Source organism: Rutilus rutilus (genome assembly GCF_951802725.1).
Source record: "Rutilus rutilus genome assembly, chromosome: 1".
Classification (NCBI taxonomy): Eukaryota; Metazoa; Chordata; class Actinopteri; order Cypriniformes; family Leuciscidae; genus Rutilus; species Rutilus rutilus.
Genome location: NC_140209.1, coordinates 56925966 through 56998054, shown reverse-complemented (window position 1 = coordinate 56998054; position 72089 = coordinate 56925966). Strand labels below are relative to the sequence as shown.

The 72089-nt window shown below is 40.6% G+C and overlaps 1 protein-coding gene across 2 annotated transcripts; it reads right to left on the bottom strand.

Moving 5' to 3' along the window:
- Positions 1-48298: 48298 nt before the first annotated feature.
- Positions 48299-67414, bottom strand: nptx2a (neuronal pentraxin 2a). 2 transcript variants are annotated; one of them, XM_084386103.1, is made up of 5 exons: positions 66873-67414; positions 65468-65684; positions 63487-63731; positions 51326-51505; positions 48299-48989 (listed from the first exon to the last, which is right to left on the bottom strand). In XM_084386103.1, the coding sequence occupies exons 1-5, from the start codon at positions 67296-67298 to the stop codon at positions 48762-48764; spliced, it is 1296 nt and encodes a 431-aa protein (XP_084242229.1). In that variant the 5' UTR covers positions 67299-67414; the 3' UTR covers positions 48299-48761. The 2 variants fall into 2 exon arrangements, with proteins under 2 accessions (XP_084242229.1, XP_084242230.1); XM_084386104.1 differs by having other exon boundaries at positions 48659-48989; positions 65468-65681.
- Positions 67415-72089: the final 4675 nt, after the last annotated feature.

The following is a 72089-nucleotide window of genomic DNA, read 5'->3' as shown; positions in this document are numbered from 1 at the left end:
ACATACTGTAGTGATAGTCCAGGTGCAAGGGTTGCAGCCAGAGAATGGGAGTAGACTATGGGGAGACGTTTTCACCCACGGCAAACTTGACGAGTGTAAGAGTGGTGCTACAGAAAGCAGTACAGGAGAATTTACTCCTGCACCAAATGGACGTGAAAACAGCGTACTTGCACGCTCCCATAGACTATGAGATCTACATCAATCCACCAGAGGGTTATCAAGAGAAAGAGGGTATAGTTTATAAGATAGAGCAGGGGTGCCCAATCCTGCTCCTGCCGATCGACTGTCCTACACAGTTCATCTCCAACCCTAATCAAACACACCTGCCTTTAATTTTCAAGTGATCCTGAAGACGTTAATTGGTTGCTTCAGGTGTGTTTGATTAGGGTTGGAGATGAACTGTGCAGGACAGTCGATCGGCAGGAGCAGGATTGGGCACCCCTGAGCTAGAGAAATCACTTTATGGTTTAAAACAATCCGGGCGAAATTGGAATAGGGTTTTGCACGATTGTCTAACTGAGGATGGGTTCACACAAAACCCAGCCAACCACTGTGTTTATGCCAAAGAGTCAAAAGAAGGAAAGGTGATCATAATCATATGGGTCGATGACTTGATCATTGCAGCAAGCAATAAAGATAGACTGAAAAAGGTGAAAGAGATCCATCCATCCAGCTTCTACCGCTTATCCGGGACCGGGTCGCGGGGGCAGCAGTCTAAGCAGGGATGCCCAGACTTCCCTCTCCCTAGACACTTCCTCCAGCTCTTCCGGGGGGACACCGAGGCGTTCCCAGGCCAGCCGGGAGACATAGTCTCTCCAGCGTGTCCTAGGTCTTCCCCGGGGTCTCCTACCGGAACACCTTCCCGGGAAGGCGTCCAGGAGGCATCCGGAAAAGATGCCCGAGCCACCTCAACTGACCCCTCTCGATGTGGAGGAGCAGCGGCTCTACTCTGAGCTCCTCCCGAGTGACCGAGCTTCTCACCCTATCTCTAAGGGATCGCCCAGCCACCCTGCGGAGAAAGCTCATTTCGGCCGCTTGTATCCGGGATCTTGTCCTTTCGGTCATGACCCACAGCTCATGACCATAGGTGAGAGTAGGAACGTAGATTGACCGGTAAATCGAGAGCTTCGCCTTGCAGCTCAGCTCCTTCTTCACCACGACAGACCGGTGAAAGAGATGCTTGCAGAAAAGTTTAAAATGAAAGATCTGGGCAAACTCAAACATTTTCTGGGTATCGATTTCAGTCAGTCAGATAGGTGTGTAAAGATGTCACAGGAAAGGTACACTAACAAGATACTACAGCGTTTTAATATGCAAGACTGTAGGACCAGAGAAACACCCTGTGAGCAAAAGCTAGAGTATACTGAGGATGCAGTAAAGATGGAAGATGTCAGGGTGTACAGGGAGGCTGTGGAAAGTCTTATATACCTGACTATTTGTACCAGACCAGATTTAAATTTTGTGGTGAGCAGGTTATCACAGTACTTTGCTGAGCCTACAGAGGAACAGTGGGTCACTGTGAAACATGTACTTAGGTATCTCAAAGGCACAGCAGAGAAAGGTTTAAGTTTTAGAAGAGACGACAGTGAGAAGCTAGGTATACAGGCCTACAGTGATGCCGACTGGGCGGCTGATACCAGTGATAGATGCAGTACCATGGGATACTGTGTGAGCCTTAGTCAGTACAGCTCCCTGGTCTCGTGGAAGACTAGAAAGCAGCCTACTGTTGCGCTATCCATATGCGAGGCGGAATATATGGCACTGGCTTCAACCATACAGGAGAGTTTATACCTAGAGCAGTTACTGGGAGGTATGGATAATAGGGGTGTGCATTGGCACTGCCCTCACAATTCGATTCGATTACGATTCACCAGGTAACGATTCGATTCAATTCGATTCTACGATGCATTGCGATGCATCAAAATTCTACTGCACACAAGGCAAATTTGTCATCAGTCATGAGGCAATACAAGCAGTCAGATATTGAACAACAGATTTTATTGGCTGCTATGTGTGTATTATCACTCTCCTTTATCTTTGACATAAATGTCATTAAATAATAAAATTGAATGGTACAGGGTATTGGATATGACATTTTCAAACCTGAAAAAGAAAACATAAATCACTGCTTTCAGTGCTTTGAATGAGAAATGTTTCTCTTCTCTCTGCTTTAGAACCATTTGAAATTAAATATAGCAACGTTGACACTAGCGACTCGTCAATTCTTGGCTGGGATGTGTCGACTTTTTGTGTTGTTGTTGTTGAAGCCAACTCAGGATGCCAACGATCAACATGGTTAGCGAAGTTAGTTGTATTGCCAACTTGCTTGATTTTAGTGTGGCAGGTTTTACACACCGTGTAAGTCTTGTCTAGTTTCCCATTAACTTCGTAGAATCCGAAATGTGCCCAGATGTCCGCTTTCCAAGCTTTGGGTGTGTTTTTAATTACCTGTCTATCGCGGTCATCTCCCTCCGCCTCAGCCATCTTGATTGTTGTTGTTGTTATGCCCCCGGAAGTAATTGAAACTTCACAACTTTATTGTCCAACTCAAGGCCAGAAAATAAACAGTGACATAATCGATTATGGCACTTTGCCGCATCGATGCTGAATCGTGCATGCCCCGCAATGCGATGCATCGCCGAATCGATTATTGTTGACACCACTAATGGATAACTACAAGTACATACAAACTATAGTACATGAGGACAATCAGGGAACAATCGCTCTCGCCAAAAACCCTGTAAACAGATAGAGATGTAAACATAAAGTACCACTTTATCAGGTCTACTGTGAATGAGGGAAGAGTGACTTTGATGTATTGTTCTACTGATAACATGATTGCTGACGTAATGACCAAACCTGTAAATAAGTTGAAACTGAAGAGGTTTGCAGGTGCTCTTTTTGGAGATTGATATGTGTATGACAGGAGTCCACATTCATTCTGTAAATGTTGCTTTTTTTATGAAACTTACCCACATTCTTGTGTTAATAAAAAATAATGCATGTAATAGAATGCAATAAAATGTTTTTGTTGTTGTTTAAAGGCAGAGTGTCTGTTCTGTCTTTTGATATTTTGCATGTTCAATATTCATACAACAAAATTATTCTGGGGGCCAGAATTTTTGAGAAAATTATAAAAAATGCTGGTGGTGGCTGGGAACAAAAAAAAAAAAAAAAAAACCACTCGCGGGGAAAGAGTTAAACCATTATACAAAATAAATTAATAGATAAATTAAAAAAAAATATATATATATATATAATTAATATTTCATATTTTTCTAAAGATCATGAAGACAATGAAGCACTTGTGCATTAGATTAGAATAAGAATTACCAGGAATATAATGAATTTCAATATAAAGCGTATTAAAGATTTTAGGGGGAAATGTGTTCAATGAAAATAATGTAATTTAAAAAATGACCAAAAAGTATTCTCCATGGCCTTGAACTTTCAGAGCAACCTTTTCTTCTACACTTGAAACATTCGCTCATGTGCAGCTGAAAGGAATACAACCACTGACTGCCGTTATTCTAAAGCTTTTATGTCTGTTGCCAGTTAATCGTCTGAATGTTGCAGTCGGATCTTGGATACGCTGTTAAACTGGGCTTCAGAGAAGAGTTCACAACCAGTGTTAACTGGTGAGTGTTGAGGAGACGGTGGGAGGACATCTGCTGCGTTCTGCTCCACCAGATGCAGAGCCTCTAAGCAATCGCATTTTTACAGCCAAACACAGAATGGCTTTTCTGTTGCAGAATATTCTGCTATGAGGCTGTGCGGTCCAACACGTGAGAGCTCGTTCACATTATAGAGCTTCTGGCTGAAGCGTGAAACACAACGACTGAAAGTGTGCGCTGAGTGAATCATCACTTTACATAAAAGAACTTACAAAGAGAGGCTCACTACATAAAAACACCTCAAATGTTTTCGTAATTTAATATATATATATATATATATATATATATATATATATATATATATATATATATATATATATATATAAATATATATATATCTTGGAGCTGGGAAAAATTAGTCCTATCCAACAACTAAACTGGATGAAAAACTATCAGCATGCTTAACCCTATAAAGCATACTGTATCATATTTGATAGAATTGATGATTTTCGAAGGCCTCTAAATTATAAACACGATCAAAACTGCTGAAAAACATTGAATTGAACACAAAATTGATGTCTTTCACAATATGGGGTTTGTTTATTGCTTCGGGCCGCTCGGTTGAGATCCCTCAGGAACACTGTTGGGAAGTGAACTTTCATCAGATCCATGTACTGAATGTGCTCATGTGGCTTTAAGGAGACAGGTTGGTAACAACGTTAGAAATGCAACTGTTATGAAAGCCAATCAATCAACCGACTCTCTCTTTTATCTTTTATTGCGTGTTTTTACATCTCTCTTCCAGATAAACATGCCCTGGTCACTGGTGCTCTTTGCGTGTTGGTCAAAAATTACCAATGTTTTTTTTTTTTTTAAATGAAATGAATGTACAAAATTTTAAGTTCGATAATGTTTTTTATTTAATATTTTGTATTTTTAGGCGATTTAATGGTACTAAATTATATTTACGCTGTATTTATAATCTATTTATTTACTTTTTGAGCATAGACCTGAAATTTTTATTTCCAACTTAAACTGTCGATGCTTTACAGCACAGACTTGACTTTGATCACTTTTCAAAGACAACACTTGGCAGATTATTGCTGACATAAAAAAAAAGTTTTAAAAAGTGAAATTAAAATTACAGAATTTTACGTTTATTGTTATGAAAAATGTGCAAAAATACTATTTAAATTAGAATTTTTTTGACCGAAGAGCACCAGAGGGTGAAACCGATGAAGACTTATATATATATATATACCATAGCCGTGACACTTATATATTAACATATTATATATGCATATACTATAGACATATTCAATGTATATGTCCCAGACTTACTCATATCACTTATGATATAGGATAATATATATCATATGTGACCCTGGACCACAAAACCAGTCACATGGGTCAATTTTAGGAAATTGGAATTTATACATCTTCTGAAAGCTGAATAAATAAGCTCTCCATTGATGTATGGTTTGTTAAGATAGGGCAATATTTGGCCGAGATACAATTTGAAAATCTGGAATCTGAGGGTGCAAAAAGATCGAAACATTGAGAAAATCGCCTTTAAAGTTGTCCATTTATGTTTGCGATTGTGCTGCATCCGGAAATTTACAAAATATCTTTATGGAACATGATCTTTACTTAATATCCTAATGATTTTTGGCATGCAATAAAAATTTGGACCCATACAACGTATTGTTGGCTATTGCCACAAATAATGGCTTAAATTGCTTAAATTGTACTCAATAAATCCTGTGCTGAGTGACATAGTTTGGGGTCTCAAGATTGTAAACAACAAACACAGTTGCCAGAAGTTTGGTGTTAGCTTTCTGAGCAAAGCACTATAAGCACCTGGAGACATATAACGTCAGGCAATTATTAGTAAACTGCGGTCGACAGAAGCATATCGCATTTTGTTTTTCTCATTATGGCAGGGGTGGTGGGAGCAGCTATGGAGGAGACTAACAGACTGGTGTCAAAATTTGCGCATGAGTCAAGACACCTACCCCGACTCTGTGATTTGCTAATACCTCTCCTGGAGAAGAGAGACACGCATCTCGACTCCTAATTAGGCCAATGTCATGAAAGATTCTGTCATTTACTCTCCCTCATGTCGTTCCAAACCTGTATGACTTTCTTTTTTTTTCCCTGTTGAAAACAAAAGCAGACATTTTGAAAAATGCACTGGTTGTTTTTCCCTTGCAGTTATAATTAATGAGGCCCAAAGTGTTTTGCTTTTTAGCCTCCTGAAACCTCTCGACAGCCGAGTTAAAGCCAAATGCCGGGCATCCCGGACGGAGAAAGGACTTGTCTCTCTCTTTGATATTTGAGAGATTGAGATTTGGTATTTGAGAGATATTATAGAAAAGCAACTATAGGAGAGGTAAGTGATAAGAGTCTTATCACTTATCTTTATTTATTATGTTCATATGACTTATGTGGCATGGTGAGTAAGTTCCCTCCCACGTATTTAGAGTGACAGTCTATCAGCACCTGATTCCTGTTTTTTGTTTCCTGCATAAATGCATTAAGATGGCGCTGCTGATTTGCTGTGTGTGTGCTCTGTTTTTTTTAAACTAAAGCCGGTGGCTTGTGTTGTGTTGATCGTCTTACCGCCGCATGTGCACGCGGACCTGCTCTTTAGTCATATTACTACAGGCTGCGTGTGAGTGTGTTAATTTGTTGTTTTCCTTTGTTTCTATATTCAGTCGTTATGTTTTTCATTGTATATGTTTATTGCATGTTGTTTGTTTCATTTTTACTATAGTGCTTTGTTTTTTTGTTTCAGTTTGATGCTGACTATTTTGTAATTTATTTTTTATAAAATTAAATAAATACTTTTTGCTTTGTGATTTTTATTTTTTTTCTTCATCAGCATCCTTGAATTATTTTTATTATTATTACTATTATTTGGTCTTTTTCTGTGTGTTTATTTTAGGCTGACGGGCCTTGGGTCGAAAGACTAGCTTTTCTTGCCTTCTGATGGTGGTAGTTCGAGCATGGAGTGTGGTTTGCCACTTATAATGTGTGTGTGTGTGTGTGTGTGTGTGTGTGTATGTATGTGTACGTGTGTGTGGTTTTTGAATAAATCATCTTCCAGCTTGCCTACTCCGCTATGGGTAAGCCTCAGTTATTTCTTTTTTGTTTATGTGTGTGTTGGGAGACTGAGCTGTATTGCAGTTCATTTGAGCAATATTCCTGCATTGCAGTAACTTGAATGTTTTATCTATTTATGTGAGATCAATAACTTTTTGTATCGATATCCATGTCTCTCTGCCCTTCATGGTATGAACCTGTGTGCCCTATTTGATTGGGTAGTTATTTCCCCTTTCTCTAGAAAGGGGTGGCATAGTCAGCTTGTTAGATTATATTCCTAATAAGGATTTGGTATCTGTAATGTCAACTATTGATCCCCATACCATCATGCTACACTTACAAAAGATGTGTTAAGCAGAATGATGCATCATTCAATCGGTTGTTATGGTGAATGAGAATGTCTCTCTCCCTTTAATCTCATTTTGTGTGGCAAAAAATATTTATTTGTAATGTAAAAGTTGTTTTTATACTAGAAATGATTGTTTGCTAAAGTAAAGTAAATGAAGTAAATGCCCCTTTTTCTGTTTTTCTTTTTTTCAGTTCAAAGGAAAGCAGTGGTCCTTATTGTTGACTTTCTTTTGCGGAGGAATTATTGTACTCAGCAAGCCGCCGCTCTTACAGAGTCAATTCTGAACGTGATTCTTAAAGACATGAGACCTCTTTCCATAGTGGATGGACAAGGTTTTCGTGAAATGGTTTCTGCATTCAACCCTGGATATATCCATCCATCAAGAATGCACTTTAAGAATGGAAAAGAACATGAAAAAAACCTGTCAAAAGGTATGCATACACCTAATGCAAATACATGTTTTAGGAACAATCTAAATTTCAAACTGAACACCCTGTAAAGACGACTAAACAGACATTTAACCACTAAGAGTTAAAATTGAGAATTGAGTTTTAAAGCTTCTATCCTGAATTTGGACATTTGAAGCTGATATTTGGTCTAGCCTTGCTAAAGAAGCATACCTTGGAGTCACATGTCATTTTATCCATAAAGACTTGAAAATGAAGACTCTCACATTAGCAACATTGCCTCTTGAAGAATGACATACTGGTGCCAACATTGCAACATGGCTGGAAGAGGTTGTTGCAAAATTCAACATTCCAGTAAACAACATTAAAGCAGTCGTCCATTATAATGGATCCAATGTTGTGGCTGCAATGAAATTACTGGCAGACAAACATATTTGGGCCTCTGTCAGCTTTACTGGACACACACTTCAGCTTATTGTGAACGATTCCCTTAAAGAGACCAGCATCTGCAAAGCTTTGGGAGCTGCAAGGACCTTGTACGGACATTTTAAGAGAACCAGAGCATAAGGTGGTCCAAGATGTCAGTACCCCGTGGAACAGCACCAATTTTATGGTGGGAAGACTACTGGAGCAGCGCTGGCCCATTACTGCCACACTTTCTGATCTTGAAGTGACTCCAAGGGGCAAACATTACTTTGATTTGAAGCCTGATCAGTATCCTCTGCTTGAAGAGCTGGCCCAGGGCCTGCAGCCTTTTCAATGTGCCACTGAGTTTCATAGTGGTCAAGAGTATGTAACTTTGTCATGCCTTCCTCAACTTCAGCTTCAAAACACACACCTGGAAAAGCTTTTTTAGTTAACAAAGAGGTAGGGGAAAGTCAACACCTTCTTCAAGGACAAAGACAACACGGTTCTTCTGCCAGCAGCCCTAGATCCAAGATTCAGAAAGCTTAAGTTTATGTCTGCCGAACAGAGGATAGAGGTTCAAAGCACTGTCGAAGTCATGGCTATTAAGAGTCCTTGAAACCTACAGAAGAATGGCAGGGTGAGGGTGTCACTGTTCCAAGGAGAGAGGAAGAGTCAGCGCTAGAAAACCTCCTCCAGTCTGACACAGACAGTCTCAGTGAAGAGGAGGGGTTGCACAAGGACCAAACGATTCAGGTGGTGAGAAAGGAAGAACAGATGTACTTCTCAGAATCACAAATACCCAAACAAGAAGATCCCCTAGGTTGGTGAAAGGAAAGTGAGGGATGTTTCCCTAACCTGCCAAAGCTTGCGAGATTTTTTCTTTGCATTCCTGCCACATCCACTCCAGCAGAACAGATCTTCTCTGCTGCAGGAAGCATCTGTTCACAAAAAAGAGCAAGCCTGTCATGCGAGCATGTTGATATGCTTACCTTTCTTCACTTTAATTCAGTGCTTATTTGAGAACCCCCTCCCCAAAATAAAGAAAAAGAAATGTCCAGAAGTGACATTTACTTGCTGTTTTTCATGAAACAAAACCCTTGCAAATGAAGCTCTTAATGCTGCTACCTTATTTAATAGAGATTTGTTTACATTCAAACATATATATATATATATACAGGGCTTGACATTAACACCCGCCAACCCGCCAAATGCGGTTGGATTTTGCCCGTGGCGGGTAACATAGTCACTCCAACTAGCCACATGGCGGGTTGAATAATTGTAGTCTTTTCAAAAGGCATCTGAAATAAGTGTGACACTACGACACTACAACTCCCATGAGTATTAGGGCTGTCAACATCAACAAATATTCTAAATTCAAATATATATTCAAATAGTTTTAAAAAACAGATCTCGAAGGTGAAAATGAATATTCGAATGTGGAAAAACACCCGCGGTAGCAGAGGCGCGGCTGTCTGCTTTGTGGGCGCGCTGCCTGAGGGGCCAGGGACAGGTAACAGGAAGAAGCGTTAACGTTAAACAGAAACATTACTAAAGTGTAGGCTACTGTACTGACTGAATAGATATTGCATGAATAAGGTAGGTTAGATTAGATACAGCAGTTTCATGCACTGCAGGCTTCCACTGGTTTGATTATTTACCGTTTCATGTCAAGGAAAAGTTCCATGTTTACCACAGCACAGCTCGCTCGGAGTGTTTAATGTCGGTTCAATATACTGTAAAACTTAAATTAATGTTAATAATATTTGTTTCAATCACTGAATGAAGCCTGCTATATGTGGCGTTACAGAGAGCCAAACAGTACTGAGGAGGTTACATGCTAAGTGGAACCTGCTCCAAAAACACCGACTACGCCACCCTGGGAATTTCACCCAGAGAATGATTCTTTATTTCCTAATTGCAATACTATTGATTCACTTAAGGACACACAGGTAAGTAAACAATTCAGCCAGAGACGAGGTTCAATTTTAAAAGAGATAACAAATTTTATTCAATAATTTAAAACACAATTCGAAACACATTCATACTTGCTGCGAGGCCTACCGGTGGAGGAGAAAGGAGTCACAACGGCACGAAGAAATCCCAGGAAAGGTCACCACGTGAACACACACAGAAACACTGAAAAACACAGTGAACACAGCAAAGAAAACGGGGTAGACAACAGCACGCAGGAGGGGGATACCACCACCCAGACACCAACACCACCACCTTCGGCTCTCAGCAACTGAAACAGACACACACAATCAAGGGGGATTCACTCAACAGAAAGAGAAAAGTCAATATAATATTTAAATGAAAAAAACAAAATGAAATAATCTTAATCACAAAATAGCCAAACTGCCAGAACCAACAATGGTTCCAGAAGGCAGTCCACAAAAAAATAAGATATCAGTTCTAAGTCACTTCTCAAACAAAGAAAAACAAAATAAACATGGATTAAAGTACAATGAAACCTTGGCCAAGGAAAACGAATTCAGTAATGAGACAGAAGAAAACAAAATATAAATAAATCTATTAACTGGATTAGTTTATCTAACGAGATAAACTAAAATCACTAATAAAGAAACAAATCACTGATAAAGAAACAAACTAGAAGCACAAATTAACTAAATTGAAAACAAAGTAATAGAAAAGAAATAGACACTTAACTCAAATTATAACTGTAAAGAGCCAACCCCTTCAACTGCACTCAAACAGTTAAAACACTGACCCACGTCAACCTAGAGGCTCGCACAGTCAAACATATGGCCGTGAGTGTCCAGTGGCCGTGATTGCCCAGTGGCCGTGAAGGCAGAACGGGCGGGCAGCGATCGAGTAGAGTTGATGATACAATGTTCAAAAACCGCATTAAAGAAACAGTTGTACAGTGGTCGAGTGACGTTAGAGTTGCTGGTACGTGGTGTTCAAAACACACAAGGAAACAGCTGTACGGGACGAGCAGGTAGCGCGATCGAGTAAGATTGCTGATACAATGTTCAAAATATACACATTAAGCAAGCAACACTCCAGGACGGAAGTGCAGAAATCAGATGACGTTAAGGTTGATTGTACAATATTCAAAATGTGCGTTAAACAAACAACAATCCAGACAAAACAGCAGCTAGTGAATGAATGCTCTGCAACTGAAGTCGATCTCCCGTTGAACCAGCCCGGTTCCTGTTATTTATTAAAAAAAAAATAAATTAACCCCAAATCAAACAAATAAATCCTGCACTATATATCCTACATACCGATCAAGCAGCATTTTGTATCACCCAGGAGGAGGCAGCTCAAAGGGTACAAACAGTACAGGCAGCTTTCAGTAACATCCGCTTTTGAATGCGTTGAACGACGGAGTGAAGGACTGGCCCGCCAACCGGAGATCTATGAACGTTCAATGCATAGTAAACATAACAGCGGCTGATACCAAATAGAATGAGGGCAGAGACGGCAGAGCCGCTACTTTACCTGTAGAAACGCAGCAGCAAAACACGGAGCGAGTGACCCGGAAGTATGACGCACTTCCGTCACCAGCGAGCAAGAGGCAGTCAGAAGGGCAACTATCTGTATTTATAGGGGGCTGTGGCAGTGATTGGCCAATAGAATGCGGAGTAATTACGAGTTAAACTCATACTGCTACAATCTACCCAACCTTTTGGATCGTCGCCCCGACGATAAATAAGTAAAGTTACGAATACCCTATACTAGCTCCAAGGCCGAAAGAAAGCCATTACTGCATTGGACACAGGGCCAGGAGGGTCAGCAGCATTGTCCGCTGCCACTACAGGTCTTGGCAGGTGATAGACATTGGAATGCTGGCCAGCCGTTGACCGTGCTGTCCGACGTATGGCCACTTCACTAACTGCTGGAACAAACGGAGACAAAGGGGGTGAAGAGGGAATAGGTCCTTCTGGTGCCCTGGTAGAAATAGGCACTAACGGGGCTCGCCCAATAGGTGCCAAGGCAGCTGGTAGAAGCTGCAACCGAGGGGTGGGTTGAGTAACAGACACTTGAGTGGGGGTTACCAAAGGAGCCTCATGCCTCAACACCAACAGATCATCCCCTGACAACTCGTCCTCCGACTGAGGCAGGTCAGCAAGAGGTGAACAAGGTGAGGCAGCCTCACTTGGAGGATGGGCTTCAACCACAGCCTTCAGCAGTGCACGGTTGACCTGCCTGGCTTTGGTCGGTTCGTCCACTGGTGCAATTGTATACACAGACCCTCCCTCTCTGGGCACTTTGAGGACTCTGTACTGTACAGGACCATAAAGGTCACGGAGCTTATGACGCCCCCGTGCAGCAAAATCACGAAACCACACTAGCTGGCCCAATTTAAGAGGCAAAGCTCTCACCCGGCGATCATGGTGATTCTTACGACGCTCTGCAGCAACCCGCAACCTCTCTGTAGCACCTTCGAAAGCCAACTGCAAGCGGGTCTGGTGCTCCTGAATCCACTCATGGACGTTTCCACCCACGGGATCCTGAACTCTACCTAACAGGAAGTCAACTGGTAGTCTAGGCTCCTGTCCGAACATTAAAAAGAACGGAGACTCCCCAGTTGACTGATGAGGGGTGGTGTTATAAGAGAACAGGACCTGTGGCAAGCAGGAACTCCAGTCCCTCTTCCGAGACACTGGCAGAGTGCGCAACAAGTTATGGAGCGTTCTATTGAACCGTTCGCATTGGCCATTCCCGGCCGGATGGTATGGCGTGGTGCGAGACTTTTCAATGCCATAAAGGCCACACAGCTGTTGAATAAGAGAACTCTCAAAGTTGCGGCCCTGATCAGAGTGGATACGGGCAGGAACACCAAACTTGGAGAACCACTCTACCACCAAAGCTTGGGCCACAGTGGGGGCCCGTTGGTCAGAGGTGGGAACAGCAAGTGTGTATTTGCTAAAAACATCAGTCATGACCAATACATTTTCTAAACCACTCTGGGTGGGTTCTAACACTGTATAGTCAATGGCTACAATCTCATTAGGCCGTGAGGCCAACAGGTGCCCCATAAAACTAGAACTAGCACGTTGAGAGTCCTTACCAACTTGACACCTCTCACAGGCCTGACACCACTTGGACACGTCTGCGGTCATACCCGGCCAATAACAGCGCTGGCGTAGGAGCTCCAATGTCCTTTCTATGCCCTGATGGCCATGCTCCTGGTGGACCTTAGTAAGCACCTCTTCCTTTAAGGAAACAGGCACCACCACCTGCAAGACTACTTCCGCGCCGTCGGGGCGAAACACCCGGCGATACAGGGCACCACTCCTCTCAACCAGCCTGTCCCACTGTTGCAGTAACGTCAATGCAGGCCGGGACGCCCTTTGACGCTCTTCGAAGTTGGGACGCTGCTCACGTCTCCAAAACACTAAGACCTCCTGAATAACCGGATCAGCCTGCTGGAGGGTACAGATATCAGAAGTGGTGAGATGAGGCAGGGCCATAACAGCAGATTGAATTGCTTCAGGTTCCCGAAGAGCCTGCCGCAGAGGCTTCGGGAGGGATGTACCAGGAAGCATAGCTTCCATATCTGCTGGGGCCGGAGGATACTGGCGGGATAGAGCATCCGCATTCTTGTTATTTCTACCCGATCGATACTTTACCTCGAAATCAAAGGACGCAAGCTGGGCTGCCCAGCGTTGTTCAGTTGCACCAAGTTTAGCTGATGACAAATGGCTAAGCGGATTATTGTCAGTGAAGACCACACATTTATGGCCCAGCAGATACTCCCGAAATTTCTCCGTCATGGCCCACTTGAGTGCAACAAATTCCAATTTCATAGAGCTGTAGTTCACCATGTTGCGCTCAGTGGGCCTTAAACCCCGACTAGCGTAGGCTACGGGCCTAACCTTACCATATTGCTCTTGTGATAACACGGCACCAAGGCCACCATGACTTGCGTCTACCTCCAAAATGAATGGAAGTGAGAAGTCGGCATACGCAAGCACCGGAGCACTGATTAGCCTAGCTTTAAGTGCCTCAAAGCTGCTATGGCACTCTTCTGTCCAGTTTACAATGACAGCTCGCTCTGCCCTTCTCTTAGTCTTGGTGGCACCCAAATGTGCCACCAGCTTGTGTAACGGGGCCGCCAGCTTCGCAAAACCCTCCACAAAGCGGCGGTAATAACTGGCGAACCCAAGAAAGGACCGCAGCTCGGAAACAGTAGCAGGAGACCGCCAGTTGGATACCACCTCTACCTTGCTTGGGTCCGTGCCAACCCCCTTGCTGGAGATCACATGCCCCAGATAACGCACCTCTTTCTGGAAAAAGGCACATTTGGTGAGCTTTGCCTTTAGATTTTCCCGTTGAAGACGACCCAGCACTACTTCCAATCTCTCCAAGTGCTGCTGGATTGTGGAGGAGAAAACCACAATGTCGTCAAGGTAAAGCAACAAGGACTGATTTTGTTGGTCACCGAACAGCCGTTGCATCAACCTTTGAAAGGTGCCGGGGGCATTACAAAGCCCAAAGGGCATGCGATTCCATTCGAAAAGCCCAAAGGGCGTGCAAAACGCAGTCTTGGGCCGATCTGCCTCAGTAACTGGGACCTGGTTATACCCACTGGCCAGGTCAAGGGTAGAAAACCAGCAAGCACCCGTGAGTGCATCCAAGGATTCCTCGATGCGAGGAAGAGGGAAAGCGTCTTTCCGGGTTTTACAGTTAAGCTGCCTATAGTCAACACACATTCTTAGGGTTCCATCCTTTTTCTTAACAAGGACAATAGGACTGGCATAAGGACTGCTACTCTCCCTAATTACCTGTGCGTCAAGAAGTTTGTGAATGTGCTCCTTAACCAGCTCATAGTCAGACGGAGGAATACGCCGATAGCGTTGCCTGACAGGAACATTGTCTAAAAGAGGGATGTCATGGCTAATCAGGTTAGTACAACCAAGGTCTCCATCATGAGCAGAAAAAACAGAGCTGTATCTCCCAAGAAGGGACTTTACCGAACCCTGTTCTTCAGCAGACAATGATGAAAGGTCCATGACAGCTATCTGATCCTGTACCGTAGGAGCAGCAATCTGAGATGCCACTGTGGCCACACCTGAAGGTACCTCAGTGACTCCTGTAGGCAGGCTAACAACACAAACATTGTCCAATGTACCTACAACAGTGCGTGGATAAAGCAGCACATCAATAGTACCTACATTCACCACTGGGATGTAAGCAGTACCCTTTACCACCCGAACCAAGGCAGGAGACGCAAGAAGTCCAGCTGGTAGGCCAGAGCTAAGGGGTTCAAACAACACAGTAGTCTCAGAGTATTGCGCTGAGCATGTGGTAGTGACTATTTTCATCACACCCCCAGGAATCCGGCAAGCCTTCCTGCCTCGCACTCTTACATTACCAGCTGCATCATCAAGGGAACGAGTGTTGGCCTGCTGACACCCTTGCAATGCCTTCACAACAAATTCTGGACTATTGGCGACCACAGGTAAATCAAACATGGCCAAGCCATGCCGACTAAAAAGCTCTCTGTAGCATCTGCGAATCACATTCATCCCCAAAATACCAGGGACCTGAGAAGACACACCACCAGGGGGATCCTTAACTACCAGCAACCCACACCGCTGCAATAATTTACCACAAAGCTTAATGTCAAGCTCCAAGTAGCCAAGATAGGGAATGGCCAACCCATTGGCTGCCCTGAGCTGCAGCCAGTGACAAGACTGGAGCCTCTCTTGACCCCATGGCTCGAATTGCTGGAGAAAGAAACTCTCTGTGATTGTAGAAACCATTGAACCAGTGTCTACCAGGCAAGGAACCTCAACCCCACCCATACACACATCTAAATGTGGACAAGATGACATCAGTTTTGAAGTTTCCGCCAAATAATTAAACGCAACTGAACCAGTATCTGCCCCCCCCGAACTGTGGCTCTGCAATTCGGTGGGTGCTAGTTTTCCGACGCCGGAGCAGGGCGAAACTGCCTGTTAAAAGGTGGAGGGCCAGGCAAAGGAAAGGGTGCATGAGCAGGGACACGTTCTCCTTCACACTCCCTGGCGAAATGGCCAGGCTGCTGGCACCGCCTACATATTATGGGGCCATTATGAGATGAACGACCACGCTGGCTAGAGCTCTGCATGCGGGCAATGCTTTGAGTAAGCTGGTTGAGCTGCCCTTGCTGCAGCTTTAGCATCTCTCGCATTTCACTCAACTCAGATACTTGGGGTGAGTTAACAACCGACCGAGGATCACTCTGAACGCCAAACTGAAAACCAAGTGCTGAAGGGACAGAATGACTCCGTCCCCTAACGCCCCCTGGCAAACCCTCTCGCTCCCACCGGATCGCTTCTGCCCTCACTTCTAGCAGGGTAGCGGCTGGCTGTCTACGCACACACTGTTTCAACTCACGACGGAGGGCGCCATCAAGTACATGCTCAACAAATTGATCGCGTAGCAAAACTTCAGCATTTGGTACATCGCCGGGTGCGCGTTGTTTTACCGACGTCATAAGACTCATCAGCGCGAGGGAGAACTCTTGCAGGGTTTCCCCCTCCTGTTGCCGACGGGAGAAAAACGCTTCCTGCAAAGCTACGTAGGACTCACAACAACCATAAAGCTCCTGTAAAACGGCAATTATTTTAGCTGGATCCTCACGTTCCGCATTAGGACGAAATTTTACTTCATCGCGAGCCTCTCCCTCCAGGTGATCAAACAAAAAGAATGCCTGATCGGATGTTGACAAATGGCGCGCCCTCATACAAGCTTGCACTTCCTCAATCCATTCTGTTAACCCTATGCCTGATCTTCCCCTAAACATGGGACATTTTCGGTCACGGGGCACTAAAACCAATCTCTCAGTTGTAGGGGTTCTAGTCACGGGTAAAGCAGTAGGTAACACATTAGGGGGTGCAGAACTAGGTCCAGGCACGGCCGCAGCCCGTTCTAGGCGCAGCCTCTCATTATCTGCTCTTAACTGCTCAACTAAGTCCCTCAACTCCTGTAACTCTCCCTCCATACTTATCCTGCCCAATAAAGGGGAAACTCTACCGTTAGGAGATAGGAAAGCGGAGAAAGAACACCAGCTGCTGTTTTGCCTGTAACACAGAACAAAGAAAATGTGAACACTCTTGGACAAATCAAAATGCACCCAGGACCACAAAGGAGCAGAAATAACCAAATGCAACAAAATTGAACACGTCTCGGCTTTAAATTGTAAACCCTGCCGACTATACGCCAAATGTGGCGTTACAGAGAGCCAAACAGTACTGAGGAGGTTACATGCTAAGTGGAACCTGCTCCAAAAACACCGACTACGCCACCCTGGGAATTTCACCCAGAGAATGATTCTTTATTTCCTAATTGCAATACTATTGATTCACTTAAGGACACACAGGTAAGTAAACAATTCAGCCAGAGACGAGGTTCAATTTTAAAAGAGATAACAAATTTTATTCAATAATTTAAAACACAATTCGAAACACATTCATACTTGCTGCGAGGCCTACCGGTGGAGGAGAAAGGAGTCACAACGGCACGAAGAAATCCCAGGAAAGGTCACCACGTGAACACACACAGAAACACTGAAAAACACAGTGAACACAGCAAAGAAAACGGGGTAGACAACAGCACGCAGGAGGGGGATACCACCACCCAGACACCAACACCACCACCTTCGGCTCTCAGCAACTGAAACAGACACACACAATCAAGGGGGATTCACTCAACAGAAAGAGAAAAGTCAATATAATATTTAAATGAAAAAAACAAAATGAAATAATCTTAATCACAAAATAGCCAAACTGCCAGAACCAACAATGGTTCCAGAAGGCAGTCCACAAAAAAATAAGATATCAGTTCTAAGTCACTTCTCAAACAAAGAAAAACAAAATAAACATGGATTAAAGTACAATGAAACCTTGGCCAAGGAAAACGAATTCAGTAATGAGACAGAAGAAAACAAAATATAAATAAATCTATTAACTGGATTAGTTTATCTAACGAGATAAACTAAAATCACTAATAAAGAAACAAATCACTGATAAAGAAACAAACTAGAAGCACAAATTAACTAAATTGAAAACAAAGTAATAGAAAAGAAATAGACACTTAACTCAAATTATAACTGTAAAGAGCCAACCCCTTCAACTGCACTCAAACAGTTAAAACACTGACCCACGTCAACCTAGAGGCTCGCACAGTCAAACATATGGCCGTGAGTGTCCAGTGGCCGTGATTGCCCAGTGGCCGTGAAGGCAGAACGGGCGGGCAGCGATCGAGTAGAGTTGATGATACAATGTTCAAAAACCGCATTAAAGAAACAGTTGTACAGTGGTCGAGTGACGTTAGAGTTGCTGGTACGTGGTGTTCAAAACACACAAGGAAACAGCTGTACGGGACGAGCAGGTAGCGCGATCGAGTAAGATTGCTGATACAATGTTCAAAATATACACATTAAGCAAGCAACACTCCAGGACGGAAGTGCAGAAATCAGATGACGTTAAGGTTGATTGTACAATATTCAAAATGTGCGTTAAACAAACAACAATCCAGACAAAACAGCAGCTAGTGAATGAATGCTCTGCAACTGAAGTCGATCTCCCGTTGAACCAGCCCGGTTCCTGTTATTTATTAAAAAAAAAATAAATTAACCCCAAATCAAACAAATAAATCCTGCACTATATATCCTACATACCGATCAAGCAGCATTTTGTATCACCCAGGAGGAGGCAGCTCAAAGGGTACAAACAGTACAGGCAGCTTTCAGTAACATCCGCTTTTGAATGCGTTGAACGACGGAGTGAAGGACTGGCCCGCCAACCGGAGATCTATGAACGTTCAATGCATAGTAAACATAACAGCGGCTGATACCAAATAGAATGAGGGCAGAGACGGCAGAGCCGCTACTTTACCTGTAGAAACGCAGCAGCAAAACACGGAGCGAGTGACCCGGAAGTATGACGCACTTCCGTCACCAGCGAGCAAGAGGCAGTCAGAAGGGCAACTATCTGTATTTATAGGGGGCTGTGGCAGTGATTGGCCAATAGAATGCGGAGTAATTACGAGTTAAACTCATACTGCTACATATATAAGAGTCGCGACCTTAAATTATTTTGCACAAAACTCTTGATCAGCACTCAACATTTGCTTTGTTGTTGTTCATTTAAACCGTTATGCGCAGAGAGCGTGATGCCTCATTCGCGCCGCAAGACCTCCAGACGCGCGTAAACGTGTCTTTACATTGACTTAACATTGAAATCACTCGCGCCAGACGCTCTATTCGCGTTTGGTGTGAACTCACCGTGAGGGTGAGGGCGAGAAAGAGAAAGAGTGCCTGCGAGTGCGAGTGAGCGAGCGAGAGTGAGGTCTGCGGTCTTGGCCATTAGTTGATTTACTTGTTTTTGTGAAGGTAATACGTTGTCAAATATGTTTAAACTTAAATAAACTACCTTTACAAGTAGTTATGTCTCTTTGTATTAATTTGTCCTGTTATTGACGTAATGCGCGTCATTGACAAAATGCGCAACCAGATGTTCGAATAGTTCGAATATAGGCTAAGCTATGTGTTTTTTTTAGAGGGGATATTCGAACAGCCCTAATGAGTATTTCATGCACACAGTGTTGTCTTGTGCTTGCGTGCTAGTGACCGACAACACAGAAACGAAGAGACAGCTAGCTGCCCTACTGGAGTTACGTCGTATGCCGGTGGAGCTATGTGGCGACATATAAACTCTATAAACTTTTAGAGTCTTTTAAAAGGGTTGTAAATCTAGTTCAAGAAAATTTTTGCACGCCATTGTCAACTTTTATCAGGTAATTTCACAACAACAAAAATGTGGCTAGTAAAAATGCTGTGTGGCTAGTAAGCAAAAAAGTTAATGTCAAGCCCTGTATATATATATATATATATATATTGTCTGTAACGCAACTGATTTATTTTGTATTAATTAATTGATTTGCTTCTACTGAAAGGAAACAAAATAATGAAATATTTGTGTGTGTTTTTTTTTTTTTTTTTGAGTTGGACAGAATCAGAAAACCTGAAGAGATTGATCTGGGGTGTGTTTCCCAAAAGCATCATTAGCCAACTATGTTCGCAAGTTGTTATCAGCATAGTTCAACGAGTCAGTGTTTCCCGAAACCATCGTTCTAACAAACATTCGCAAACAGCATCGCAAAGTTGTGTGGGTGGAACGACAGCTCTCGACCTGTGGTTAGAAGCATAGTTTCTTGTTTTGAGTGACGTGTGGACTCAATAAATCCTTATCTTGAGCAAAATAAGCAAGCTGATATTCAATACAATCTGTATCTTTTATTTAGAATATATACCAATGTCATTTACGTCTTTAGTTTGTCAAGAGATTTAAAGCACCGTTTTTGAAGAGTGCGCATGTGCAAACGTGCTCGTAAGAATGAGCCTATGATTGAATCTGGAAATAAAGCAAAATGAGAGAAAAATTTGAATTAGTCCTCAGATGCCATGTTCGTGATTTATTGCAAAACATCTAGCATTAATTCGTTCTCAAACAGATTCATTAAAGAAAGTTATTACTCCACCACCTGCATGACATCATTAACCAACGTGGTTGAACGACCAATTTGCAACAATACGGTTTCGGGAAAGAGCTTGTTGATTTCTTCAATGATGCATCCTACTATGGTAGTTAAGCATTGAGTTATGTCGTTGAACGGGAAACGCACCCCTGTTCAGTGGGCCCAAAGTTAATTTAAAAAATACATTTTCTTCTTTATTTATTAGTTAATAAGTAACACTCAATGGTTTTAACTAATTGCAAAAGCTGAATAATCGTTCAAAGCCTACTGATTAGTCGTTGAAATAATCTACGATTAGTCGTTTAATCGTTTTAATAATTGTTAGATTAACCGATTATCAAAATAATCGTTTGTTGCAGCCGTAGGGCCCTATCTTACACCCAGCGCAATGCAGCTCCAAGCGCGATGCAAGTGTTTTTTGCTAGTTTCAGTCCGACGCAGTTATCATTTTCACGTCCTGCGCCACGTTGTTTAAATAGCAAATGCATTTGCACCCATTTGTGCGCCCATGGGCGTGCTGGTCTGAAAACGAGGTGTGTTCTGGCTCATTGTTGGCGCGTTGCTATCTGCGCCATTGACCAACTGAAACCTGGTCTAAAGTCAATGGCGCAATTTTTTTTTTTTTTGTTATTTAAAGAGCGAGTTAGTAATGTGCGCCTATAGGCGGGTCCACAACGCACATACATTCTGCTTATTAAACACACAGGGACGCACAGCAGCACACAAACATGCCAAATGTTAAAATTAAAAGGATTACAATGTAAAAGATTATTATTGTGTACATAAAGATATGGTGGAATCCGGCTTGTCCCGTAGTAGATGGTCTGCTTGTGCACTTTAACCTCGCGCACGAGCAGTTCTTTGCGCTCTGGAGACGGCTTCGGTCTTAGCATTTGTAAATAGCAAATCTGCCATGGCGCGAGCGCAACTGGCTTTTAAAGGGAATGGGAGATGAGACTCTGATTGGTTTAAAGCACGTAAATCCCAAAACACACCCATTACTCATTAAGAGAATAGGGACAACCCTTTTAGACCATGCGCCTGGCGCGCCGACCATTTATCCCGTCGTTAAACTAGCAAAAGTGGATTCGGACACGCCCTACGTGAACTTTCGCCCTGCGCTTTAGACCATGCGCTTAGATCGTTAAAATAGGGCCCCTAGTATGTAAACATACTGTGAATGTCATCTGAATGAGAGTTTTATCATAGAACCACCAAGTAAATATATCAGAGCACTTTCTCAAATGATCAAAAGACATGGAAAAGGCCAAGTACACATTCTTAAACATTTCCAAATTATTATACGGATATCACTTGTTTTGTTATATGTGGTTTGATAGAGGCTTCCATTGCTTCAGGCATCAAGGTCAATAGAATTTCTCTGTCTTTAAACTTTGACCTGTGTGTTTTTTGTATCACGGTATAAAAGAAGGCCTTGGTGCCGGCAGGCTTTTGTGAATTTCTTGCCATGTGATAGAGCAGAATGATTGCTTCTGCTTGACCCTGACCTCTTATTATATAAGGTGAGCATCTTATGATAATGTGTTATTCGGTGTAACAGGATCTTACACACACACACACACACACACACACACACACACACACACACACACACACACACACACACACACACAAATTTAATTGCACTATTTATTAACTAAATGCATTACTGTAGTGCAGTAATGGATTTAGAGAGCTATGAAAGTTAATGAATATACAATTTTAGTGATTAATTTTCTGCAGATATAGACATACATAAGATACCTGAATCAGACACTTTAAAATCTAAAACAAATGTTTGGAGACAGCTGCAAAGCTCATGGTCATAAATAATTCTACTTATTTATCAAAATAGTGAAAAACATAAAGTTGGTCTGGTATGAATTGTGTCATGATACATATTCAAGATGAATGTGTGGTTCATAAATATTATATCATGTGACGTGCACGTAGGCTTAACTGGTATCTTGCTGAATTCAGATCAGTTTTAATTAGGTTACGTGATTGGATGGACCAGGGAGGTTACCTAGCAACATCATCTTGACCTAATTAATATTCATTATTATTACCCAAGCTCTCACCATATAATGACATCACAACTAGCCAGTCTGCACTTCCCCCTTCAGAAACTGTTTTACTGGCATTACCTTCAAGTTTCTTGTTTGTGGTAAGACATAAGAAAAGAGCGGAAGAATAATCAGCAAAATAATTATTTTCTTTAGACCAAAAACAAATCACTGCTTTCAAAGTGCCATCTTTACAAATTTCTTCTTCTAAAACATGTGCGGCACCTATTTGATTAGCCACGTCCCATCTTCAATTGATTTCATTCAGCCTAAGAGCACAAATGTGAGCTACAGAGATTGACTGATTCTGACTACGTAGAATAGAGATGCTTAAAAGGGAGAGAACAAAAAGAGAAGAGAGAAAAGAAGGACATGGAAGAACGTCATATCGATGTACACTAAAAGTATTTATTCCTACTAAAGAATCATATTCTCATTGTGCTCTATTGAGATCTGAAATCCAAACACCAACTATGAATTCATCCAATAATCCACAGAGATGCTGCAGGCAGAACTCTAGTCATATGAATAATAACATAAGAGTATTAAATAATAGTCTGCATAAAATAATGCCTGATAACAAAATCTAGATAGATGTTAAAGAGGAACTAATAGGGTTTTGTTTTGTGGTCTACGAGAATAGATTTTCATGCTTGGATGTTCATAAAACAACAACATTGTTTCCTAATTGTTTCCATAGTTGCAGCACCTCTCTTCCCAGTCTGTCAGTAACTTTCTGGGGTGCGTTTCCCGAAAGTATCGTTAGCCAATTATGGTCGCAAATTCCGTTGGTAACGACGGAACATGCAATCATATTTGGCTTTGGGAAATGGGAAATGCACCCCTGTTTAGTTCATGTCTCTATGAAGGCCATCCTTCTGAAAAGCACAATGTGTCGGCTGGACCAGTGTGTTGTGATTGGTCAACCACTTTGAGCGTGTTTGGAAAAATGTGCCCTTACACTACTTTTTACACGACAACGATATGCTTAAAACGGAGAAGTACTTCCTTTGAGTTTTCCGCGTACAGACGACGTCATTGTCATCCCCATTCACACGGATCTGCGAAAACGACTAAAAACCCTGTATTCTGCTGCCAGGCCATTAGATGGCGATGAAACACTATAGACTGAACACGTAATACACATGTGCATGACATCATCGTCTTCAGAGATTCACGTTTTTGTTGTTTACATGGAGACCATTTTCAAAAACGTGCACTTTGAAACCCGTTTTCAAAAGTTTCACGAGTTCACACTTACAAATAAGTCAGATAGAATAAAAGCGTATTTGGCGTGCTGTCCGAGGAGAGGGCTCCGGGCTCGGTATTCGGCCCGAACCCAAAGTATTCCCCCGTATTCCTGGCTGTAAAAGAATGAGCCAAGAGTGAGGAGTCGGGGTGATGGAGGGATGCTGAAAAACTGTCAAGGAATATTAGGTGAGTTGACAGAGTGAATATATATATGCTTCTTCTCATGCTGAGAGGGTAGACATAGTAATTGTTTGATGACAAGTAGATTGGATTGATTATTTGAACGTGCTCCTCCCGAACTTTGTTTATAAAACATCATTTGCGTTTTCAGGCACCCAAAACGCAGTTGTCGTGTATACAGCCCCTAACTCAACTAGGCCACGCCCCATTATTTTTGCATGTGCCTTGGGTGGGAATTATTTAAATGAGGGATACTGTGATGCATTCGTTCCCAGAAGAAAACTCAAAACTACAATGGAGGTGTTTCAGGGAGTTCAGAAACAGAGCGCACTGATATAGAGAATAACTCCCGATGGAGGGACTTTGTTTGTGCTTTGTAACTTTGCAGACCTTTACACACTACATTACATTACACTAGAGAGTAAAAAAAAAAAAAAAACGTAATAGGGCTCTTTAAGGCTGCATCCAAAATAACATACTTCCCTACTATATACAGCAGTATGTACAGTATATAGGAGGCTTTACTATGTAGAACATTACTATGTAGTAGGGAAGGTGGACTATATAAAGTAATATGTAGTAGTGAGTAATATGTCTGAATTCACAGTTGTCATAAAACAGTAGGTGAAAAGTAACCAGATGACCTACTAGTTACACAGAGATTCTGAATTCAAGAGACTCATTCAAAACAAGTACCTACTCGGAGAGGATGTAATTTCAGATGCAGCCTACAGTACATCCCATACCCACTTCAGCAGATGAGTCACCTCATTTAGTCTTTAGGATATGTTCACAAACTATTCAAAATAACTTTATATTATGGTAGAGATTAGGACATTGTTTACACCAATAAATTACAAGACAAGACACATGCATACTGTAGTGTGAATATAGTAGTGTGACCATGGTAAGACACAATGCATTTTAGCACAGCCTTGAGTGCCTTATTGCTTTTTAAAATGGTTACTTAATATTATGTATAAGTCATTTTCATTATTTTGAGAAATACCAAAGAAATATCTTTCTTTTTTTTGCCTATTCATTGGAAGTCAACTGAAACTGTTTTTTCCCAATGTTCTTTAAAAGACCTTATTTTTTTCAAAAATGATAATATAAAATATGACCGATAACTATATTAGTATAAATAATGCTAGAATAAAACTGGAAACAACCCTTAATTATAGGTGTGTTTTAACTGTGTAAACCCATATTAATCAACCTAAAATCATTCTTTGAGGCTCAAAAGACAGAAAGAGATGAAATACACATGGCCTTTGTCACAGAAGTGATGTGAGGATGTCAGAATTGTAAAAGGATTCTTGCCTTTAATGTTTGATTTTGATGTGTTATGAAGTATTCTCCTTGTAGCACAGAACGCATCATTCAGTCTGCGGTGAAATGACTGAAGCGCAGGTGTGCAGAGCAGGTGTTTCTGCTTGCAAACCCCATCCATAAACACAAATCACAGTTTGACTAAATTAACCAATACACTGCTTTTGCATGCAGAGCCTCACTCCGTATGCGCTCGTGTTTTTGCGTTTGATCTCTCTGTCCGCCTCTCTCTGTGTGTGTGTGTGTGTGTGTATACGGATTGTATTTGAGCGTGTTTCCTGGGACTCAAACTCTCTGGAGGGAACGCTGCAACTAGAGCAGAAATACAAGACGAAATGAGATCATCGGACTGTGTGCTGATTGGCTGTCGAGACGACGGCCAGGTCCAAAGCCAGTTCTTGCCTGATTCTCAATCTACAAACAATCCGCCACAAGGGAGTGCAGAGAGGTACAACAGAATGCCAAAGTGAGAAAGGATTCGGATTGATGTTTTATGTCTGGATATAGTCACAGGGCTACAGAAGCATGAAGCTGGAGGAATAACTTCACCTGTGCTGAAAAGTTGTGTTAAAAAATATATTTTCCCGAGGAGAAGGGCCCAGATCGCATCTCAGACTAACTGATCTCTTCTCCCGGTGCCAGTCGATTGATCCGTGAGCCAGGCTCTCAGGACACAGCATGGGTTTCTGAGGTCAGATCTGCTCTTCACAGGCGTTGCTTGCCAATGTCTGCCTTGAACCCTGGACTAACAAACCACAATTAATGATGTTCTTGTCAAATACACATGGCTGGATAACAGAAAAAAAAAAAAAGAAAAAAAAAGGAACAAAAAATGGATAACTTTTTTTTTTTAAATGTTTTACAAAATGTTTTAATTTATTAATTTTATTTAATGCTGTATGATGTAATTTTTATTAAGCAACAAACATGTTAAACATGTTCAAAGTGCAATACAAAGAAAACAAAAAGAAAGTAAAAATCCTCCATTTATGGAACCTTATTTCCGCCGTGGAATAAAAATATAAAAAAAGACTTCGAATTCAAAAAAAAATGATCTCGCAATTGCGAGTTTACATCTCGTATTTCTGACTTTTTTTCTCTGAAGTCTGAGATTAGATCTCGCAATCCTGACTTTATTTCTTCTAAATCTGTTTACGTCTCGCAATTAGGACTTTTTTTCTCAGACGTCTGTTTACATCTTACAAATCTGACTTTTTCCTCGGAATTCTGAGTTTACATCTCACAAATCTGACTTTTTTCTCCTTGTAATTCTAAGTTTACATCTTGCAATTCTGACTTTTTTTTTTTCTCAGAATTCTGAGTTTATTCTGAAATCGGACTTTATTTCTCAAATTTCTGAGTTTACATCTCACAATTCTGACTTTTTTCCATCCATTGACCTGACTGCATGCACATGCAAAATTGAGAGAAAAAGTTGAAAATTGCAAGATTTACATCCAGAATTCTGGTAAAAAGTCAGAATAGCGAGATGTAAACACCTGTGCAGATATAAACTCAACTCTGAGTTGTGAGATAAAAATTCACAATTACCTTTTATATTTTAATTCTGTGGCAGAAATACGTTTCTTCTGTAATGCATTAAATCCAATGACGATGAATAAAATACAAAAGATCAAATGGTATTGTATTTATTAAATAAAGTAGGTAATCCACAAAGATACGAAACAGCGTGCTAGACACAAGCTATACTGGACAATGATTAAAAGGAAATGAGGTGGTATTGAATTCAAATATAGACAGGTGACAACTAATCAATCAAATGATGAGTAACCATAGTAACTAATGACGAACGGGAACATAGGAACACAGGAAACAAAGACAAGTGAACTAAAATAAATTTAAAGACAAATAAAACTGAACGTAAGTGTGACACACATATCCATTTCTCAATTAATATTTTTTTCTATTAGTAATTGCTTCTTATTTTTAATTCAATAAACATTATTTTATTTTATACATTCTTTTACTTATCTTTATCATCTTATTATGGAAGCTTGTTTCCGCCACAAAATAAAAAATAAAAAAAAATGATAATTGCGACTTTTTATCTCACAATTGCGAGTTTACATCTCACAATTCTGACTTTATTTCTCAGAATTGCGAGATACAAAGTCAGAATTACGTGAAATAAAGTCACAATTGCGTGTTATAAAGTCAGAATTGCGTGAAATAAAGTCAGAATTCTGACTTTTTTTCTCGCAATTGCGACTTTATATCACGCAATTCTGACTTTATAACACGCAATTGTGAGTTTATATCATGCCATTCTGACTTTATATCTCCCAATTGCGTATTATAAAGTCAGAATTGCGTGATATAAACTCAGAATTGTGTGATATAAAGTCGCAATTGCGAGAAAAAAAGTCAGAATTCTGACTTTATAAGACGCAATTGCGACTTTATTTCACGCAATTCTGACTTTATATCTCGCAATTCTGACTTTATATCTCAAAATTCTGAGAAATAAAGTCAGAATTGCGAATTGTGAGATAAAAAGTCGCAATTATCTCTTAAAATGTTTTATTCTGTGGCGGAAACAAGCTTCCATATCTTATGGTAACACTGCAATGTAGTTAGAAATAAATTCAAATTTGGCTTATTTTCCTATTAGTTGTATACGTTTCCCCCCTCCGGCCCTATTTAAGCCCTTTAGGATTTCTTCCAGAAAATCTGGTGAGCAACTTTTTGACAAGGGAATTCATGTCAAGGTTTAGTTTGGTTTGTTAACATGGTTCATGTTCTCAACAGAAGCTTCAAACTCGTCTCACATCGGATTCCCGACAAGCAAACTTGAAAAACCGTTAAAGTGAGAAATGTTTCCCGAGATGACCTTGAAAGTTCAAGTTGTCTCGGGTTTCCGACACACTAATCAGTCATCAGACACCAATAGGGACAGATCAATGAGTGTCAGAAGAAAGCAGCAGACGTCACTGACCTCCCCCCTGAGCCCTCGCATGAAGAACACATGGCACCATTAATCCTGCTGACCTGGAGCCGTCTTGCTGGAACAACCAGGCTGGCTTTTGCTGTCGAGTATTGTATAGACTAATGCACTCGTTTAGCTATACTGAAACAGCTTTGCTTTTGATCAGAGGCTCAGCTTCAGAAGCCAAGAGAGACTCATTCAAACCACAACTGATGCAAAGAGCTGCAATACATTTATATATAGTGAACTCTGAAAGTCTACACTGACAAATCTGAGATTCAAAACAGAAATCTAGAAAAAAAAATATATATATATATTTTTAGGAGTTTGTGCTCCCCTGTATATATATATATATATATATATGCCTCGCACAGATTGGTTGTGTGCCCATGTGAAACACAGATTAGTCCTGTCACTTTAAGAAAGTACTCCTAATGTCAGCTGTCAAAGGACATCAGGAACAAGATTGTAGACCTGCACAAGGCTGGAATAGACTACAAGACCATCAGCAAGAAGCTTGGAGAGAAGGAGACAACTGTTGGTGCCATTATTCGGAAATTGAAGAAATACTAAATAACTATCAATCGCCCTCGGTGTGGAGCTCTACGCAAGATCTGGCCTCATGGGGTAAGGATGATCATGAGAAAGGTGAGGGATCAGCCCAGAACTACACGGGAGGAGCTTGTTAATGATATCAAGGCAGTTGGGACCACAGTTACCAAGCAAACAAATGGTAACACACTACGCCACAATACATTGAAATCCTGCAGTGCCCGCAAGGTCCTGAAGTTTGCCAATGAACATCTAAATATTCCAAGAAGGCTTGGGAGAAAGTGCTGTGGTCAGATGAGACCAAAATTGAGCTCTTTGGCATCAACTCAACTTCTTGTGTTTGGAGAGAAGAGAAATGCTGACTTTGACCCCAAGAACACCATCCCTACAGACAATCACGGCGGTGGGAACTTTATGCTCTGGGGGTGTTTCTCTGCTAAGGGTACAGGAAGACTTCACTGTGGGGCTGATGGACGGGCCATGTACCGTAAAGTCTTGGACGAGAACCTCCTTCCTTCAGCCAGAACACTGAAGATGGGTTGTGGATGGGTCTTCCAGCATGACAATGACCCAAGGCAACAAAAGGAGTGGCTCAAGAAGAAGCACATTAAGGTCATGGAGTGGCCTAGCCAGTCTCCAGACCTTAATCCTATAGAAAATCTGTGGAGGGAGCTGAAACTTCGAGTTGCACAGTGACAGCCAAGAAACCTTAAGGATTTAGAGAGGATGTGTGAAGAGGAATGGACCAAAATCCCTCCTGAGATGTGTGCAAACCTGGTGACAAGAAACGTCTTACCTCTGTGCTTGCCAACAAGGGTTTCTCCACCAAGTAAAAGATGTTTTGCTTGGGGATCAAATACTTATTTTACTCACTTTAATGCAAATTAATTTATATATAATGTGTTTTTCCTGGATCATTTGGTTGATATTATGTTTCTATCCGTTAAAATAATCCTACCATAAAAATGATTGACCCTTCATTTCTTTGTAAGTGGGCAAACTTACAAAATCATCAGGGGATCAAAAAGAGGTCACTTAAGGGCACTTAAAGAAAGCACACTTTCATGACTGTTTCTAAACACATTTAAGTACACTTTTAAAACGTGTCTATATGATGTGGAACATACTGTCCTGCAGAGTTTCATTGCAAACCTGATCAAACACATTTGTGTATTAGTTAGAATGATGTTGCATTAGGTGCCGAATGAAAAGTTTGCAATCTAAGGGTTATAAAAGTTTAGCCCGACTATACGATCATATGTTCTGAAGAAGCCACTGCATTATGACCGCAGCAAAAAGGTTGAAATGCTTTCCATCTCAACTGTACAAAGCAGGTATTCACATAAAGTCCATGGTCATTAAATAAATCTGATTGAGCATTTCAAAAGTGCTTAGCAGATACTTGAATCTGTAGGCATTGAAATTCATTTCTGCACAAACACAAAGTCACCTTCAGCAAGCTTTTCTTTGCTACTGTAGTAACAACAGTGTAGTGCATTAAATATTTATAATGTGCGAGCTTTAGCTCAATTTAAATTCTTTTTAACTCCCATTACTCACGACACAAAGCTTTGTTTTTGGTTGCGCCTGAGGCCAGAATGCACAAATAATGAGGAATTTAGATTACATGACTCCTAATTTTTCCTCATCAATAGAAACTTAAAAGTCTAATTCTCATTCCTCTTAAGCAAGAAAGGAATGGCTTTTATACAGCTGCTTTTTCAGTGACGTGACAAGACAAATGTCTTTCAGTCACCAAGGCCACATTGTGCAGCCCTCAGCACACGGTTGTGTTCATTTGACCTTTACTGCTTAGAATTCAGACATGTTGTATGGTGTAAATTAATATTACACTACGTGAAGTATGAAGCGTAGTATGCCCTTTTTTAATATGCACAGAAAACCTGGAGGACAAAATGTGCAATTTACAACCCAATACTGTGACCCACACATTACACTTTAGCATACTTTTACATAAAAGAGAAAATAATATGATTTAATAGAATATACTTAAGTGTGAACTGAATGTAATGTTTTCAGACACTTGAAAATGAAATTAATTAGAGTTTACATTTTATTAATTTAAGTACATCTTCATATGTAATATTTATAATTACTTCTGTTGTCTTTAAAATTTACTGCCGAATGTACTGACAAGCATGTATGATAAACTAAAATATACTTTGATGTAATTTCTATTGAAACTTGAATTTAAATATTTGTAATAACATATTTGCATAAAGTTGCATTTAAAAGGTAGTTGAAATGTAATATCAAATAGCACGCTACAGTTAAAAGGATAATCAAGTACTTTACATGTGCTTTAGAAGGTTACTTCTTTAAAACATGACAAAAACATTGATTTAAAATGTACTTTAAGGTAAAACCTTTATTTGACATTATGTGCACTTTTTAAAAGTCTACTTAAAGGGATACTCCACTTTAAAATGAAAATTCTGTCATTACATACTCACCCTCATGTTGTTTCAAACCTGTATGAATTTCTTTCTTCTGCTGAACAGAAAGGAAGATATTTAGAAGAATATCAGTAACCAGACAGTTTCTGGTCTCATTGACTTCCATAGTATATATTTTTTCCTACTATGGAAGTCAATGAGAGTATCCCTTTAAGTGTGTAAAAAACAAAAGTGTACTCTCTTTAAGTGCACTTAAGTGACCTTAATTAATTTTATATTGTCTGCAAGTACTGTTAATTTAAATATATACTTTTTAAGATTTGAAGCACACTACAAGGGCACATTCAATACAATTAAGTGCACTTCTTTTTCAGGGTTGATCTTCTGCCTAAACATAAAATATAAATGGACAACACATTACCTGTATTATTATTATCATTATTATTATTATTACATTGTCTGTAATAATACAGAAACATTGCAATGTTTCCAGAAACACAAAATACATACAAACTGTTTAGTCAGCATTAAAGATTAGAACTTATTATGATCAATAATAATTTGCTTCCATCAAATCTGGTTTATTTTACAAAAGTCTTGACACTGTAATGCTGTGACATTTCTAGCAATCCACAGTTAGGACACACGTTTGACAAGCTTTGACAGTGCTGACATTAACAACTAACACTTTAAAATGGCGGAGAGGGTTTTAACACGCAGGGGGCGCAGGTCAAACGCAGAAGCGCTTCATCTGAGCATGAGCGCCTGAATCCTCGCGGGGATCCATAATCCAGGTAATGTCCTTATCTGTCCCCAACCATTTCTGATGAGTTCTCATCTAGGAAATCACACAGCAGCCGGATTCCACATCCGGCAATCAGGATTAATGTCAGTCAGACTCAGAATATCAAAACGGACTATGATACTTTTAGCTGTGTGCTATTTGTGGAGAAGTGGTCTTGTGACAGCTATGACTAAAGCATGAAACGCAACAGCTGTGAAGAAATCAGGCTCCGATTAAAGACTCTTTTAGAGTATATGTTATTTATATAATAAATAATAAAATTTTAGTATAATCATATTATTAATATAATAACATGTTTTGCATTATTTTACATTATTTTCATGGCAATTATGTTGAGTTTCATTGTGTCTGAAAACGTCTCGGGTTACGTATGTAACCCTTGTTCCCTGAGAAAGGGAACGAGACACTGCGTCGGTGACGACACTAGGGGAACGCCCTTCAGCGTAGCACGTCTGAATTCATGAATGAAAACTAATCCAATCCTATTGGCGTTGCGTGATGACGTAGCGTGTGACGGCATAAGCGGATGTATACAAAAGCACGCCGGCACACAGAAATGTCAGCTTTTGCTATGAAGCAAGTGCTCCAGGCGGGGTGAGGTGTGGCGAACCGACGCAGTGTCTCGTTCCCTTTCTCAGGGAACAAGGGTTACATACGTAACCCGAGACGTTCCCTTTCGAGGGAACTCGAACTGCGTCGGTGACGACACTAGGGGAACGAGATACCCACTATACCACAACAAACCCCGCTCATCCTAGTGTGAAGCTGTCTTCAGGCACAACTTAGGACGAAAGCACTCGTGCACCGGGTGTAGAGGGAAGGTCCAGACTGTAAAACCTCATGAATGTGTGCGGAGTGGCCCAGCCAGCCGCCTCACATATGTCATGGATAGAAACCCCTGAAAGGAGGGCTCTAGAGGACGCCATGCCTCTGGTGGAGTGAGCTCTCACGGCCATAGGTGAAGGCAATTTGCGCACCTGATAGGCCAGGGAAATAGTCTGAACAATCCAGTTGCTGATGGTCTGTTTAGAGGCGGGAAGCCCCTTCTTGGGCGACCCAAAACACACCAGCAACTGGTCTGACTTCCGCAATGAGGAGGACCTCTGAATATAACACTGCAGTGCTCTGACAGGGCAGAGCAGATGAAGTCTCTCCTCATCCGCCGTCACGTGAGGTGGAGGATGAAATGCCTGCAGAACCATAGGCCGTGCCATATTAGATGGCACCTTGGGCAAATAGCCGGGCCTGGGATGTAAGATGGCCTTAATGTTGCCTGGAGCAAACTCCAAGCACCCATTGGAAATAGAGAGCGCCTGGAGATCTCCTACCCTCCTCAGAGAAGTAATGGCCAACAGAAAGGCCACCTTAAACGAAAGGTTCTTGGCCTCAGCCGACTCCAATGGTTCGAAGGGAGCCTCGGCCAGCCCTTCGAGAACCACTGCCAGGTCCCAAGAGGGAACTCTGGTGCGAGTCGCAGGTCTCATCCTCCAGGCTCCACGTAGGAAGCGTACGACCAAGTGATGCCTCCCCAGCGGGCCATCACTCAGGGGAGCGTGGAAAGCCGCAATGGCAGCCACATAAACCTTGAGTGTGGACGGGGTAAGCCCGGCAGAAAAGCGGTCTTGGAGAAACTCCAGTACTGAAGCCACTGGGCAGTTAACTGGGTCCAAGTCACGCTCTCTGCACCAAACGGAAAATACATTCCACTTAAGGCCGTATAACTTCCTTGTGGAGGGAGCTCTGGAAGTTAATATGGTTTCGACCACTCCAGCTGACAGGCCGGCTTCTAGGTACTGTGCCCCCTCAGGGGCCAGACCCACAGTTTCCACAGCTCGGGTCGAGGGTGGAGAACTGAGCCCTCCGCCTGGGACAGCAAGTCCCTCCTCAGAGGGATCTGCCATGGCGGGCCTGCCAGGAGTGAAATGATGTCCGAAAACCATACTCGGGCCGGCCAAAACGGGGCTACTAAAAGTAGACTGACTCCGTCTCGACGGACCCTTTCCAGAACTGCTGGGAGCAGAACGATCGGGGGAAATGCGTACAGACGCAGCCTCGGCCATGTCTGCATCATGGCGTCCAGCCCCAGCGGAGCTGGATGCCTGAGAGAGAACCAGTGGACAGTGGGACGTCTCTTGAGACGCGAAAGATCCACTTCCACTGGGCCAAATCTCACGCACATGGCTTCCACCACCTCTGGGTGGAGTCGCCATTCCCCCGGCCTCAGCCCCTGCCTCGACAGGATGTCTGCTCCCTGATTCTGGTCCCCCGGGACATACATCGCCCTGAGAGACGATAGTCTCCGCTGGGACCACAGGAGGATCTGATGCGCCAGTCTGCACAGAGGGCGCGACCTCAGACCCCCCTGGCGGTTCAAATAAGACACCACCGACATGTTGTCGGTTCTCACAAGGACATGGCGACCGTGGAGGTCTGGCAGGAAGCTCCTCAGAGCCCGGAACACCGCCAACATTTCTAGGCAATTTATGTGCCAAGAGGAATGATGGTCCTGCCAGAGGCCTCTCGCAAAACGGCCGTCCATGACCGCGCCCCAGCCCGTGAGGGAGGCGTCTGTCGAAATAGATACTCGGCGACATAACGCTCCCAAATTGGGACCCTGGGACAAGAACCAAGGCTTCTTCCAAATTGACAGGGAACGAAGGCCTCTGCGCGTAACCCTTATCAAGCGGAATGGGTTTCCCCTCGGGGAAAACCCCTTGGTTCTCAACCACCACTGTAAAGCTCTCATGTGTAGCAGGCCAGAAGGTATCATGCTGGACGCTGCTGCCATGAGACCCAACACTCTCTGAAAGTGTTTGACAGTGATGGCTTGGCCTAGCTTTAACCTGGACACTGTGGTCAGGATAGACTCGATCCGAGCAGGAGACAACTGAGCCCGCATCGTGACCGAGTCCCACACCACTCCCAGGAACGTGGTTCTCTGGGCTGGTGTCAACACGCTCTTCTTCGTGTTGAGTCTTAACCCCAGGCTCTGGATGCGGGCGAGGACGACATCTCGATGCCGAATCGCCAGCTCTTGCGACTGGCCAATATTAACCAGTCGTCGATGTAATAGAGCACCCTGATGCCCTCGAGCCTCAGGGGTGCTAGAGCTGCATCCATACACTTGGTAAATGTGCGAGGGGAAAGTGCTAGGCCGAACGGAAGAACCCGATATTGGTAAGCTTCGCCCCCGAAAGCAAACCTCAGGAACTTCCTGTGAGATGGAAGGATGGAGATGTGAAAGTAGGCGTCCTTTAGATCTATCGTGACAAACCAATCCTCGGATTGAATTTGACTCACGATGATGGGATTAGTGAGCATCTTGAACCTGAACCTCCTCAGAGACCGATTCAAGTGCCTCAGATCTAAAAGTGGACACAACCCTCCATCCTTCTTCGGAACTATGAAGTACCGGCTGTAGAATCCGGACTCCCTGACTGGTGGGGGAACATGCTCTATGGCCCCTTTTGCCAGCAGCGAGTAAACTTCCTGTTCTAACACCAGACCCTGCTCTGGGTCTACTGCAGTCCAAACCACCCCGTTGATACTTACCTCTTTTTTGGTGGGCAGCCTGGAACTGCAGCCTGTACCCTATTTCTACAGTGTGCAGGACCCATGGAGAAATATTGGGGAGACGTTGCCATGCCTCGACAAAATTCAGCAAGGGAACCAGCCCCTAAGGGTTGGTGTCAAGTGTCTTGTGAGAGCCCTTGACGATACCCTGAAGCGGAGGACCGACAGGGAATAATCGAAAACGACTCTCGGTGTGCGGACGCCAGCGCTGCCTGGCCGCAAGCTCTTGGGGCAGACAGAGCAGCGTGCGTTCGCTGGAAACTGATGTGTCCCGAAGCGCAATTAGCGGCGGGATGCTGACACCAGTTTCCTAAGGGCCCGGTGAGAGGGAGGATCTCGATCGATCTCTTTTTGGGGGGGGCAGCCCTCCAAGGTCTCACATAAGTTAGGACCTCTCTCCCGACACCTTCCTGGCCTGAAGGACAGTCCTCAGATCCGTCTTCTCAGGAGGCTTGGGCGAGAGCGCCGCCTAGAGTCCCAAGCTCAGCTTTTGCTTTTTTTTTTTTTTTTTGAGGGGGACTTCTAGAAGCGACACTCTCCTTCAGATATTAGGCTGAATTAAAATATCTAACCAAGTTCTAAAGTCAGATAATATTTTAATTATTTTAATTCCTCAGAATTAAATGCAGCCATAAACACTGGATAGTGCACCAGAATACTGTTTAAATACTTATTTATACGATCTACTACACGCTGCCTCGGCAAACGCGAGCCGTTACAAATTGGCTTTCATCCCTCAAGAAGAAAGTCAACAGGTGCGAGGCTGAAACACCCGAAACGCACGACTGTGTGCGGCGAGTTATTTCACAATGAACAGCCTGCCAGCACCCTCAGGAGCTGACTGTGAATGCCTCGCACCCAAACAGTATTATTTCTCAGATCGCGTGTGTCCCTTTTATTGCAGACCCTTAACGCGCTGTCTCAACAAACGCGAGATTCGAGTCGTTCACAATAAATTTGGCTTTCATCTCTCGAGAAGAAAGTCAACAGGCGCGGCTGAGACACCCGAAACGCACTGTGTGCGGCGAGTTATTTCTCAATGAACACAGCCAGCACCCTTCAGGGACTAACTGCATGCCTATAGCACCCACACAGAATCTTTATTGCAAACTGCAAATAGACTCGTAATCAACGCGCGCCTCGGCAAACGCGAGATGAGCTACTAGATTCTGTATTGCAATGCAGACATTCAATCTACGCGCTGCCTCGGCAAACGCGAGATGTCAGTCATAGAATCGTATCGCAAACTGCAAAGTAGACTCGTAATCAACGCGCTGCCTCAGCAAACGCGAGATCCGAGCTACTAGATTCTGTATTGCAAAGCAGACCTTAAATCTGCGCGCTGCCTCGACAAACGCGAGATCCCAGCCACAGAATCTTATTGCAAAGTACACTCGTAATCAACGCGCTGCCTCGGCAAACGCGAGATCCGAGCTACTAGATTCTGTATTGCAAAGCAGACCTTAAATCTACGCGTTGCCTCGACAAACGCAAGATCCCAGCCACAGAATCTTATTGCAAAGTACACTCGTAATCAACGCGCTGCCTCGGCAAACGCGAGATCCGAGTTACTAGATTCTGTATTGAAATGCAGAGTTAACAGGACATACAACACCAAATAGGACAGAATTGTTTCACACACACAGAGCGCTTGCTGAATAGCAAAAAGCTGACATTTCTGTGTGCCGGCGTGCTTTTGTATACATCCGCTTATGCCGTCACACGCTACGTCATCACGCAACGCCAATAGGATTGGATTAGTTTTCATTCATGAATTCAGACGTGCTACGCTGAAGGGCGTTCCCCTAGTGTCGTCACCGACGCAGTTCGAGTTCCCTCGAAAGGGAACAGCACACGTCCAAATGATCTGACGGCGCGGGCGGGTATAGACATATACATAGATGTCGCCTTGGCTACTGCAGTTCATTGGAACGAAACCGTAGCCAAGCGACATCTAGTGTATATATCTATACCCGCCCGCTGGCGGGTATAGATGTATACACTAGATGTCGCCTTCGCTACTGCAGTTCATTGGAACGAAACCGTAGCCAAGGCGACATCTATGTATATATCTATACCCGCCCGCGCCGTCAGATCATTTGGACGTGTGCTGTTTTCAAGAGATAACAACGATATAAATACTGTTCGTTTTCTCACACAAACCGCTCGTTTCGTGTCTTAGGCCATCAATGTGTACTTATGATGGGGAATTGTTTCATTTGGATGATGGGGAATTGTTTTAATTTGGACTCTGTGCTTGTGTTTTGAGACAATGACCATCGACCTGCATTATATGACTGACAGACAAGAACGGTTTGACCTAAAAATATCAAAATTGAAACTACTGCGGAAACAAAGACACCTACATCTTGGATGCCCTTGAGGTAAGCTAAAACATATCAAAAATTAATTTCAAAGTGAACTATCCCTTTAAGCCCTAGTCTGATAGGACTAGTTTTCTAAACAATTTCTAAACAAAAATTCTTATCACTCGATGTCAGTGATTTCATGCACCGCTTCGAACGGGACATGTTTATTACAAAGGTTGGAGTGCGCGTTTTCTAGACGTGGGCATTACATAAGGTCATTTGCTGTGCATGCGTGCATCACATATAACGTATATGTCTTTTAATTTATTATTTGTTATAATTATTTGTTAATATAATTTTAATAAAAACCCTATTTTAGTAAACTTTAGAGTTTTTGGCAGTGGATGTTTATAATAAACTTGCATAAGTGAGCAGTTTCCGCGATTTGGCTCTATTTTTCGTCGGACAACATCCATTTTGAATCGAAATGAAAGCATGTCGAAGATCAGTGCGCAAACTGTAGCTCGAGTAGCTCAAAAACACATGAGAACACGTTAGTATCAGCAATCACAGACATTCGCAATGGGAACGGATTATATTTCTCAGGAACTTGAGTTTGCCGAAAAACAGTAGGCAATTTGCCATGGAATTTTTACAGAGGTTGTGTGAGAAAAACACTGACTTGGCAGATTCGGACGGGATTAAAATCACAAAATACATCTGTGAAACACGAATTTCTCTAACGTCCCCCTGGAAAACTGGTCCTGTGCGCATACGGCTTTAGTCTTGATTATTACGTTTTCTTGGTTATTGATTAGTTACACCTGAGTCTTGTTTAGTTCCCTTGCTTGCTGTGTATATTCTCACCATTTTGTTTTTGGTTAGTTCTTTGGCTATTTTGCTTAGCAATATTATTACTCTAGTGATTCTCATGAATGTTCCGTTAGTTAGAACAATAAAGTTCCCTTGAATCTAGTGTCTGCGTCAAGCGTGTTGGAATTCCATCACATCGGTGACAGAATGACAACCTAGATAAGATGATTGTAATGGACTGTTACCTGCAGAACATCCTCTTGCTGGTGGTATGTCCCGCTCGCTCTGTCCCGAGGCCGGAGCTGATCATCATGTCCATCTCGGAGTCCGCGGCGTCAGGACAGTCCACCCAATTTCCAGTCAAACAAGAATTTCTGGCATGGGAGGTGGGCGCGCTAACAAGGACGCTACATTCCGCAACCTCTAGCATCAGGTGCTAGAGCGCTTCTTGAGGCCAGGGGAGTGAGGTTTACATGCACAGGTTTTACTAGCTTGCCTCTGTTACACTCACCTCCTTAAACCTCACTCACATCCTGGTCACGGCACAAATGCAACCCCTCCTGTCCAACTCGCGCTGCTCCAAGCGGGATTCAAACCGACCTTTCCAGAGTGGGAGGCATGCACGCTAACAAGAATGCTAAAGGCCATAGCCTCTAGTGTCATTCGCTAGTGCACCTTATAAGGCCAGGAGAGTGAGGTTTACACGCACAGCTCTTATTGGCCAATGTCCGGTACACTCACCCCCCTAAAACGTACTCCCATCCTGGTAACGGCACCAATGTAACCCCTCTGGTTCTACTCACACCGCTCCAAGTGTGATTTAAACCAGTGTTTCCGGCATGCGAGGCGGATGCACTAACAAGGACGCTAAAGACCGCAGCCTCTAGTGTCAGTTGCTAGTGCACCTCAAGGGGAGTGAGGTTTACTCACTCAGCTCTTACTAGCTGACCTCCGTTACTCCAGAGCCAGATGAGGAGCACTGGCTCCATGATTTTACTGCGGAGCCAGCTCTCACCCATGTCCCCACCCCGAACTCTCTCCTCCTCAGCCTGCTTCAGGTAATGTCCTTGATGTCTTGGCTCTGCCTGCTATTCTTCCCACCCACTCTGCCCTCACTGCTGATTTCGTACAACTCGCCGGCTTCGCCTCAGGCCCAGATGCCCTTGGCTACACCTCGGGCCTCTAGGCCCATGTCTCCATTTCTGCCTGTAAGCCCTTCGGCTCTGCCTTAGCTCTGCGCTCCCTCAGATCCGCAGTGTGTCCACCATCTCTAAGGCTCCACCGGGCTCCCTCATCCCTCGGCTCAACCTTGGTCTCGCGTCATCCTGGTTTCGCTGCAGACGTCCGGGCCTCCAGCTACATCTCAGCTTGAACCCCAGGATCAAAACCAAATAATGCAAATGAAAATGAAAAATAGGAAAAGAAAATTAAGCCAATTTTATGAAATGTTTCAGTTTCATTTGCATTATTAGATTTTGATTCTGGGGTTAAAACTGACGTGGTCATGTGTTTGTGAGATTTACCCTAACCTGTTATATATATGATCTAAATCTAAACTGGGTTGACTTGATGCTCTGAGGGTGAATTGAACATGAAACAGAATAGTAACTACACAAGCTGTTTTTAAACAGAACACCTTGGGTAAGCAACAAACTTCAAAAACATAAATTATGTAATGAAAGAAAATAAACAGCAAAGATGACGTTTTTGGAGAAGCTAGTTAACGAAGAAAGGATGAGCAAGAGCACTTCATGGGCTGTGAAGAAGGGGTTGTGGGGAAAGGGAAGATATGACATTCAGGTTTCATAATTTAATGAGAGATGCTCAGCTGAAAGGGCTTTGTGAGTAGTTTTTTTTTCATGGAACAGGATAGTGGAGTGGAGACTCAAAGAGGTCATCCTCCTGTTCCACATTCTCTCTGACTGTAATTACAGAGAAACACATGTTAGCTGGCCAGATTTTCACTCACAGATCTTTGTCTGAGGGCAGAACTGAAACTGTGGCATTTTAATTTGCCCCCACAACTGTGAAACTTGCCCTTTTCCAAATGGATACAGAAACACTGTGTGCTAATTAGTAGATCATACTCGGCTACTCTCTCAGCTTCTCCAGCTTGAACACAACCTCAAGGCAACAGCGACAACTTGTGCTCCTTCTTCATGCTGTTAAGTCCCGCTTAGGGAATGCATAATGAAGGTAAAATATGATTAAAACTCTGAATTTTTTGCAGACCATAGTTTTCTTTTAACCTCACCATATGTGCCCAGTGTAGAGTGGATATCACTTTTTTTTCTGCGTTTATCACAGAATGACCAAATCTGTTGTGTTTCGAATATACTTAGGTGCGAACTGAATGTAAACTGAATATCTCCTTAAATTCACTGGCCATTATGTATGTCACTGGCCACAGCTTGAGATATTGTTAAGATCTCGTCTGAAGTACTAGAGGAGACACTAGGGGTTCAATCAATCACAAAGAATGATTGCTAGGGGTTTTTACTCAGGATACATATCTGAGATTCATGTGGATCAAGCATTAATAAGACTCTCCATTTAACATAATTTAAATGGAAAACATGAGATAATACAAAGTATCTAATTTGTGAGTTTTCTTTCCTATGGGGCGGTTGCAGCTGAACCTAACAATAGTGTTGTCAGATACTTCGTATCATTCTTGTTTTGTTATTATATATGTAATTCTGCCATGTTTAAAGCACTAAAACAACTACACAGTGACGCCTTGGAAAAAGGAAATCCATGAATTAACGCCAATGACAAACCCGAGAGTGCAAATTAAAACAGAGAGCTCCGGAAAAGCACGACCTACATTGCTCTGTTCATAATCTGCAGATTTTTTTTCATTTCCACCTGGCAGATTGCCAAGGCGAGGATTTTGCTGCAAGCAATTTGATCCAAAACAGAGGACTGAAAAAAAAAAAAGCCATTTATGTCTATACAAGGCTTGTGTAGATTCAAACAAAACACCGCAGCATCTCACCTCCATTATGAGAAGAAAATCAACACAATGACTTCCCAGAAAACCCATCGTCTGTGTGATCTGAGAAGTGATGTGTCAGATAACACGGATTGTCTAGACATGTCCAGAATAGAGAAACCCACATGGTCCACAAAACAATTTCATTACAGGTTGTTCCTGGGCTCCGGTAACAATTCACTCCGTCAGACTTTGTAAGGTGCTTTACCAAAGCACAACCATTCATTAAAAGTTAAAAGACAAAAGAGGTGAAAACAAGAATAGGATCTGAATCCAAAACCTTTGGGCTTTTACCCAACAACACCTACTACAGCTATGCCAGCTGTCAAAGAGACATTCCAGTTTGAGACCGGTAGTTAATGATACACTTTATGATACGAGACGATCAAGAAATTTAAATGATCTTGAATTTAGCATGAGGAGATTAGACCAGAGGGCTTATAAGCAAAATAAATTACCCCAAAATGTGTCAGAGGACTATTCAAGCCCCTAATTAGTGTGCCAGATTTCAACATATAAATGTAAAAAAAAAAAAAAAAAAACATTTAAAAAACATAAAAAATTAAATGACCGATGCTGGGAAGGCTGTGAACTGTGAAGTACTGAATTGTGGAGTTAGACCGTTAAACAGTTTTTCACCATTGCTGTGTTCAGGATTTTTTGGGCGGGGCTAAAACGGGGGCTCGATGACGCACTGGAGCCACTGAGGCTGGCCCCTCCCCTAACAATATAACTAGAGCACATTCGCATCAGTTCGCCGATCAATCGCAAGTTACTGTCAGTACTATAAAGCCCCTTTCACACAGAGATTCCGGAAAATACACGGATAATGTGTCCCGGGATCGGTTGATTTTGGTTCATTCACACTGCCAGTGATTTTCCGGAATCGATGTGACATGTAATGTCTCAGCAGCGTCTTAAGTTTGCTTATGAGCTGCGATTTCTCTCTCTCAAACCACGCTTGTGCATCTTTTCTGATTTGATCATAAACTAGCGCACCACGTACCATTTCACTAGCTGGCGAACAATCTCAGCTTCAGCGTCATCACTACGACACACCCCTTACGGCATTGTTTATGGCGTACACACAGAAGGTACTCTAGCAATAGGCTTGTTTGAGATGAGCAAAATCTGCACAGAACCAATCACTGGTGATCAGCGCAAGATGCATGCCGGTTAGAAATGTGTCCGAGTGCGGTCCACCTTGCTCTGATGTCGTGCTGACGTATGTCAAAAAACTCTTGTGAGCGCAAGGCGGACGTGTCGGATTCTGCAGTCGGGCGCAGTTGCTCTCCACTGACTGCGCTAATCAAAAGCACGATGGGACTTGCTTGACGACACAGCTTAATGATCATTGGCTTAAACAAACCATGATGTATTGTTCTCTTAAAAAAAAAAAAAAAGATTTTAAAACTCTGATATCATGTTTTATATGTTTACGTTATGTGTGAATATTCCAAAACTATCTGACAGTGTGATCTCTATGGGTTATGCATTGTATTTTTATTTAAAAAGAAAACACATATGTCTGTGTTAAAGCAAAAAAGATTGATAAACATGTATTTGGAATGGAATTAAATAAGTACTTTGGGAGTCTTGTTCATTATATTTATTTTCATATAAAAGCGACAGAACTTAAATTACACCCAGTTCTTTTTAGCAACACTGTGCACGAGCGTGAATCCCGCGATATCCATCTTTGACCTCACAGGTGTCAGATCCACTGCGAGAAGAGAGAACTGTCCGGCTTGCCTGCAGTTTTTTCACTCCTCCTCTCACTGCAGCCGCCTACTCTCGCATACATTTCAGACGAGGCAAGGCACATCTCAAACAAGCCTAATTTTACGGCAATTTCCTGGGATCAACAGATCGTGTGTGTGAAAGGGGTTTACCGCGAGTGGGCGTGGTTTCAGCGCAGCCAGTGGACACGCCCCCAGCATCTGAGAGCAGAGAATACTGCTCATTTTTTCATGATTTTGATAGCTTATTTTATTTACTTGGCGGCTTTTTTTATCATTCAAATTCGGCTGGGTGGCTAATAACACATTTTTCTGTGGTGTGACAAACTCAGAACACATACTTAATTTTGACTTTACAGGGACTTTAATTTCTTTTTGACTGAAGAAAGAAAGACATGAATATCTTGGATGACGTGGGGGTGAGTAAATTATCAGGAAATTTTCATTCTGAAGTGAACTAATCCTATAATGTGTACATTCAACCTCGTCCTGGTTTCAACCCAAACACATGACAGATTTGGATAAATAAAATGCGGAAACAATTAATTATGAACTTAATGCTTGCTGAGGTCAGACTGACAGATTAGGTGACATCAAATTTAGAAAAAAAGGTATATTTTTATTTTACATATAAAATGATGAGACCAATGATTAATTTAGTCAGTAAAGTACTTTTTGTGTAGCTTTTCATTTCTTAAACAACCATGTAGGAAGACACATCATGGCCATATTCCAAGATGACAACGTCTAAATTCATCAGGCTCAAATTGTGAAAGAATGGTTGGGAAGAATCATGAATAATCATTTTCACACATGAATTGAGTCCAGACCTAAATTCACTGAAAGTCTTTGGGATGTGCTGAAGTAGACTTTATAGAGTGCTTGTCATTTCAAGGCCTTGACCAGCAATTGATGGACCTTTTGATGGATATAAATGTTGCCATTTCCATTAAGAGGTGCATCAATTTTTGGCCGGGCAGAGTATTTGTAGCCACTTCTTTAGTTTGGAGTTTGTTTTTTAGTTTTTTTAAGAAATTGATACTTTTATTGTATCAATTTCTTAAATAAATACATTTTATTAAAGAAGTGCCTTAAACGAACGAAACTGATGCATTAAACGAATCCTGTACGAAACTGTAAAAGATTAAAATATTCCCAGAGGCAGAAGTCTGATATGTGGTTTTCAGTTGCATTTATTGGGTGAAGAAGGACATTCAACTGTTCCTCCATGCTGAACAACATACCCAGGTTGCTCTGTATGCGAGAAAAGAGAGATTCAACATTAAATCACCTCTTACATTAGGTGTTGAACCCTTGAAAAACCCAGAAAGCACAATTGGTGCTCAGAAAAGGCCATTCATTTTTGGACAAAAAAAATCATGTTACATTCTGAAACAAAATCAGATCAGTTTATAAACAAGTAATCATTTTGCCCTAATGCTGCCTTCAAGTCCTCCCGGGAAGTTTCAACAGTGTGTTTGGAAATCGGTCAGAATAACATGGACGCATTGGACTATTTGAAGTTTCCTTCTCTTTTTCAATTCCTGATAAACACAGGAAGCTAATGAAGCGCAAATGTGGCACATTAGGTGTCTAATTGATGCTTAATAGGTTCACTTCTGTGCTGCCACAGAGAATGATGGAAATTTTGCATCAGATGGGAATACATTACCCAAACTTCATTGTTGTTCTTCATCAACAAAATTATACACACGCGGTGCAGTCAACATTTACAATTACTTATCATGGCCAACGTCAATTAGCTTCCACCATGATTCTTTAATTTACACCCACTGAAAATTAGGAGGTTCCCATTACGACATCATTATGTCATCACAGGCATACATCACTTAACATACGATGATTTTACCAGGACCCGAAGGCAGCATAACAGATCAAAATGCATTTACATAAGAGATGTTTGTTTCTCTAGGTACATTTATGACACAAAGAAGCAGTAGATTACATTCAAATTAAAGAAACTGAGTATTCAAAAGTGTTTTATATAATTCCAGTGCATTTCGGTAGAGCAGTAGAGCTCTTGTAGCCCAAATACAAACACATGTCAACAAGGGAAACACACTAATGCATTATTAGTGTCTATTGTGTAAGAATGCTGCACCACAGTGAATTTCACAGACTTTGATCTGGCCTTTGTGCACAAGAAGTTGGAAGATGAAATGAAAACATCCATGTAACACAGCGAGACGGAGTGAGACCGACAGGCCCAGAGGTGCGTTTAGATGTGAAAACACAGAAAAGATGCAGAGGACCACATTTACATAAAGTGTCCCATTTACATTGCACTGCTCTACTTTAACACAAATGTACAATTTGAAGAAGTCGTCATTAATAGATCAAGCACAAAGAAAATCAGTAAAGAATCAAACATCTCCAGGTCAAAACAGCCCGTTTTCAGGACCTTTACCCCTTCTTTCTTTCTTTCTTTCTTTCTTTCTTTCTTTCTTTCTTTCTTTCTTTCTTTCTTTCTTTCTTTCTATTTTTATGACATTAAGCACATTTCCCATTTTCAGATGTTTTACTTATGATTTTTTATTCTTATTCTCAAGGGTGATTCTCTTTATTGGAATTATTGTAATACTGTTTTTACTTCAAGAAAATGATTGAACAAAATTCAAAAAGCAAACAAATAAATGTAACAAATACTACCAGTACTACATAAACAATTCACAAACACTTCACAGTGTATATATATATATATATAGCCATGGTTATGTTCTGTTATGGGGACTTTTATTTTGACAATCTGTTCTGTTTTCTTTAGTTCCTGTTTCTTCGCTCTGTTTAGTTTCAGTTCGGTTACTGATTATAGGTGCGTTCATGCCATGTTCACGCCATCACGAGATTCCAACTTGTAAAAAGCATTCAAGTCCACGTAGAGCTCGCAATTACAGCTTGTAAACTGGACATTTCTGGGAGCTCTTACTTGTACCATGTGACCGCCGTTGAAAGGCATAAGGTGCGTTCGACTTCGGCTGAGGCTGGATGTAACCGATTGGCGAGAGTTGACGCTTTCTACTTGCCGTAGTGACGCTCGTGCGTTGTTGAAGCGGATTAGATTCAATATTTCTCAAATACACAGACGTTTCAGATGCTGTGTAGCAGCAGCAACACTTTCCACTCAGTAATTTGTGTACTGTTTAAAATTAAAAATGTAAAATGATTTGAAGTCAATTTTATCCCGTAAAACTCATCTTTGATTTCAAAAATGTATTTTTACTTACGTTTAAAACATATTTAAACGTTATTTTCCTGTGAAAAAAAAATCAAACCGGCATGCACTGCTTCAAATCAGACACCGATCGGTTTGCTCGGCGCTGCATGAAGTCGAACACACCTAAAATTCCCAGGCTGCATATGAAAAAACATACGTCCGTACTATATAGTAGGCAAAAAACAGTATGTGACAAAAGAAGTACAGTATGTCCGAATTCACAGTACTCATAAAAGAGTAGGCAAAAAGAACCCACATGACCTACTTCTTCCTACGAGATTCTGAAGTGCGCATATGATGAACACTTCACTATCCCATGAGGCCACGGGAAAGGATTTGTAAATGACAGTGAAGTGACGCTGGTATAAATACATTCGTTACCAGATTACATTCATACTACATACATTCATACTTTATATAACGTACTTTTTTAGCGGCCGTGAACTCAATTCTTCAAAATAAGTACCTTAAAAGAGTATGCGATTTGGGACGCATCCCCAGTCCAAGGACGTGAAGAGCTTCGAGTAGAACGTCACGTGTCATCATCTCGAAATTACTGTAAGCCTGACATGGCGTGAACAGAATATGTATTAGTTTCTACAATTTCGTATTGCTGTCACCCGTGTCTATTTTAGTTCCTTTGTTTGCCCTGTGCATTTATACTCACAGTTTAGTTCAGAGCCTTGTCAGTTATCATAGTGTGGTCCTTTGTTTCTGCTCTTTATCCTGTTTATTCCAAGGTTTTTTGGTTAATAAATCAAATTTACACTGTGTCTTCACCGGACACGAGCGGCGCGATGCGACAAAAGCAAACAGAACCCATTACAATCAGCGATGCTGTCTACACTGGATGCGGCACGATGAATCAAGACAAATTCCCAACAGTAAACTGATGTTCTGTTCTATTTCTGACATAATTCAAGCGCTTATGCTTGATTGTCATGAGAATCATTTTAGAATGCAAAAAAATGTGCTTAATCAAATAAAAATGAAAGAAATATAACTTTCTTATGCAAAATAGAATTTCTCTTTTTTGATCTTTTGATTTCGGAGAGAAAGATGGCCTTGACATGTTTTTGACATGTTTCGTGAGATTCACTCATTTGTAGCATCAGACTGTCAGATAAATCAAACTTCCCGACATTTATGCGCTTTAAGTGCAAGCGCTGTCAACCTCATTAGTGCCTATCAGTATTTCTGTTTCATCTCCACAGAAAATAGCCTCACACCCCAGAGCTTTGTGCGAGGGTCTAAACAGGTAATTTACAAAACCCTAACACAATAAAACATTATTAAAAACGTATAACACACATTTCCCATACAGTTCTCATACAGTTAATCTCATTACGCTATGTTCTGAATGTCAAAATCCTTCACAAATATTTCAAAGACACCACATGTTAAATCTGTAATTCAGAATCAAACAAGCTTCATAAGGTGAAGCCCTTCAGCCAGACCGCCCTGTCCCGCAGTCAGACCTTCCCCTGGGGGCTTCTGAGAGCTGCGGGTCAGACCTCGGCAGATTTGCTACTTTAAGGTTTCTGGATGGCAGATCTGCTCAAAATGTCAGAAGATTTTAACTAATCTTTGGATTACAGATTCCGTCTGAGTGCCTCTCCATATGGGCAAAGTCACAGACTAGCTCCTTCATTCATGTTTCATAAAGCTCATGATGAAACTATGCAGTTTAATTTTTTTTTTTTTTTCTGCAATGAAGGGCATCAACATATACACAACATGACAAAAGCTCAAAGCAAAAATGGCAACAAATCCATATTTCACTGTTTATCTTAAAATACCCATGAGTTTGTGGAGAGAAAAAGTTTTTGAAGGACGCAACACCGAGAAAAGCATAAATATATCAACAAGAAATGTTTGCTTCAGCTAGATGCGCAAATACTCTATTCTGACCTTGAATGTGCACTGCATTTTTTTTTTCTTTTTTTTCTTTTCTTTTCTATTTTTTCACACATTCAGTCATTTTAGTTATTGGTCAGGCTGACAGCAAAGTCTTAACAAACATAAAGCAGAATAGAGGACAAAATAATCCATTATGTGAAAATATGTAAACATGTGTTTCTGTCTTTGTCTCTCTGTAAGTTCGCAGAGCAATATCGGGACGCGTGTTACCTCTATAACGAGAACGCTTCCAAAACGACAGACGTGTCCTTAGGAATCAAAGAGACGGTCTTCACAAATCTCCAATGCTGCTTTTGTGGCACCGCCAAATACCTCCACGTTGGCATCGACCCACGGCACCACGTTGCCAGGCATGTAGGCTGAGCAGTTGGCCATAGCTGAGATGTCTATAGGACGCAGTACTCTGTCCCACATGTTGAAGTGGCTTAACTCTCCTACGAAAGCTTGAGTGGCATCAAATCTCCCACCTACGATGTCCTGTGGAATAACAGCACACTAGTTAACCACAAGTAGTGATTAGTGAAGTCAAATTGTTTAGCTAGATTTGAAAAAATATATATATATTAACCTAGATTTACCTTGTTTGATTATTTTTATATACACATACTACCAATTCTGAAGTTTAGGTTTGTTTTCAAAATCACTCGAGCGGTGACTGGTGAGCCGAATGGCGATTGAGATGAATGATTATAAAACGTATTAAATTCAGAGGGTAAAATCCTGTAGATTTGTTATAATACATAGTTTGTTCAAGGCTAGGATAGGATAGGATACTCAAAGCCTGATGCTTTGGCTGTAGTGGGACTATTTTTGTTGGTGGAGAAAAACGATACACAAAACTAACTGCATTTTTTAGAGCATGTAGTTTAGTAGAATATGGTAAGTAATGCCAAGGACTCAGGGGTCTGAATGAAATGGATTGTATAAATATAGCTTGTATGGACTGCCAAAAGCAGTAAAAGTATAACAAATGATTTGATGAATTCTGTGATGATGTGTGGTATCAGTTGGTTGGTTTCACTCTAAAACAATCATTTTTTTTGAGGAAAAATTACAGAAATCTGTATGATAATGTCAACATTTAAAAAATGATTAAACAAATATCTAAAAATGAACTTTTGCATGTAAGCAAACTGCCAAACCCTAAGAACAATGAAGTTAGTGTATGGTTACTATTAAAAATAAATGTGTTTTATAAACATGTTCTTCAAGAAATAAATGGTTCTTTTAAGAACTTTCAGGAGCTATGTTTCCATCAACCTATTTTTCAAAAAATGCTGAATGGAAACACCAAAGTGCTTAAATGTTTTTGAAAAATGTGCATAAAAAACATATTCGCTCAATTGAGTCGGTTAAACTTTTTATCCGATAAGAAAACATGTGCATGAACTACGATGAAATCACATTTACCGAATAAATTCCTCAATGCGCATCAAAAAAGACATGTGACTTTGCGATAGGACGGCATAACTGGACTAACCAATGAAACGATTTCATTGCAAAGCATCTGAAATTCTGTTTTGGTTGCGCCTGCGCAAAGTCTGTCATCAGAGTGGTTCAGTATAATTACCTGAAAACTGTCTACACGACTGCATTCACAAACAGCAGCATCCGCCTCAGAAAGCAAGATAACTTTATTGCGTTTTGTCTGTGCGCTCTAAGGCACTCCTACTGCAGCAACTTTAATTTTTCTTAGTGACATTTAGTGCCAGTTTTTCAGGAAGTGACGATTTTGTTCTCTTCGGATCACTGGATAGAAACAGTGCTTTATTCGCAAATGTTTTATGCGATTTTCCAATTTTGCGTACAAGGTAAATTCGCAACTTTGGATGGAAACATAGCAACTGAAAGGTTCTTTAAAATAAATAAATAATAATAATAATAATACAAGATTATTTAGATTTTAAAATGTTCTTCACACTAATAAATAAATGGTTATTTTAAGAACTGTTCACTGAAATATTTTTGACACCTTTATTTTTAAAAGTGTTTTATAGAAATATTTAACTTACAATACAAGCATATTATTTCTTGTAAGTTAAAGAGCTCCAATTTTACTGCGCAACAGGAATGAGACAATTAATATTCAGCTAGATTATCGATTTGACTGCACTGACTCTATTGGATGAGAACAAAACTTGAAATTAATTAAGTGAGATAATAACACTGCCTTTGCAACATTGACACTGTTATTGAACAGTACTGAATCAACATTGAACTAACTTGAGAAGAATAATGACAGTCGCACTGCTTATAGCTGAATTGAACTTGTGTCAGTGTAGCAAAGTTCATCAATTATTAAATGTATTGAACTTAACTGAAACAACATTGAACAAATCTAACTGAATAATGATATTCTCTGAATTTAATTAGTTTCATTATTGATTAATTCTACAACATTAACGGTTATTTTCCTGTTTATTGCTGTGAAGCTGCTTTGAAACAATCTACATAATCTGTACACTCTGTATAAAGTGCTACATATAAAATAAAATGTGATGACACATCTAAGAGCAATTATTCTATCACTTTTAGCTATTTAGGTCACAGATTGTGCCTTTTCAAGCGCTGTTAAGCACTGTGAATGCACTCAAATATCAGAGTAGTTCAGTGTAGGTGAGCAGCAGATTATTGTCACATGTAGATTTTGTGTGCCTGCTATCTGTGTCACATGTACCACTTCTCTCAAGAAGTCTCTGAGCTCTCAGAGCTGCTGAGAGGTGACGTCTTCACATCATCGCGTGTGAAGACTTATTATTATCGTTTTATGTGTTCCTCCCGAGGGATCAGCTCTTTTACGTCCTCTCTCTCACCTGTTCTTGGCCCAGGATAATGACTCCTCCAGATTTAATTGGGTGCCAGGGGGCCAAGTTCTCTCCGGTCCCTAGTCTCTCTCCATCCTGATAGGCCTCCCAGAAGCCATCTCTGGTTGTCCAGGTGATGCAGATGTGATGCCAGCGGCCGTCACTCACGGACAGCGGAAGCTGAGCAACCTGTGACAGAACGGATAAAGCCGTTGGCTGTTATTACAGTGAAAACTGATCCTAAAAAGTGCATATTCTAGTAACCACAGTAATTGTTCACTACGGATCAACGATGGCTTCCAAGGTTCTTATGCAATAGGGTGTCCTTTGTGGTTGATAAAGTTGTTCTGGGTGGTTGTCTATGTTGAGTCCAACACTCAAGTCTATACTTGTGGTATACGTCCCTAGATATGGCTTAGTCCATGCTTAAATGCAAGTCTATAGGTGCGTCCCAAATCGAGTACTTGTGCACTATTCTAAGTCATTTTGTTGTATAATAGTGCGAGTAGTGCGTTCACACTGAAAATTCTAAAAAGAAAAGTGCACTTTAAGTACCCGGATGACCACTTATTTAATTGTAAAAACTAAGTGTGGAACATTGGACACTTCATGCACTCAAATGTCACATCTTTAATTACATTGCGGAGGGGGAGGGGCTATCAGACTCCGATGTTGAAAGACAAAATAAACATATAAGTTCATACACTACACGGTTGAGTACATAGTGCATAAGTACATAGTGTATGAGTCTGATTGCTTAGAGCTGCAATATCACATCTTTCCTCAACAAAATGTTGCGCATCAAATTTAATACCCAGGTTTGTTCAAATCCAGTAGTTTCAATAGGAATCTACGCAATCTGGGCGAAAAAGTTTTCGAAAAAATTTTGCAACAGGTTATTTTGTTGTTTATTAAAGGGGTCATATAATGGTACATGCACTTTTACAAGTTGATTGTACTGAAATGTGTGTTGGCAGTGCCTGTACACAACCATCATAAAATGATAAAAATCCATCCAGTGTTTTTTTTTTTATCTTCTTATATGTTTTCCCCCATCTCAAATCAAGCCGTTTGATTTTGTGACGTCACAAAATCGACGCCCCTCCCACGATTGTTGATTGACAGCAGTGTTTCAACACAGACCCGCCCTCGCTCGTGAGCGAGCTGTCAATCATAGTCCGCGCGGACCGGCGCGGTCATTGTTGAAACGTTGGAGCACTGTCTATGAGCAGAATGGCGTCTAAGCGATTGTGGTGTTCTGTTCTTGGGTGTAATAAGGAACACAGCAGTCATTTTGATGTTCCTTAATCCGAACCGCTGAAGACGCAGTGACTGAGTTTGTTTTCAAAGGGAATATTCCCCACGATCAACGTCAATGCTTTCATGTTTGCATGAATCATTTCACCAGACTGCTTTACAAACGAGGGTCAGTATAAAGATGGTTTTGCTAAGAAGCTGCTCCTGAAAAAAGGATCAGTACCAACTATTCGTGTTCCTGCTGCACCTCCAGAAGAAGAAGTGAGTGTAACGTTTTATTAACCTTTATATTAATATTTATATTAATCTTTGCAAATCGCTTGCTGCGCGCTTCACAATGAATGTGGCTGTTTACACTCAGGGTACATTACGGCATGTTTTCTATATACGACGTTCTCAATATAATTCATAATCCCACGTTTATAATGAACAACGCGTTATGGTTATTGTGTTACGGTGTACGCACAGAACAGAGGGGCGGGGTGAGCGAAGCTCATTATCATTTAAAGACACATGCACTGAAACGGCATGCTGAAAAAAGAGCTGTTTTTGACCAGTTAAAATTAGTGTTTTCTTACAATACTAATGAAAAGTTTTAATTAAAGTATATTACAAACTTTTAATTTAGACCCTAAAGAATCATATTAGCTTGTACAAAAATGGCATTATATGACCCCCTTAATATGAAGCTGCTTTAAAACAATCTGTATTATAGAAAGTGCTTAATAAATAAATGTTTCATAACTTGATTTGTCAATAGACAATTAACCTTTTTGACTGATATAAACAGTGTGCTCAAATTGAATAAATATTATTACATTTTTACAAAGATCAAGTAAAGCGGGGGACACACTTAACGACTAGCTGAAACATTGTAAGACTGAACTAAACACACTTACAGACTGTTTCCAACAACTGCAGCAGATTTTAAACACCAACTATGAACACCGACTGAACGCAACCGTCTCTGACTCGGCGCGTTTGGGCAGTGATCAGTCGTAAGTATAAAATGACATTCATAATCAGCCTTTCAGTCGTTAAGTGTGTTCCCGGTTTCAGTAAAATTATCCGATCTATCACTGCTGCATACGGATTAAGTTACACACAACTAGGGCTGCACGATTATGACAAAAATCATAATTGCCGATTATTCCCTTGAAATTGTAATTGCGATTATTAATTACGATTATCAGAATTTACATTGAATATATATATATATATTCATATATATAAACATATTATAATACATGTTTACACAAAAAAAATGCACACACACACACAAGTACTTTCCCCCTTTACTTAACATACACATAAATTGTAAGAATATGACTAATAGTAAAGACTAGGCCTACTAATAAATAAGCATTAGGGCCTATGCTAAAGCTAAATAGCAGTCCCAAACTAGTTTTTGTTAATACAATGTTGGTATGAGCCACTACAGTCATTTAAAAATATAAAAAATAACTCAAAGTGAAAATAAAGTGGCATTTTGGGGTTAATATGGAAACGACAATTACTATGGTGAATAGGCTACACAATACTAACAAGAACTGCATGGAACATGGAAACTGCTCCTGGTGAATAAAATGAAAATCATCCCTGCATGCAAACCCTTCTCAGCTAACACACGACGTACCAGTAACGTGATTTATTGGTATTTTACTTTTATTTCGTGTAATTTACAACGTAACGGCGTTGCAAGCTCGTAGTTTCTTTTGCACTTTATATACAGGGAAGCGATACTAGACTTGTAGTCAAGACCGCCTAAACCGAGACCAAGACACTACCAAGACCAGAGGGTATCGAGACCAAGACAAGACCAAGACCAAGACCAAGACCAAGACAGACCAAGTCAAGACCAAGACCAAGTCGAGACCAAGACCGAGACCAAGTCGAGACCGGAGGGAAAAAAAATAGACTAGTGTTGAAGCTAAGCAATAACTTGTATGAATTCCAGAACAGCAGCATACTAGGGTTCAGCCGCAGTTTACATTCAATACATATTAGATGGTATTACTTCAACTACACAGGCAGAACAATACAGAGACAGACCATGTCATGTGTGTGACTGTGAGCTCACTGGAAATGTTTTTGCAGGGTGAGATCAACTATGTGTAGCAATTGCATGACGGCTGTTACTGCACTATTGGAGGATTGAGACTCCCTTAACTTTTGTGTACTGTTGAGGACTGACATGACTGGTACTGACTGGTTCATCTGACAAAACATCAACACCATCGTGCTCCTCCAACAACTGTCTAAAGAATGAGAAATATGTAACCAATTGAAATTATACTTAATGTGTAGATGAAATCGTAACATCAAATTAAAGATACGCAATTATAAACTTGGATTAGGCCTAATGTTTAGTCAACACAACAGAGATATGCAGATGATATTTAAAAGACCATTTATTTAGTCTAACACCATCTTAAATACAATACTGTAATCAAACAACACACACACACACACACACACACACACACACATGCACACACACACACACACACAGATATCAAAGACACAAATTCATCTAAGCAAATGCCTGCCTATCTCTGCCGATTTCGGAGTCTCCAAATTAATCCATTCTGCAACTTTTAAATACATAATAAAATGTTTAAAAACGAAATTATAGGCTTAAGTGCAGGATCCGAAAGTTGGTCGTTTTGTCGCTATGGTTACACACACACACACACACACACACAGTTGGCGGTGCGCTCAAAGTCATCTGTCAGTTGTGCAGTTACCCAAAATCTCCTGAATGAAGTTAAAACCCATCATGTCACTGATATGTGTTTTTTAAATCAAGTGATCAAAGTGCTCGTTGCCGCTGCGATCAGTGGCGCGGATACAGTTTTCTCGTATATTGGGCGCACACGCCGCACTGTCTTCACTCGGACGCGCGCTTCAGTCCGTTCCGTTGCGGATAATAATGTTGCATTATCGAACGTTGTGTCGTCGTGGATATTGTAGTAGCCTATTGTATTGCTAAATCCCCGACCACTATGTCGGTCTGAGACAGCGAGACCTAGACAAGACCGAGAGGTCCGAGACCAAGACAAGACCAAGACCAAAGACCGTCAAGGCCGTGACAAGACCGAGACCACGTAAAAGTGGTCTCGAGACATACATCACTAAGCGATACACAGCGCGCGCCGCCACATTTGCGCGTGCAATTGAGTGCTACAAGCACAGTATAACGGCTGACATGACAGGAAAGTCCGTTTTTCTGAGGTGAAAGACTTTTTATTTCAGCGTACACTTACGTCACTGCCTGGTAGTTCCTATTGTGCTGGGTTTTCTGAAGTAGTCGTGATTCGCCTCTCATAACATAACATGCTCTAAGAACACGCACTCAGAGTGGATTTTCTTTTGCAATCGTGGCTTTGAACGATTACGTAATCGTGGCATCCGTAATCGTAATCGCGATTAGAAATTCGATTAATTGTGCAGCCCACACACAACACAACACAACTTGTATAAAGTAAGCTTATAATGAGGTGCGTAGCAACCACTACAGTATGCAACTCTTTTGGCGAACACAGATGCATCAAATCATTCATGAACGCCCTTCGGTATTACTCGCGCACCATGCTATCTTCTTGTGGTTTTGCTTCTCTGCATTGGTCATAATTTCTTCTACGGGGGTTTAAAAGATTAGGGTCCAATAAACGACTCTGTACCCAGTTTCCGAAAATTGCTTGGTGCGATACAATTCCAAATTTAGGGGAGCCAGAAGGAGGACCAAGCTTAAGAGTAAGGAAGGATATGGAGTGTCTCGATGAATCATCATAACAAACTCCCTGCGATAAAGTTACATCTGAAGCTCAACAAACTTTAAAATAATTTATATATTCAAACTCCAAGCTAGACGCACATTGAGTTTGACAACTACTGCACCTTGAGACCGAGGCTTTAATGCACTTAAGTGGAGAAGTATGCAAGTATAGAAACAACATTCAGAGAGAAGATACAAAGCACTGAGGTGTGATATATTCACTGGAGTGAGAAAAAGCACTGAAGACACACTCGACAGGTAATCAGATTCAGCATGGCAGTATCTCACTCGATCCTCGTCACTTTCTTGTTCTTTCCTGCTTGACGTACACACACACACACACACACACACACACATGCGTACACGCACACACTGTACATGTATAATGCATGTTGTGCAGGGCTGTGGGGCAAGATGCCTCTCTCAATAAGCGAGATGCCAAACTGACACTTCCTGAGTGAGGTATCAGGGGAATTAGCAGGGCAGCGGAGCTTATTCGTTCTCTCGCTCTCTCAAGACCCTCAGGTTACACTCAACAAAAGCCAGCGACGGCAATAACTCACAATCTACTCCACGAGGATCTAGAGATACAGCATCCATGGTTACTGAGACATGCTAACCTCATTTACCAATGCGATACTGGAAGCTAATTTTCCCCAAAGAAAAGCAGCTCAGCTTCATATTCTTGATTTAGAACCACTGAGGACATATTTAATTCATTTATGTGTGCTTTAATGCTAAACTTTGAAATCATCAAGGGTCTTGTGCAACAACAGCCTCTAAAATCTAATCATCTAACATTCAATTTTATTAAAAGTGCATTGGAAAACCTTTAGTGAGTGTGTGTTTATTTTTGGTCAAAACCATTCAGAGATATTTAAGGGAATTTTTACGAAAAGGCTTTGTCGCAAGTTGTACAAAACAATCTAATTGCAAAAATATCATTTCTAAGTCCACATGCATTTTAAAAATATCCAATATGAATAATATCCAAATATCCAATATTAATAATATGGCAAACGTCTTAGGTAATCTAATTCATTTTAAGCTATATTTAAATGTTTTTTTTTGCGCATCTTTATACAGTATTTTACATATGATGGATGTATAAACTGGGTATTCAAAACATTTTTACACTTTCTAGAAAAAAAAAGTATCTGTTACATTCAGGTCTCTAGATATGAGTCCCTCCTTTCAAAAGTCTGATCACTTAAAAAATGCATTGTGGGATGAGTTATGTGCTGACGTTTAACATTTAGAGTTAAATGTTTTTAAAAACCTTCTAGTACATCTAGCTAGTGGTCGACAAATACACATTGCCATATGTCTTTCTGTTTGGCCAATAAGTGTCTTAAAAGGGCCAAAAATAAGAATTTTCATGTATTAATCGCTTTTTTATTGCCAATGTGTGAACAGCTTGTAATGAAACTTCAAAAACGAGACCTTCCCCAACTTCCTAGGTTGTCTATGAAAGCCTGTAGACTGATTTTATGTGAAGGACTCTGGATGTTTTTGCCTGGAAAATCCCCGAACCCCTTTAGAGGGACCGAGGGCTTTTTTATTGCCAATGTGTGAACAGCTTGTAATGAAACCCACCACAGTTGAACAATAATCTTGTGGGAAAACACTAGACAGATTTATGTGGACAGACCCTTGACCCTTCAATTTTGACAGAGGGGTCGAGTCTCCTTAACATGTACACTTCAGTCAGATCCATAGACCACAATGCAACACAATTGTGACACCACAACAGCAACTCGCAGTGCTCGCAACTTAATTTATCCACAAGTGATCGAGGGTTTAGGTCATTCCATTCAAACCCATTGCAAGAGTTCCGCAAGTAGTGGACACTAGTATAACGTAAGCAATGACGTACATCCGAGTGAATGAGACGGAAGGAAGTTGTGATGGAAGGGCATAACAAATTGCCCTACTTCTAGCATTACATCTATCTCTAGCAGCCATGACTCATCCATTCAGCTTTTGGATTTGTGAAGATAAGCAGAACTGGGCACTTTGTTATAATTCTTCAACTATGATGCTATATTTTTCACATCTTAATGGCTGGAGTGAAGACAGTGGAGCTCATGTGACGCGTCTCTTGTCATCTACTGTAGATAAAGTTAATCCTCTGAGTGAGCGATTTACAATGTCTCTAAACACATACAGGTTCAAAACTTTATTGTACTTATACTGTACTGTGTGGGCACATTCGTTCATTTTAAATGGTCCTGTGCTGAGACAAATTAATATTTAAAAGTACAAATATTCCATGTAGTCTCAATTAACACAAGGTCATGAAAACTACACAATAAATGTAGGCCTAATACATTTGAAAAATGCTGTTTAAAATGGTTTGAGATGGAATATAACATCTTACTGTGCAGGGCTGTTGTTTAATTAGCTTTTGATCTTCAAGCCCCTTCATGTAAACGCATTAAAATAGAAATCCGGCTGTGAAAACATTTTATTTGAGGAACCCTTGAAGGACCATAACTACCATTAATCATATTTAGTGTTATTTCCAAGAAAAAAGAAACAATAAAATTCCATTGATTTTTTTATCTGATGTCACCAAAGATATTATTTATGTTATGAGATATATTACCTTGGTATATATTGACTTCACTGTCAGAAAATGTTAAGGGCTACAACAGCTTGTCACTAGGGCGATACCCTTTAAAGGACAACTTTGTACCTCTGAAAGGTCCAGTACTTTAGAGTCGTGATAGGTACTACTAGTGGTATAACAATATATTGTGTCACAATATATCGCAATACAAAAATGCAACAATATGTATCATTGACAGGGCCGTCGCTAGTGGGGTGAAAGGTGGTGACAATTCTAGCGGGGCCCCACAAAATCCAGCAGTTATACTATATAGGCCCCTGTTGTATGAATAATTCTAATATTTATATTAGTTGTATGCCTGAGATTTAAATGAAAACCACAAAAAGTCCGAACTAAAGTATTTATTAATTATTCAGTCAGTGACAAACATCAGATGGACCCAATAAAATTGTAAGTCCCACCCCAGCTCGTGAACGCAACCAATCAGAGTTGAGGCGGCAGTGCCTGAAGTTAACGATGAACTTGGTGGAAGAGCAGGAGACTAGACTAGCTGACTGAACAATGTCGGGGAAAAGAAAACATAAATCAGGGTATCAGAAATGCTATGAAAAGAAGGAGAGGGAGGCCAGGAGAGTTGCTGTATCCCAGTCGATCAAGACGTTCTTAAAGACAGGTTGTATTGTTATTTCGCTGAATAAGAAAACTACCGTCTACAGCCTGCCGGGTATTGTCACTTTTTATTATCGGTGCGCACTAGGGCTGTCAACGAATATTCTAAATTCGAATATATATTCGATTAGTTTTAAAAAACAGAATTTTGCGAGTGGGGACAGGTCACAGGAAGAAGGCGTTAACGTTAAACAGAAACATTACTAAAGTGTAGGCTACTGTACTGACTGAATAGATATTGCATGAATAAGGTTAGATAGGCTTCCACTGGTTTGATTATTTACCGTTTCATGTCAAGGAAAAGTTCTATGTTTACCACAGCACAGCTCGCTCGGAGCGTTCAATGTCGGATTCGCGTCTAGTTGGACTCTTGAACATTTTGAATCCATTCGCGCGTCAAAAGCAACAGTTTGAAGCGAAATTGACTCGCGGAGAGCGTGACGCCTCATTCGCGCCGCAAGACCCCCAGACGCGCGTAAACGGGGGCGAGAGAGAGTGCCTGCGAGTGCGAGTGAGCGAGCGAGAGTGAGGTCTGCGGTCTTGGCTATTAGGTGATTTACTTGTTTTTGTGTAGGTAAGTTGTCAAATATGTTTAAACTTAAATAAACTACCTATACAAGTAGTTATGTCTCTTTGTATTAATTTGTCCTGTTATTGACGTAATGCGCGTCATTGACAAAATGCGCAACCAGATGTTCGAATAGTTCGAATATCCGTGTGTTTTTTAGAGGGAATATTCGAACGTCATTTTTGAGCAATTTTGACAGCCCTAGTGCGCACCACAATCGACCGAATGATTACATGGTCAAAATTCCTGTCTTTTTACACTTGTAAATACAGTTAAAAAATTGACACGAGTCACGACGCATTCCATTATTCACCTGACCTGCTGGCTGATGATGTATTTATTACATCTTTATTAAAAAATATTCTTTATTAAAAAATAAGACAATAAATGACCTTTTTTTTTTTTTTTTGACTGCATTCTTCTCAATTTATAAACGTTTACTTTTTGATTTATGAATTATAACAGACTGTTGAAAAAAAAAAAAAACATTATTTTGCTGTTACTTTTAAAAAATTGGTTTTATTATTATTTAACATTTTTATTTATTTTTATTAGTTGTAATTTTTATATAAATTTAACTTTTAAAATAAAGGTTTTACAACAACATCACCTTCTTCTGTTATATGTGGGCCTCCATGCTCATCTATTGTACAGTAGGGTGGTGGGGGCCCTTTTTGCTACGGCCCTGATCGTTGATAGTAACAATCTGTATTGTGGATAGTTCACCCAAAATAATCACTGTGTGAGGAAACAATTAAGTTTACAGAGTTTTAGTGTCAGTACTACATTAAACTACTATAATGTTGAATATAATGTATAATAATGCAATGGGGGAATATTTATGGGTCCTGATTGTGCCAAATGTCTTATGTTACCAGTAAAAAGTGGCCTACATTATTTTAAATATATCTAGCCAGTGACAGTGCAAGCATAATCGTCTAAAATAATTATGTATTTTCAGCTTCAGAATCATGAATATTTTTGGTCACCATTGTCCTGTGCATTGTGTTTCCAGCACAAAGTCCAAGCCTATTCATTTACACTAGTGGTTCTCAACGGGGGCGTTCAGAGAACAATGGGGGGGGGCGTTGGAAGCAAGATTTTTGAAAGGGGGGTGTTCACGAGTTTAAATATGTAACGCAAATTTTTGTTCATTTACTTTTATTCATTTTAAGCGTTTAGTAATTTAGTTGTAATAAACACTTTAAGTGGGCTATTTAAAAAGTGTTAGGACTATGTTTTTGTTAAATTATGTTGTAAAACATATGCGCAGAGTGTAATATCATATTGTGTGTGCACGCGCATCTATGGTGCGTGTGAAAGAATACCTCAGCAGCGCTAAAAAAAAACAAAAAAAACATTCGTCCGCAACCGCTCTACTCCTGACCGCAAGTCCACCGTCCGTCAGTTTTGTAGGTAGGCACTAGGCAGTTTTTTTGTGTTCATTTCTATTGCATTACGATTGAAAGCAGTATCAATAATGTCAAAAATATGATGTCCAGTCAAGTTCGGGTATGTGTGTATGCTGTGAGTGTTCTCACCGCTCGCGCTTGTTGTGATTCGCTGAGTTTTGACGAGTTGTATTTTGACGACTTGATATTATTTCTTATTCAAAAGTTTAGAATGCCTAACATTCTAAAATATTCCAGTTTAATGCGACATGTAGCCTATCGTTACTTTTGCAACGACTCTATTATTTTTCCAGTCATAGACCAGCGCTCAAGCATTGACTAGAATCCAGCGCTGACAAAAATCAGCATTCACGAGCTCAAAAATGTTTTTCGCGCTGACAACAATCCGGTGGTGCCTAGAATCACCCAGCGGAGGAATGGAAAGTTGACAAGCCATTAAAAAGTATTGACTTAAGAAACACTTATATTTTTTCAAATATTTTCAATAAATCATGTTCCCATTCACTCTGGCGATGAATTTTAAAATTAATTAAACTATATTCTATTTATAAGGTAAAACTTGTACATTTTTAGGCATTAACTAATTCAAATCCCTAATGCCAAAATGTTTTCTTTGTTCACAAAGTAATTTACTGGTCAGGCATTATTGTTAACTGGCAAGACAGTAAGGAGAAAATGACAATTTGATGGATAATTTAAATATATTCTGCAATCACACTTTGGTAATGTATTCATTCCGCCATCACATCTGAGCACGAAACGCTGCTTGGGTAGTTTCAAGATATAAAAATAATTAATAATACAATAATAATTTAATTGTTCATATGTGTTTAATCTTGTTAGAAGATTTTTTTTTTTTACTGATTATGAACACAAATGAATCACAACAAACAAAATTAATTGTAATTGTATTAATTATACCATTGATGAAAACAAGCTGATACCAAAGTATTTTAGGCCTACAATTCTAACATAATTTTTCATGAAAAATCATGATTGTATTTATTTATTTTTCAAAAGTAAGGTTAATGTAAGCAGCTTCTTGCAATACTCTCCTAAATGCGTAATAAAACCTAAGTGCAAACATTACCGCTTTAATGGCCATCCTTTATTTTTCAGTGCATTTGTTTTACAATATATGGCTATTACTGTCATGGGATTAATATTATAACTATTATTATGTAGTAGTGTAGACAAACACAACTTTTGGCACTTTTAATTTTGAACTCTCAAAGTGCACCAGATTGATGAATTTAACATTAAAATGCACAAAATTTTCTTACGGGGGGGCATACCCCCAAACCCCCCTAGAAGGCCCGAGGTCCACTGACCACAGATTTACCAAAATCCTGTGAGAAACACTGGTATTGCTATGCCAACTTGTTATAGTTGCCATATGCCAACTTGCAACTTGAGTATAGTTCAAATGTATTAATAAAAGACAATTTTGCACTTATTTCATCTATTAACTCTCGCTCGTTCCTGGTCGCTCATTAGCTTGGGGGTGGGGGGCGTTCAGGGATTTGGATATTGGATAGGGGGCGCTGGCCCAAAAAAGGCCCACAATGTAAAACCAAATTTAACATTTTAATCAAATACATTTTTTGTTAACCTTTTACCATGTCTTGGAGTATCGTATCGTGAGTTCAATATCGAGATATGTATCGAATCGTGACATGAGGGTATCGTTACACCCCTAGGTACTACTGTTAAATAAATGGGTAAATAAGGCACAAAGATGTCCCTTTAAGGGTACTGCCCCAGTGGCAAGCTGGTGTACCCCTAAAGGTACAAGTTTTTTTTTTTTTTTTTTGAGAGTGTTGGGGTATAACAAGGAAAGCTGACATTGTTTCAAGCAAACACAATCAATACAAACCACGGATAGCTTTGCATCCGTAGCTCATAAAGGCTCACCTTATCATTGACGAGGAGCTCCATGGGGCTGTTTCCCCACTCTATCAGCACAATCTCATTGGCTTGTCCCGGGACACCATAAGAGAACGGGGTTCCGATTCCAGGGCTGGCGCTGGACTTGAGCCACATGCACACGGTGAAGGCGTACATCTCTGGCAGACTCTTCTTTATGCGGCCGTACAGGTAGTTGGTGCGCAGAGGCAGAGACACCTTAAAGTCTTCAGGAGATTTGAATGCATTGTTACCTTTGAAGAGAATCGAGAGAGAGGTTGGCATTGAAGGACAGGAAGAAGATGCAAAGTGCTGACCAGAGATGGTGTTAATTTGATTTCAGCAAATTGAATTTGGGTAATGCTTTCAGGTTCGATTAATGAAATGAGTGATCCACACAGGCTCAAGTAATTATCTTAATATGAAATGACATGCTGGGGGAATGTAAGGTGAAAGATGCTGATGATGCATTGGCGCTAATCATTCGTTAATCGTTCGCTTTGCAAATTGTGCTGGCGCTGCTCTGAATTCTGAATACAGCAGAACGATGTGTCCATCCAATGCTAACAGATGGGGCCTGCATAAATCCCACATCTAAAAAGGCCAAAAGGAGCGATAAAGGCAAACAAATGATTGTAAATAGCAAGTTCATTCACATGCAGATATTCTTCCACCAAATAAAAATGTCACAGCCAACAAAACCTGCCTCAGTGTTACCTTTGTTTCATCCTACTGCATGAAAATGGCCCAAATGCAGTGAAGCATTAGTTAAAGGTTTCCCCTGACGCCGTGTCGAGCGCTGGTCAAGTTTTCAAAGTTTCTACGTTGACCTTTCAAAGAGCAGCCAATGCTTTCCAAAAGCTCTGCATGATGCATGCTATTTCTGTCTTTGAAATGACTGCACCAACTTTGCACCGGAGTTAAATTTCAGACATATTTATTTACACTACAGTTAAAAAGTTTGGATTAATTAATTATTTTTAAAGACATTTATAATGTTAAAAAAAATATATAGGCCTATTTCTAAAAATATGCTGTTCATTTGAACTTTGGACTAATCAAAAAAACCTGAAAAAAATCAATGTTTTCTAAAAAATATGAAGCAGCACAACAGTTTTCAACACTGATAATAATCAGAAATGTTTCTTGAGCAGCAAATCGTCATATTAGAATGGTTTTTGAAGGATCTTGTGACACTGAAAACTGGAGTAATGATGCTGAAAATGCACTTTGATCACAGGATTAAATGAAATTTGAGCATACTGAAAACCCATTAAAACAGTTATTTTAAATTGTAATATTATACTTTTTTTACTGCATTTTTGATAAACTAATTGCTGCTTTGGTGAGAATAAGAGATGTCTTTCAAAAAATTCTTGCTGACCTCAAAGTAAAAAAAAAAAAAAATTACATTTTTTTTTATGTATTGTTTGTTTTATTTTCAATACTTTTAGTTTGCTGTCATGCTATGTTTATTAAGTATGCTTTCCATTCAAGGACTGCTTTTGTTCTGTGATATATCTGTTTTCTCTTCCAAGCTCAAATGCATATTTTCACTGTGAATCTGTGTATACCTCATGGGCTCTTTTTTTATAAGCTCGGTTTCCTTCGGTGACGCTTTCTGCAATGTTTTTTTCATGTGGAGTTCAAAGCGGTGCATGGCGCTCGCATTGAGCGTGAAAGGTTTTCGATTAGTGTTCCTATCCTATACTCTATACCAGTGGTTCCCAAACCTGTCCTGAAGGCACCCCAACACTGCACGTTTTCTTTGTCTACCTAATCAAACACACCTGATTCAACTCATCAGCTCATTATCACATGGGTTAATGAGCTGATGAGTTGAATCAGGTGTGTTTGATTAGGGAGACAAAGAAAACGTGCAGTGTTGGGGGTACTCCAGGAGCAGGGTTGGGAACCACTGCTCTAAAATTCGGAATTCTTTCTCATTTGACGTGACGGATTGAATAATTCATCAGTGAGATTGCCGTACTTTTCTCCAGCTCGGTGATCCTCTCCAGCAGTGAGTTGAGGGTGTTCTCGGTGCGCTGGCGGTGTGCGGTCGTCTCGTTGTACAGCTGGCTTTTTTCGTCCTCGAGTTCGGCCACTCTGGTCAGCAGCTGGCTTTCCAGGTCACTCAGACGCCGCTTCAGCAGGTCTCTCAGCTCGCTGGGAAATTGCCCACCTGATGTGTTGGTACGCAGCTGCTGCTGCAGGACAAAGGAAACCAAAATATTCATCTGCTTCAATTTGCAAATGGCTTATTCTGTTGTAGCCAAAAATCCTTTCAAAAATTAAATTGCTGGGGATTTGTGAGATGCTGAATTAGTGGTGAATGCCTTAAAGGAGTAGGCTATACATTGACAATATACATCTTAGTAGTTAAATAGGTAATTACTAATTGTTTTATTGGTCCAGTTTTACAACTGGTGTCTTAAACTACTGCGTGCTCACATAAATAAATTATAATTAATGAATGGTCACACTTTGGTGTCTTTAACTACTGTGTATTCAAATAAATAAATAAATAAATAAATGGTCTCACTTTGTAATAGGTGTCTTTAACTAATGTGTATTCAAATAAATTGCATTAGGTGTCTTTATTATGTACTCACATCAAAGAAAATAAATTAATAAAAAAATAACTGATATTGCGTTCATGTGGGATACGGGTAAGATTAGGCACAGGATTTGGTATGTAGGGTTAAGGGTGGGTTAACAGGTAAGAGAAGTGTCATTTAACGATTAAAGCAATTCAAGCTTAATATAAAGTGGGTCCGTTATATTTAACGAGTTTAATAAGTGTTAAGTGATTTATGTAAAATCATTGTGTTTCATGTCGAGTTACCAAGGTGGAAACTAGCATTCCTTATGACCCAATTACCCTGTATGAAGTTTTTCTTGTTGAATTTTGAATTTAGCGATCAATATATTGGTCGGGGTAATAAATCATTTATATCAACTTATTTACAGAAGTGGTGTGTCAGTTGAGTAATAGTCCATACCAAAATCTTCCAATGGCTTTGTCAATGGTGCATTACATTAAAGCAATTCTGTGTATAATTTGCTATAATTGTATTTTGTATGCAACAATCCGCATTGTATCGCGCGAGTCCAAAGTCCAAACTTCAAATCAATATCCAAAAAATAATTGCTGAACGTGTATATTCACAGCTTTCCATCGAGCTCATTATTAATATTTAATTAAAAAGAAAAAGATAACGTGAATTCAAATAGGAAAAGCCTCTCCCTCCACGTAACATGGCTCATTTGACCTTGTTTTGACAAATCATGCATCCCTAATAAGCAAGACCAAATTTCACAGATCATTACAGCTCTGTTTTCCTCACAAATAGCTCTTAAGTGTCCATTTATCCATCATAAGCATACACTCTCACCTCCAGGTTACCCAGTCGATCTTTCAGGCTCTGCATGGTCTTTCCCAGCTGCTCCACGGTCTCGGTGGGGTCACGCGGCAGATCGCCCATCGTGTTTTTACTATAATCCTTCCTGCGCGCGCTGCCTCGCGACTTGGCTTCAGCCTCGCAGCGCGCGAGTTTGGAGTTGAGCTCTTTGATGGTGCCCTGCTGACTGACGATAGTTTCCTTCTGCTGCAGGATGGTCTCTCGAAGTTGGATGATAGTATTCCGTAACTCTTCCTCCTGCGGACTGGTGCTTTGGACCCGGTTGGTCGTTTCAACCGGGCAACTGAGGTCGGCGCCCGCGGGCACTGCAGTGCACACGAAGCGGCTTCCTTTCGCGCCAGCCACTTTCCCGCTCCCTGACGCGTATACAAGCAGCAGTGCCACGAAGAGAACTCTCATTACGGCCGTTTCTCTCTTCAAAACGCAAAACGCAAAAAAATAAATAAAAATAATAATAATAAATACGTGAGTCAATTCAGTTAGTTGGACTAAAAATGACGTTTAGTGTCAAAAGAACGCAATTCCAAAATAGAACCAGATCTTTGAAGATGTATTCGAGTGTTATTTAAATAAATAAAAACAGTTAGAGCTCCACGACACGCTCATAAAAAATCACTCAAAAACAAATCTAAACCGAAACAACAGAGAATTGCTGTAATGGCCTGAAAACCCAAAGCTTTTTCCAGTAAAAAAAAGCGAGTGCGCGCGCTTCTGCTCTCTTCAAACAGTCAGTGAGTATGTTAAACAAACTGTTGGATTCCTTCTCACAGACGCGTCGAACTGTCACTTTAACAATACATCACTCAAAAAAACAAAACAAGTATCTGTCCAAATGAAGAGCGATTTCCAGAGGATTCTGCCGTTAAATGCGTGAACTCTCTTCACACAGTCAGTGGTGCTGAACGGACAGCGGCGCTTTAACGGATTAATATAGAGACTCCGGCGCGCGCAGTTTGGCTCCGCTGGAGGAGCGCGCGGATTGACTGAGCTTCATCTACGTCACTTACTCGCGCTTGATGCGAGTCACGCTGGTATATTATATTGCCGTGGCTTTTTTTTCTTTCTTCTGGCCTTCCGTGAATGTCGGGCTGAATAAACAGTGGGCTGAGTAGATGCAGAGCTCTTTAATAAACCATCAATAACTTGGTTTATTAAAAACCACCTATAATTTAATCATTATATCCCTCTGAGTTTGAAGAACAGTCTCCCTTACAGCCAATTTCTTCGAATCAAGAGAATTTGTAGGAACATTGCTGGTTTTTGAAGTGGAATGTGATGAGATGTACAAACAGTTCCTTCTTGGGAGATCTTGAAAAATGGCTTGCAAGCAATTGTAAAAGTCAAATGTACATCAGCAAAGTCACAATCTCAAAAGTTATAAGTTATCTCAAAGACCATGACAATGGATACAAAATCTCCAAGGAGTCTCCCCTTTTTTTTCACATTATAGGTGACATGAGATTATTTGGTCATCTCAGATACTTTCATTAAGGAGAACAAACATGTGACTTTGGATCACTCTAGTGGCTTTTGTCCATGTAAAATTTGCTCAGCTGTCATGTTTCTTATGAATTATATTCTTGTTACACCAAAGTACAGTTGTCCTTCTCTAATTTGATGTAAGCTATATATTTGGTGATAATAACATACATGTATTGTGAGATATAATTTTTGTATACATATTTTTATGGGTTTATATTTATTAATAAAAAATGTATTTAGTATGTTGATTTTTTTCACTTGATGTTGCATTATTTTCATGTAGCATGTCGTACAACATTTAGTTTGAATTATTTGGTATAGTCTGGCTTGGTTGATCATGTGATCTATGTAACCATGTGACTCCTTAAATTAAAATGGCTCCTGCACTAAGCATTGTAAGCTTGAGATCGACAAAGGTCATATGTGACCGAAACGTTTGCCCTTTTTTCAGTAAAGTATTGATTTTATCTCGCACTTGATGACTTATTCTTTGGTAGATTGTGCAGACTCTCTTGAAGTGTTTCGCTATTTGTATTTTTTTGTCTAGCACCTCATTTGGACTAGTTTGAAGGCACAGTGAGTTCCTGACTATTCTTCTCCTTAATAAATTGCAATTTCACCCAATAACTGCTTCTCAGGCCATTTAACCCTCATGACTGTTGAGATAACGTTCTTTATCTCATGTTTGGGTCCAGAGGCACTTTTGATACTTCTTTGTTAAAGTCAATAAAAAAAAAGATGACATCAATAAGTTATGAAAGCATGTTTTCATTTTGCTTTAACTTAAAAAGTTAAACTACCTTAAAGGGATAGTTCACCCAAAAATGAAAATTCTGTCATCATTTACTCACCCTCAAGTTGTTTCAAACCTGTAAGAATTTCTTTTTTCTGCTGAACACAAAAGAAGATATTTTGAAAAATGTCTAAGAAAAAAAAAAAATACTATGGAAGTCAATGGGGTCCATCAACTGCTTGGTTACAGACATTTTTCAAAATATCTTCTTTTGTGTTCAGCAGAAAAAAAGAAATTCTTACAGGTTTGAAACAACTTGAGGGTGAGTAAATGATGACATAATTTTCATTTTTGGGTGAACTATCCCTTTAAAAGTTCAGTTATACTTAATTTTTTTAAGTCAGTTTAATTCAATTTAAGTTGAAATTACTTAATATCCAAGTTGATTGTACTTATTGCAGACTCGTAGAAAGACGAGTGCTTAGTGTGCTATTTGGGACAGGGTCTATAAGTAACTTTGTAACTACATGTCATTTGAATCTACTAACCGAACCCTAACCTAATACAAAGATTCAGTTTGAATTAGTTGGCACAGAAGAACGATTTTATTGGAAAGCAACTTTCAAAGCGATTTTCTCCAGCTGACAAACGATAGAAACATTGACAGCCAATCAGAATCCATCCTGCTTTAAGGAGCTGGAGCGTTTAAAGAGGCAGGCAACAAAATTGCAGCTCATGCTTAGAATAAAAATAACTTTTGTGTTTTGTGAAGAAAGCAAATCATAGCTTTGGGACGTCATGAGGTTTAGGATGAACTTTTTTAAGTGTACAGATTTTTGGGGGGCGGTGCATTGAGATTCTTTGGAAACTTTTGACACTCCTTACGTACGGTTTGTTTTCTTCACATCTAGTTTATATGTGGCCACTGTCTTCCTCCTGCGGCATCAGTGGCAGAGAGTTAATGGTCTGTTGCTGGCAGTAATACTGTGAGGGGCGGCTAGGGTCACAGGTTTGGTGACAGTTTCTATGTTAGTTTAGACACACGCAGCGGGAGGCTGTCGCCTCTCATGTGACTCCACCCAAATTGGAAAACACATTTGAGTTTCTCTCTCGCTTTCTGATCCAGGTGGCTGCAGTAAGCTTTGTATTCAGCACAGCTTATTCTCCATAGCCCAAAAAAATGACACAAAGTCTTTTAGTCTGTGCCAAAACTGCATGGTAAATGCAGTGCAGCAACAATTAATTGTAATTCATGTGTAAGAATTAGCCCCAATGGCACAGCTTAGCATATATATATATTATTTACCCCCAACTCAGTTCTGTTAAGAAATTTGCTCAGTTTCAATTTCTGTATTATTTTTAAAGGGATATTTCTTTTAAAATATCTTATTTATAAAAGTTCTTTATTGGCATCGATGGTTCCATGAAGAACCTTTAACATCCACGGAACCTTTTAATTCTACAAATGGTTCTTTATAGTCTTTAGATTTTTAAAATGTTCTTTACACTAAGAAAAAAAAAATGTTTTTTTTTTTTTTTTTGCAGACTGACAGCCTCCGCCACCCTAATGTTGTCAAAACCTGTATTGCTTTCATTCTTCTGTCCACAAACCAATATATTTTTCAGAAAAACTGTCCAAAAATGGCTGAAACTCTTGATATTCCAATTCTTCTGAAGACGTACAGTAGATTTGTGTGTTTAAAAGACATACATTTAAGTCATTATTCACTGAAAAAGTGCTCCTCCACAGCTCTTATATTTCATTCACGTTCACGTACATTCAATGATGGTCCTTCATCGAGTCTGGTGATGTAAGTTGCAATTTGAAATCAGCTGTTACTTTAATAAATCTAATGTTTGCTTGATATTAGCCTACAATCATTTTAAAACATTTTAAGCGCATAGCATCTAAAGTTAGCGATGTGACTCTGGAAAAGCATCCCTAAGGACTTCCATCTGACATCACATCTGCGGCATTGCTCAGTTGGGATTCAGCTGTGTCATAAAACAGCTCTGTTGTGTCGCGTGCGTATTGTCACGACCTATGATGATCAGCGCTCTGCGTCACAAGTGTGTGACTCAGGACTCACAGTACACACATATTCACAACCTGCTGATGGTTTGTCATTTACAGAATTATGTCCCCTTGAGCAAAAATCATCCAAACTCTGACAGGTAGACAGGCATGAGCTCCTGTCGGATTTTTTTTTTGCCATTCATCTTCTCCCTGGCAGCTGTACTGGCAATTTTATAAGGTATAAATACTCAAGCGACAGTCTCGTCTTTTAAAAGATGCTGATTTGTATTCAAAGATTCATTCTTGCCTTTTGACAGAGGCTCTTAAGATGAACTCCTACAATATAGATATGGATTTGCTTGAGGTTATTTGAGAAAGAACAAGATCAAATAACCCTTTGGTTCCTGAGGGTGCTGCTGTTCTGCAAACGGCTGTATGTTTCGAGTGAGATTTGGATTAGAGACCAAGAGATCTCAAAAAGACATGATGCAATGCTTTTGGGCACGGTGCGTCAAGCTTGGTTGAGGAAAGTGCGTGTGTTTGATCGCATGTGCGTGCGTGAGAGAAAATGACTCTCGCAACAGCATGCTAACATGGTCACTGTGATTTTGCCAAGTAAGGCATGTTCCTGGGTCAACATATTTATTAATTCTGGAACAAAATTCCTGTCTGAAAATGTAGTCCTAACCCTACCCCTAAACCCAAACCTACCCATAACATTTCCCAAAAATCAGAGGGAAATGATGGTGAATAACACTGATCAAGAAGCACCTAACCCTGATTGTAAGCCTAAACTTGACATAAACTGTAAACTTGACCCTCAAATCTGATTGGTTGATTGGAATGTTGTTCCAGGATCAACAAAGATAATGATCCAGGAACATGTGGTAAATGTTTACAAAATGTCCAATAAATGCATGTTCTTTTGAACTTTCTATTCATCAAAGAGTTCAGAAAT

Excerpts from the sequence above, each read along its gene's own strand:
- nptx2a (XM_084386103.1), bottom strand. The coding sequence starts at position 67,298 with ATGAGAGTTCTCTTCGTGGCACTGCTGCTTGTATACGCGTCAGGGAGC. Across the intron at positions 63,732-65,467 it reads GATCACCGAGCTGGAGAAAA|GTAACAATGCATTCAAATCT; the intron begins GTACGGCAATCT and ends TTCTCTTCAAAG. Across the intron at positions 48,990-51,325 it reads TTATCCTGGGCCAAGAACAG|GACATCGTAGGTGGGAGATT; the intron begins GTGAGAGAGAGG and ends GTTATTCCACAG.